The 68,264-nt window shown below is 45.8% G+C and overlaps 9 protein-coding genes and 2 pseudogenes across 9 annotated transcripts; 10 read left to right on the top strand and 1 right to left on the bottom strand.

Annotated features, from left to right (window-relative positions):
- The first annotated feature begins 925 nt into the window (after positions 1 to 925).
- On the top strand, positions 926 to 3,271 carry LOC136190810 (leucine-rich repeat protein lrrA-like). Its single transcript, XM_065979080.1, has 2 exons — positions 926 to 1,032; positions 1,096 to 3,271. Exons 1-2 carry the CDS (start codon positions 1,016 to 1,018, stop codon positions 3,137 to 3,139), a joined length of 2,061 nt encoding a protein of 686 aa, XP_065835152.1. The 5' UTR covers positions 926 to 1,015; the 3' UTR covers positions 3,140 to 3,271.
- Positions 3,272 to 4,303: 1,032 nt separating this feature from the next.
- LOC136190811 (uncharacterized) lies at positions 4,304 to 5,412 on the top strand. The gene is made up of 4 exons (XM_065979081.1): positions 4,304 to 4,461; positions 4,510 to 4,875; positions 4,928 to 5,230; positions 5,285 to 5,412. Exons 1-4 carry the CDS (start codon positions 4,356 to 4,358, stop codon positions 5,293 to 5,295), a joined length of 786 nt encoding a protein of 261 aa, XP_065835153.1. The 5' UTR covers positions 4,304 to 4,355; the 3' UTR covers positions 5,296 to 5,412.
- Positions 5,413 to 14,536: 9,124 nt separating this feature from the next.
- LOC136191230 (malignant fibrous histiocytoma-amplified sequence 1 homolog) lies at positions 14,537 to 19,907 on the top strand. Its single transcript, XM_065979538.1, has 5 exons — positions 14,537 to 14,593; positions 14,660 to 18,762; positions 18,811 to 19,182; positions 19,233 to 19,535; positions 19,589 to 19,907. Exons 1-5 carry the CDS (start codon positions 14,577 to 14,579, stop codon positions 19,597 to 19,599), a joined length of 4,806 nt encoding a protein of 1,601 aa, XP_065835610.1. The 5' UTR covers positions 14,537 to 14,576; the 3' UTR covers positions 19,600 to 19,907.
- Positions 19,908 to 23,804: 3,897 nt separating this feature from the next.
- Positions 23,805 to 25,031, top strand: LOC136191235 (uncharacterized). Its single transcript, XM_065979540.1, has 2 exons — positions 23,805 to 23,915; positions 23,980 to 25,031. Exons 1-2 carry the CDS (start codon positions 23,806 to 23,808, stop codon positions 24,926 to 24,928), a joined length of 1,059 nt encoding a protein of 352 aa, XP_065835612.1. The 5' UTR covers position 23,805; the 3' UTR covers positions 24,929 to 25,031.
- Positions 25,032 to 25,256: 225 nt separating this feature from the next.
- Positions 25,257 to 28,846, top strand: LOC136191234 (malignant fibrous histiocytoma-amplified sequence 1 homolog; annotated as a pseudogene).
- An 8,247-nt stretch (positions 28,847 to 37,093) lies between these two features.
- LOC136191406 (malignant fibrous histiocytoma-amplified sequence 1 homolog) lies at positions 37,094 to 39,687 on the top strand. Its single transcript, XM_065979731.1, has 4 exons — positions 37,094 to 38,723; positions 38,772 to 39,140; positions 39,188 to 39,490; positions 39,548 to 39,687. The coding sequence occupies exons 1-4, from the start codon at positions 37,094 to 37,096 to the stop codon at positions 39,556 to 39,558; spliced, it is 2,313 nt and encodes a 770-aa protein (XP_065835803.1). The 3' UTR covers positions 39,559 to 39,687.
- Positions 39,688 to 46,581: 6,894 nt separating this feature from the next.
- Positions 46,582 to 49,640, top strand: LOC136191218 (uncharacterized). Its single transcript, XM_065979525.1, has 2 exons — positions 46,582 to 46,777; positions 46,880 to 49,640. Exon 2 carries the CDS (start codon positions 47,132 to 47,134, stop codon positions 49,568 to 49,570), a length of 2,439 nt encoding a protein of 812 aa, XP_065835597.1. The 5' UTR covers positions 46,582 to 46,777; positions 46,880 to 47,131; the 3' UTR covers positions 49,571 to 49,640.
- A 293-nt stretch (positions 49,641 to 49,933) lies between these two features.
- Positions 49,934 to 51,178, bottom strand: LOC136191405 (F-box only protein 22-like). The gene has a single exon (XM_065979730.1). It carries the CDS (start codon positions 51,176 to 51,178, stop codon positions 49,934 to 49,936), a length of 1,245 nt encoding a protein of 414 aa, XP_065835802.1.
- Positions 51,179 to 52,459: 1,281 nt separating this feature from the next.
- Positions 52,460 to 54,184, top strand: LOC136191404 (uncharacterized; the record flags this gene model as incomplete). Its single annotated transcript, XM_065979729.1, has 2 exons — positions 52,460 to 54,078; positions 54,127 to 54,184. Coding segments are annotated over 2 exons (1,677 nt in total), but the record flags the coding sequence as incomplete, so codon positions are not given.
- Positions 54,185 to 58,057: 3,873 nt separating this feature from the next.
- LOC136191402 (uncharacterized) lies at positions 58,058 to 58,825 on the top strand. Its single transcript, XM_065979728.1, has one exon. The coding sequence runs from the start codon at positions 58,058 to 58,060 to the stop codon at positions 58,823 to 58,825; it is 768 nt and encodes a 255-aa protein (XP_065835800.1).
- Positions 58,826 to 59,530: 705 nt separating this feature from the next.
- Positions 59,531 to 61,105, top strand: LOC136191401 (zinc finger MYM-type protein 1-like; annotated as a pseudogene).
- Positions 61,106 to 68,264: the final 7,159 nt, after the last annotated feature.

Raw genomic sequence — 68,264 nt, 5'->3', positions numbered from 1 at the left:
ACGGTACTTAACACATCACTCTCTCGCCACCCGGCACAAGGTAGCATCCTCGGCGTGGGGCGGGAGGTCGTGCCATACATCATTCAAGCACAACACCGCAGGCGCGGGATAAAAAGCAATCAAATACTACAGGCGGCCTTCAAAAAGAAAGTTGGAACTAGGAGCACGGCCTAGCTTAGATCACAATTAAGGCTGAGAGGCTCATCTGGCTGACATCAAAATAGTGATGACATTACATGACGCGTTTTACACGGCTTCGGATATGCACGGGTCCCTAGCAAAGAACAACGCTGATAGATTCGCTTAGTCTTTTATCTGAGGATCGAGGAGCCCCTCTCATGCACGAAAGCGCGATCGTCATTTCGAGGAGACGTCGACAATATGTTTCTTTCTACTACATAGCCTCTCTAGCTCGCCGCTCGATCGGAAAGTAAAAGCATTTCTCGTGGTCTCGGTACCGTTATATCGCTCGTCGGGCGTTTCAGTTGGTTGCGTAGCTGTCCTCTCCGTATTTTTTGCATATCTTGTATAAAGTAAGTGTGCTACAGCTCTTTCGCTTCGCATTCCCATTGTAGAACACAGTTGCAAAACAATTGGATATTACCAGCGGCTCTGGTGTCAAGTTTGTGCATGTTGTTCTTGAAATGCCTTTATTGTGACATACTTTGCTTTTTCCGGCGCTCCTAGCGAGCAGCCGTAAAACAAAACCGCGCCGCTGTTATGGCAACTCAATTATCTTATTCAGCAGTGCAACGGCCGTGATCCTCGACGGTCATCGTTCTAGCAGAGTCTATAGGAAACTAATTTGTAGCAAAGAAGCGGGGTATCGCATATCCAAACGCTAGCTCAAACATGATGGTCACGATACATTTCCAACCACGAGATATACGGGTCTGCTTCTCTCATGCAAATTACAACAGCGATGAGTACCTCGGATCAGCTTCTTAGCGCTCTTAGGCGTGGAGAGGACGCAACATATAAAAATTTCGTTTACCGAATACAAACTGTCGGCCACATGAAAGACGATGATCGGTAAGTAAGTACTACTGTACGTACGCAGTTCGAAGGCATAGCGTGGCCCTGATTGTTTCCTAGCTGGTATTGTTCAGACCGGTCTAACGATGAAGATGCAGTCCTCTGTATAGAAGGTGATAATGAGGCTATTTTGGAAAGTGATAGCCTTCCGTTTGACGTTTCAAGCCTGACTGAAGTATCGGCCCTAAGCATTGATTGTGCCGCTGCACGAAATCTTTCACTAGCGAGTATGCGCGGCATTACAAGAGTTCAAATAGGCCGAATGGAGAAGGACAGTCGGTATTACTACTCTCTACCACTTCTGCCTTCACGTCTCAAGGAACTATGTGTAATCCTTGTTCACGAAGATGACATTATAGGTGCAGTAGAGTCGCAAACAGAACTACGCTCTCTAACCATCAGAAGAAATATACTCAACAACTATGCAGCACTGTTCGCTCCAATACGAAACAGCGGATTCGAGAGTAAGCCTCAAGAGAAGTGGTCGAACTTAGAATCACTCACTTTGCATTCGTGCGGTATGAAACACTTTCCCTCACAAATCAGTGAACTAAAAGACCTAAAGAGACTAGAGTTGAATTCGAACAGTGAAATGAAAAGTCTTCCTGAAGATATGGGGACAAAACTACAGAACCTGGAAGAACTCATCTTGTGGGAGTGTGGTCTAAAACAACTTCCAAATAGTATAAGTAACATAACTGCCCTGAAAAAGCTTGATTTGAGTCGAAACAGTGAATTGAAAAGTCTTCCTGAAGATATGGGGACGAAACTACAGAAACTCGAAGAACTCGACTTGCGGCGGTGTGGTCTACAACAACTTCCAAGTAGTTTGAGTAACCTAACTGGTCTAAAAAAGCTTGATTTGAGTCACAACAGTGAATTGAAAAGGCTTCCTGAAGATATAGGGACGAAACTACAGAACCTGGAAGAACTGAATTTAGGGTGGTGTGGTCTACAACAACTTCCAATTAGTTTGAGTAACCTAATTGCCCTGAAGAAGCTTGATTTGAGTAGAAACCGTAAATTAAAAAGTCTTCCCGAAGATATAGGGATAAACCTACAGAACCTCGAACAACTCTACTTGCGGGATTGTGATCTAAAACAACTTCCAATTAGTTTGAGTAGCCTAACTGGTCTAAAAAAGCTTGATTTGAGTCACAACAGTGAATTGAAAAGTCTTCCTGAAGATATAGGGACGAAACTACAGAACCTCGAAGAACTCATCTTGTCGGAGTGCGGTCTAAAGCAAATTCCAAGTAGTTTGAGTAACCTAACTGCCCTGAAGAAGCTTGATTTGAGTGACAACAGTGAATTGAAAAGTCTTCCTGAAGATATAGGGACGAAACTACAGAAGCTCGAAGAACTCGTCTTGTGGCGGTGTGGCCTACAACAACTTTCAATTAGTTTGAGTAACCTAACTGCCCTGAAGAAGCTTGATTTGGGTAATAACAAGGAATTGAAAAGTCTTCCTGACGATATGTTGCAAAAGCTAGAGAATCTAAAAGAACTACATCTGCAGTACTGCGGTCTAGAAAAATTACCATCGAGTTTGGGATTGCTGGAAAGTCTGGATGTGACTGGTTGCTTACTGACACGTTTGCCTTCGTCAATTGGAAAATTAATGTACTTGAAATGCTTAGGGAATCCTATAACGTTTCCACCGAAGGGAGTTTGGGAGTACGGATTAGCTTCAATACGAGCTTATTTTTCCTCCAAAATACTCACCTCATCAAGACGAGTAAAGATAGTTGTTTTAGGTGAGAGTTGCTCAGGAAAAACAAGCTTATTCCAAACTATGCTGCGCAACGCATCATTTTGCACGTGTCTCGAAGACAGAACTATAGGTGTGGAGGAATATGAGTTGACGTTGGCTGACAAGCGTGCCAAAATTATTGATTGCGGCGGGCAAAGGTGTTATCTTTTAACTAATCAATTGTTTGTCAGCGAAAATGGCTTGGTCGTCATTGTAGTCGATGTTCAGCGTTATGAACTGACGGAGGCAAGCTTTCATGAGCATATAGGAAAGTATCTACAGGTTGTGTACGAGCGGAATGAGAATTGCTATATCGTTTGCGTTTTTACGAAAATGGGATCGTTTGTGTAACGCTTGGAATCCTAGACCGTATCAAGAAGACTTCACTCGCCAAATAAAGAATTTCACAGAAAATCGAGAAGCAATTATTAAAGAGAACATTTTGTGGTATGGAGAGAAAGCTGCGTTCATCAAGAAACAGAATGTACGCGTTGACAATAGTGTTGTTTTTACTTCAGCGAAAGACGTGGAAACTACTGCAAAGTTGAGAGATTTCATTGATAAACTGACTGACAACGAGAAGCTATTTCCAAGTGCTGGAGACATTGTTCCCGAAACTTGGTACAATTTTGAGGAAAGAATTGAAAGAGAATGCAGACTCTCTCATAATGGCCTATCTGCGTTGAAAGTGGATTTTTTAAACAGATTAGGTGGTCAGTTTGATTTGTCCAAAGAGGAATTTCTGATCGTTCTAAGGTACTACCATCAAGTTGGCACTATATTGTATTTTGATCAATCTCGCTTGAGTGATGTTGTTTTCGGGTCGAGCAAAAGAATTGTCGATGCGCTGAAGCTAATTTTTCGTCACGATTACGACGTATTGGTGCATGAAAGTGGAACAACGGAAATTAGTCCTGAACGATTCATCGAAGATAAAGAGGAGCTGTCTAGTAATGCAACTCTGTCAATTCCATTGCTAAAAGCTCTGTTACGTGGTCAAAAGCTTGACACTGAAAGCGTCAATATTTTTGTTAAAATGTTGTTATCGTTCGATTTTGCCTACGTAAAGGGTAAACATGGATTGCCTAATGAACACGGTGATAATGAAGCGTATGACATTGTTAATCATTTGGAGAAAGCCGACGCATCTCTTTTAGTGCCTTGGTTACTTAGTCAAGGTTACCCTCGGGAGGTAGAAGAAAACTTTCCGGCAGATTGTCCAAAAGGTAGCATTGAAGTGTCACTTTCGTACTCTTTTGTTTTCACTCTTCCTCTGGGAATTTTTCAACTATTTTCTGCGCGATGTCACCAGATCAGCCAACTAATTCGCCATTGGAATAATGGATTTACGCTATCGTATTGTCCGATCAAAGCTAAATTTACGTGCGAAGAACTTGCGACTAACGCAGCTATCCTTTGCAAATGCCGCACACTGAAATCACGCAATGCATTAGATCGACTGTTTCACGTGTTCTGGAGATGCATTGTTCAGCTGCAAATGCTGTTGAAAATATTTCCGGGAAGTTTATATAGCATTTTCTTTGACTACTCTGACGGCGACACCGCAATGAAGAAGCAAAGGGTCCAAATATCATCACAAGATTGGCTCCTCAGAACCCTTTTATCCGCCAAGCCAAGAAAACTTCAGGAATGCAGCAACAGCATTAGACGAGGTATAAACAGATCATTGGGTTAAAATATTATTTTAGTCTTCTCTTTAGTTCTGGAATCATTTGAGCGACGAATAGATGAAATATTTCCGGATGCGTGTGGAAACACGGTCACGCCACAAGATGCAATATCGGTTGCAAGGGAAGTGAGTCGGTGCTGCTCAACAAAAATTACGGAACTTTTCGTTATCCTTGACGTCAGGTGTTCTAGCCTGGTAGGAGACAAAGTTAACGCCGAGCAAGTGCTTCAAATACTAAATAAGTGGCTGGAGCAGTCTGGAAAAAACGCTGTTGTTGCTGTTCTTACTGATGCCTTGCAAGACTGTGATTTAGGCAAAGTAATTAGCAGTTGTTTTCGTGACTTGGGGGAGGACACTCTACTCCAAACCCCTGAAACATCAGAGTCTTCTCGCGTTTGTAAGTTTAATTAGGTAATCGACGAAGGATCATGCTTATCGGCATTCTTTAGATGTCACTTCTTCATTTAGTGACCAGTTTCTTGATACGGAGATGACGTCAATCGAAAGATTTAGAGCGGCTAAACGCATTCAAGCAGATTGGCGTAGTATTGCGAGGCTTTTGAAACCGGAGCCTTTTAGACGTCATGAAATTCATGCGTTTGGAGAGCAACACAACGATAGCGAGCGTGCTTTAGAGATGCTAGAGGCGTGGACAGACAAGTTCGGCAATAGAGCAACCCGCAGGCATTTTATCAATGCCGTGAACGATCCTGACGTAGGCTACTCAAACATAGTACCCGACATTTTTTCTGGTAAGTTTCTTGTTGTGTTGCGCGTTTGCTAAGCATCTTAGCCACTCCTTTTAGGCTCACACTGACTCTTTGCGTGGTATTCGAGTCATCAATTGCGCACACAGCATTCTATAGTATGGCAACCACAGTAAAACTGTCTGATTCGTCGTCCCTAAATATGATATTCTTAATTAGAGTTGCACGTATACTCTTTTTTTTCTATTAGTATCGTCGTTTCACGATGTCCTTATTTTTTGTTTAACTTTTTAGTTAGGTTTTTTCATTTAGAACCAGAGGGAGGATTGGTTTCCTGACTACTTGGCATTTTATCCTTTTGCTGTACTCTCTTTTATCGTTACTCTATATTGTTATGCAAGCTGTAACTCTAGTTGATGGAAACTCGCGGTTTGCTTCAAAAAAAAACGAGGACGCCGTAATATAATTCGCCTGTCCCTCCCTCCAACTCAGCTTGACTTTATGCAATAATATGGAGGTACACGTCTCGCACGTTTTGAGCGAATGGCGTGCGACTGTACACCTTGGGGTCGTTTCTTGGGAATAATTGTTGGTACGGAATCCATAGATCCCCAGCCGACCTACTGCATAGGGGGCTACGAATTTTGTCAAGAATTAGGACAAGGTGCCGTGAAATGTCTGCTGAAGTAAAGAAATACAGCCGGAGGAGTATCTCAAGAAATTTTTTTGAGGAGTTGGAAAGATTGTACAGGCATATGATTTGAAGCAGTACGGGCTGACCGGGGATCTTTTAGAAAGCTTGGTAGAGAAATACGAAAGGTCCACTTTGCTCTCGTACTGAATAATACGCGTCAGCTAAGAGCGAGACTTCAGAATAGTCTGATAATGAATGGAGGGGCACCGTTTCAAGCAAAAAAGATGACGTACCGCGTCACAGGCTGAATTTGGCTTCGTAAATGGGTCCCTAGCAAAGAACGACGCTGATTAACTGTGCTATCAGGCGACTCGCGAATATCAAGGGGCCGGACTCCGATGAAGGCGACAGAAGGCGCGACCGGCATTTCGATCGACGAGACGTCGCCACTAAAGAATTTGTTCTAGAAAGCTCCGTGACGTTCTCGCGAGTAAAGGAGCTGCGCGTTGTACCGATGCATAGAACGTTGGGCGTTTCCCAGTTGTTTGCGTAGCGACAAGGGCGAAGCAAGTGACGAGAAAGACCATTTTGGCCGCGAAAACGGGTAGGATCAACGCCTATACCTACCTGCCATGTAGAAAAAAAGATTGCGCTCGTCTAGGACGAAGGATGGCTTCGCTAAACGGAGATGGCGAGGTGCCGTGAAGCAAAAAGGGTCCCGGATGACAACAAACGAATAACTGTACCTTCTAATTAACATAGTTAGCCTGATAGCTTCTCCGCTGCTTGCGAGGTATTTCTTCCTCAGCAAAATTACCCATTCGATTTTCAGACCGATGTCGTAAGATTCGATAAATTCAAATTTGTCACTCCTAATTTCAAAGCAGCTTTTGATGTAAAAAAGCAGCCGAGAAAACGCTCACCGTCATTCCCCTTTCTGCACAGAAAGCAAAAAATCCGTCGCGTGGTGTAGGCGCTTGGCACCTGATCAAGTTGGCTCTCACAAACCCGGATTAAACTCGACCATGGACGTTCATCTCGACACGCTGTCCGATTGGGCCGTCCAAAGTCTGTGCGAAACGTTCTTAGTTCCGCATTTGTCTTCACTGGGTGACATACCAGCGTCTCCTTTGCCCTCTGTCGCCGAGATTCTTCTCGGGGACCGGTCCACGTGTTCAGTCAGCTTGCCTCCGCCTATCGCCAACCGCATTATCGACGGACTAGCTCGACGTGGAAAGCTGACAGCAGGCGTCCTCGATATTCTACTTGATCAAAATCGCATTCGTTTGACTGCGTTGCCTCTCTACTGTATTGATATCGATCCAAACGCATTCGTCGACAAAATAGCAGAATTAGTCAACGTGACGAGCATTGACATATCGTTCAGTTCGTGTTGGGCGGATCTGTCGACTCCTTTCTTGAAAATCGTCGAGGACAAGTGCATGACGTCATTGACGAGCTTCTGTGCTCGTCATGTCATTGGCGAAATTGGATTAGTCGAACTTCCGTATTTTTCAAATCTAAGGCATTTAGACATTGGATTCACGTCCGTTTCTCTTGAAGAGCTGCGTATTTTTGTGTCCAGCCTACCTCTACTGGAGCACCTATGCATTTCTGGAATTCCTGTTAGCCTTTTGGAAGTGTTCTCCACCGCTGACTGTCTCGCATGTGTTCGTCTCAAACAACTCGGCCTCAATTCGTTGTACTTCATCCCTGTCACAGAATCGACCGTCACTGCAGCGCTAAGCTCTAACATTTCAGCGTTTTTGTCCAAGCTTCGCCTTTTGAGCAGTGTTGATCTCTCTTACGTTTCTTGGCGCCGTGACGGCGAATCCTATGCAAGGGTAAAACACGCCCTTTACGAAATTCTAACCAGTTCTTCTTCACTTACTCACCTTGAATGCTCAGACACTCTCTCCATGGATTGCGTATGCGACGTTCTAAGAGCTACTAATCGATTCAGCCAACTCAAATTTCTTGAGAAAATGGATGAATATAATAATGAATATGATCTTGGCGCTGATACCTGTCAAATTTCGACTGGGGCGAACGTTCATGATTATTGCAGCAAGCACGCTTTGAGAAATTACCCTGCTTTTTCTGATGTCGTTACTCTGTATGACCATAGAATATTGCGGCGCAGTTACGAGGTGATTCCTTCTCCAGTCTCGTCAATGCTTTACGCGGGACTGCTTCGCATGCAGACTGAAAAGGATTCTAAGACAGCAAAGGTGATCGCTAAGTTTTTCAACAGCTTGTTCAGCAGAATGGAATTGGATAGCCAAATGGAATGGTATACTATTAAAGACAAGAAGCCACTTGTTTTAGGCCGCCATGCTTGTGGTCTGCTAGAATATTTTTTTCGGAAATTTCTTGATCCAAAGATTTTTCCTCTACTTCGGGAATTTTCAGACAGAGCTGCTTTTCATGGTACGAGAGATATGATCTGTTTTGTTCAAGCCCTAGTCTCAAGTGTTTATCGTTTCTCGCCGTTTATTTGCTCACAACCTCTTCTTTTGCATTTGGCTGTGGCATTCATTAGCAATCTTCCAGACGACTCGTATTCGAAGTACAGCACGCTAAGAAGATTGTTCGAAAAAGTGCCGGCAATCGTTCGTCAGCACTTGGCTAGAAATAAAGGCAATCTTTCTAAATTGTGCGTTCGCCTAAGCTATTTCATCAATTGCTATCCTGACGTTGAAATAATGCTAAGGGATCAGTCCCTCAGCGACTTTCTTATTGGAGCTTCTACAATTGTTCGGGCTCTTTGTTCACTGTGCTATGGGCTGCCGAGTCTGTTCCGAGATTTCGTCGAAGTTCCTGAAGCTGTGGACAATTTGGCAGAAGTGGCCCTAAGAGGCTCGTATTTTTATTTTCATGCTGGTAGGGGTAAGTCGAGTTACTGCGTGGCTGTCGAATTCCTGTCGTACATTGCTGAAATTCGCGACTTGGCGCATACAGTGTGCTTGCGAAAAGTCATCAAGGCTATTGTTGATGCGGCGTCGTGTTCGCCGCCAACTGAGAGAATGCGTGTCGCCTCTTCGTATTTGGCTGCACTCCTTATTGTCAACGACGATCTGGACTCAATCTGGCCTAACGACGTCGAAAGCAAAGATGCTCTGGTTGCTAAGGTGTTTGGAAACAGCGACTATAAAAGAGGATTTTTTGAACGCACAACTAAAGCCGAACTAAATTATCCTGACTGCTATTATTACACGACACTTGTGCCTTTGGTGAATGTTTGCAACTGCTCTGAATTCCCCGCTGTCTCTGCTTTTGGCTTGAACCATCTGGCATACTTTTGTTGCAGCTACTTTCATGCTCAGAACTATTTCGCCGAAACCGGGTTGTGTCCTTCGTGCCTTCTGAGAAAAGAAGTCGGTGCCGATGCGGTTTCTGGGCTCTCAATTCCAGCGGAGTTGGAAGACCAGTTCGACGCAGTAATGAAGGCATGTCCGGTGCACAAAGAAGACTGAGCCGGACGAGAGCGACCAATTTTTTGTGTTTGATAAGTTTATCCTTGTGGGTTGGTCTTCACAATCTCTTTTCGTGTGCTAATATGATGTTTTTCGTTGATTGAATTATGTTGTTTAATGCGCGGACGGGTTTTGATCTACAAACTTACCATCCTCGTCGCACGTAAAGCTGCACGTCTTCTTGGTAGGCGAAACAAAAGAGAAATTGAACTATATGCGCTCACACGACTCGGTGTCGACTACAGATATTCTCTCGCGAGGAATTCACTGCACGCTGCCTCTAAGCCACCCACCTAGCGTCCTAGAAGTACACCAGCTGATATTACGCGAAACTGCCATAGGAAAGGCAATAAACTTAGCTGGGTAAAGTCAGAAATCCAAAAGCAAACGTGAAAGCATGTTGAAACGCTTCAACACGCTTGCGCTTCTTGGAGCGCTCTTGATCTTCTTGATCGTCGCCGTCGCTGTCGCCGCCACCCGCGCCAGCCTCATCCTCATAACCGCAGGCACCCAATTCGCCAAACTCATCATTGCCCAAAAAACCGACGACGGGAACGCCGGGAAAGAGCGCTCGCATCGAGTGCAAAGGATCCGACGACGATCCGGGTACGACGTCGTCTCGTCGCCCGACGGAAATACACGCAAAACACGCGGCGGATCGAAGCGTCGACGCGCCACCACCCAAATCTCGACGAACTCTCGCCATCAAGTCTCGAACGTCTCGAACGTCGCGTGACACCACGGTAGCGGACCGAAAACCGACTCCTCCGAGTGCCAATCCGAGACGAGACGAATTAGGATAAGGAATCTCCGTCGCACCGACGTAGCAGCGACTACTCCCTATGACCGTACCGCCGACGAGAGCGCTAGATAGTGCGTTACCATGACGACGACGAAAACGAAGAATTCCGCGATAGAAGGGCTGACTGATACCGGGTGAGTGTTGACTTTCGCAGGACGTCAAGCAGAGAACGAGACGTGAAGACTCGTAATCGATGACGCCACCGGGGAATAAATTCACGACTTCCTGCTCGGGTCTTTGGCGGCTCCGGTCGTTGCTACTAGCAAAGAGACTGCGAATCGCGTTCTCGGTGAATTTTTCCGGACTCTCGAATACGTTCAAGCCGAGCAGTTGAACGGACATATTATTTAATCGAGGAATGACGAGCGTCGTCACGACGACCGGTTGTTTATCGTCCGACTCGAAAACGCGTCCGTCTTTGCCGATGACGCCTACGCGTTCGTTGTCGCAGAACATTGCTATGCAATTTGATGGTATTCTACGACAAAATGACGTCACTACGTCGACGTCATAGTCATCGTCGTTCTGCGAAATGAATAGTAGGAGAGCTGCTGGTGCGCGTTGGAGCGTGTCGATGTGAGAAGCGACGTCGAGTAGGCATTCGGCGTACGTCGAACGCGCTGTAAAGTGGGTCGAGAACGCTCTGACGGCGTTTGACGTCACGCGTCGAGCCGTTTCGCGCCATAGGCGATTGACGCAACTCGCTCTGGCGAGCGTGCGAGCGTTGCAATGACGGAAAATTTCGTAAAGGACGACGGGAAGGTCGAGAGGCGATGCAGAAGCGGAGGAAGTCATCGTGATAGCGCGCGCGTCGTCGTCGTGGGAAGGACGAGTCTCTCGTCTCGCTCCTTTGGGCGACCATAGGAGTCGAGGCTGCGGTGACAACGACTGAGGGGCTACTTTCACAGCACACGACAGCGTCAGTTTTCGTGAGAATGCTTCCGAATTGAAATTGGCGATAGAAGCGATGACTAGATGAATAAGTCGCAACGCTATGTGCGCCGAAGGGTATGAGGGAACGCTGTGCAGTCAATGCAGGACAATTATTACACGTGGTTCCAGCGATGCAAAAAGTGTCCTGAAAAATGGCGAACGGCTCTACAACTCTTCTTTCTAGTCGTTCTACTCGGCGTCCTAGCCGCCGTTCTCTACGTCATCGATCGACTGAGAAATAGTCGCGACGATCTGATGGATCAAATCAGCTCCGCTTTGAAAATTATCGTCGGTTTTGTTCAGGTTATGTCCGCCGTGTTCGACGTTCTCTCCTACGTGCCCTGGCCACGCGCTCTCCTATCGATTGGACATTTTATGAAGCTACTCGAACTGAATATAATCGCCGTCGCGACGCCGACGTGTCTGAACAAGAACCTTCGATTCAACGCTCTGATGATTCCAATATTTAAATTCGCGTGTCAACTCGCTTTGCTCCTGTCGATCTGGGCCTACTACAAGGCGCGACGCCGCTACGTTATTTTGTGTAGTCGAGATCGAGACGCTGTCGAGACGAAGATCTCCAAGTCGAGAACGTCGCGTATGAGAAACAGTTGGTGGATATTATTTATTAGTTATCCGTCGACGGCTGCTTCTATAATGGCGACGTTTCCCTATAAAGACTGGACATGTATGAAAGTGTGTCTGAGAGAATCGATTTCGACTTCCAATGGAACGGAAAATAGCGAAGACTGCAGGTGGCTACTAAAGGAGGACTATAGTGTCGTGTGCAATTATTCGATGTCCACTGCCTTGTGGATCCTTTGCTGGGCACTGTTAGCGTATGTTATTATACTGTCTGCCCTACTTTTTGTTGGGTTAGAGGTTCGACGGCGTAAGACGCTTCCTGACGCGATTTTGAAGAAGTACGCGTTCGTTAGCGATTTCGTGAAGAGCCTTCGATTTCTCGACAGTAATTACAAAAGCGAATATTGGTATTGGGAAGTGGTGGAAATTGGACGAAAATTCTTTCTCACCGTTGGCATGGGTTTCTTTGGACGTCAAAGTCATTCGGGAATTGCACTGGCCATGTTACTCGCTACTCTATTCCTCGTTCTGCACGCCCAGTTGAAACCCATCAAGCGTAGTTTTGGACATTGGCTGCAGCTAATCGCTCTCGGCGTTATTTCCATTAATCTAATGATGGAGACCCTGGTTCTGCTCTCGTTTACTGATGAAGAAGATCCTGGTTACAATAGTCTCGTTGATCAGAAGGCCTTTAGTGCTATCGTTATTGCTGCCAATAGCGTCTTTCTTCTCTTCGTTGCAGGTAAATTGTGTTAATTATAATTATTTAGGATTCTTGACTATGTTTTCAGGGCGGGTTTTGACTGTTATTGTTACACTGGGGAAAACGTTCGTCAAGTCTGAACGTTGGAAAAATCAGCGCCTTTGTTCGTTCAAGAAGGCGAGGGCCTATAATAGTGACGGGGAACGTTCGGGACTTCTCAATTCATCGTAGTTTAGGATCTGTGCTATTTTTTCAATCCTCATAGTTTTGTTCTACTGGAACAATGCTTTGCTGGAATTGTTTATTTTACAGGAGAGCATCATCTTCATGCGGTTGACTCTAGGCGACGGAACACACCACTCTCCTGGACCCACTCGCGGCACAAGGCAGCTGAAATTTCATCATCCTCGCGTGCGGTGGGAGATCGTGCCACACATCAGCGCAGCCTCTCCCCCCTCCCGCGCGCAACTCATTTCGGCTACGAGCACCGAAAGAAGCATAAATTATTCTCTCTAACAGTCTGACTGGATTGGTTAGGTGACGTAAAAGTGCTCTCATTCATGCGCGCGGAGTGAATTGAACCGAAATTAATGATAAAGATAATGCGACGCTCGTGAGCGTCGACACTTCCTATATTCTCTAAAAAAGTATGAAATGAAAAAGTAGAAACTGGCGGGTGAGCATGGTGGGCGAGAAATCAATGACTGTCCTTTTTGAGCAACGATACGGGTTCACTTAGCCACACTTGCAGTGTTCTCGCCAGGAATAGTGAAGTGGGTGGCGCGCGCGCGCGCGCGCGCGAAATTTTTTTAACCACGCCCACTTTTTTACTCGACCACACCCACTTATGGCATATTAATTAATTCTATTCGATGGTTAATTACACTTTCTAGTCGCCTTTTACCTAAAACAGTTTCTACGTGAGTGGCGCAGAACACTAAATTTTGTTAACCAGGTGGTGCAAATAACAACCGGGTGGCGCAGTACCACTCGGTAAACGTCTAGCGAGAACACTGCACACTTGGACGTCCAAAAGAAATAAACGTCGAGAAATCCCGGCGTGTTTGGGACTGTTTATACGCATGCATTCAAGCGCAACATAAGAAGCAATCAAATACTACAGGCGGCCTTAATTGAAGAGGAAAGTTGCATGGAACTAGGAGCACGGCCTAGCTTATTAGATCACAAGGCTGATTGGCTGCTTCATGCATCGGCTCGTCTGGCTGACGCCAAAGAACAACGCTGATAGATAAGATTCGCTTACGCTTTTATCTGAGGATCGATCGAGGGGCGTGGCCCCTCTCATGCACGAATTAAGGCGCGATCGTCATTTCGAGTAAAGGAACTGCGGTACCGTTATATCGCGTTGGTTGCGTAGCTAGCTATATGCCTACACGACGAAGCGCCTTTATCGACGTATGCCATGCCAACGCCTACCTGCCTTGTAGAAAGAGAAGTTGGGCTTGTCTACGATGGCGTAAGGCAAAGGATGGCTTAGGTAGACGGAGATGCCCACGGAGAATCGAAGAATCAGCCGTTACGCTATACGCCAAGCAAAAAAGATCCCCGATGCTCCGAAAGTGCACTAAAAAGTCATAAAAATTTTCCTCTCCGCATTTGTTGCATATCTTGTAAAGTAAAGTGTGCTGCAGCTCTTTCGCTTCGCGTTCTAATTGTAGAACACAGTTGCAAAACAATTGGACATTACCAGCGGCTCTGGTGTCAGTTCGTGCACGTTGCGTTTGAAAATAGTCTGAACTGCCTTTATTATGACATACTTTGTTTTTCCGGCGCTCCTAGCTAGATGCCGAAAAACCGCGCCGCTGCAAGTTAATGTACACGTCTATGCCTGTGCGGCGGACGACGATCGCAGCCAGCGTTCTATTCATCTTTGGCAGTCAGCAACTCAACTGCCTCATTCAAAACTGCAGCACTTACAGCAGTGATCATCGACGGTGACCGTTCTTTATACTTTAGGAAAAGAATTGTGGCAAATAGCGTGGTATTGCCTATCCAAACGCTAGTTTAAACTTGATGGTCAATTACGAGAGGTTGCACCTATTTCAAGTTTTTCCTGAACAAAATGCAAGTTTGCAAACTTCAAACAATACATTTCCAATCACGAGATATACGGGTCTGCTTCTCTCATGCAAATTACTACGGCGATGAGTACCTCAGATCAGATTCTTAGCGCTCTTAGGCGTGAAGAGAACGTAACATACAAAAATTTCGTTTACCGAATACGAACTGTCGGCCACATGAAAGACAATGATCGGTAAGTAAGTACTACTTACGTACGTACGCAGGTCGAAGGCTTAGCGTGGCCCTGATTGTTTCCTAGCTGGTATTGTGCAGACCGGTCTAACGATAAAGATGCTGTCCTCTGTATAGAAGGTGATAAAGAGGCTATTTTGGAAAGTGATAGCCTTCCGTTTGACGTTTCAAGCCTGACTGAAGTATCGGCCTTAAGTATTGATTGTGCCGCTGCACGAAATATTTCACTAGCAAGTATGGACGGCATTACACGAGTTCAAATAGGCCGAATGAAGAAGGCCAGTCGGTATTGCTACTCTCTACCACTTCTGCCTTCACGTCTAGAGGAACTATGTTTAATCCTTTTTCACGAACATGACATTATAGGTGCAGTGGAGTCGCAAACAGAACTACGCTCTCTAACCATTAGAAGAAATATACTCAACAACTATGCAGCACTGTTCGCTCCAATACGAAACAGCGGATTCGAGAGTAAGCCTCAAGAAAAGTGGTTGAACTTAGAATCACTAACTTTGCATTCGTGCGGTCTGAAACACTTTCCCTTGCAAATCAGTGAACTAAAAGACCAAAAGAGACTAGATTTGAATTCAAACAGTGAATTAAAATGTCTTCCTGAAGACATAGGGACGAAAATACAGAACCTGGAAGAACTCATGTTGTGGGGGTGTGGTCTACAACAACTTCCAAGTAGTTTGAGTAACCTAACTGCACTGAAGAAGCTTCATTTGAGTGGAAACAGTGAATTGAAAAGTCTTCCTGAAGATTTAGGGACGAAACTACACAACCTTGAAGAACTCGACTTGCGGGAGTGTGGTCTACTACAAATTCCAAGTAGTTTGAGTAATCTAACTGCCATAAAAAGGCTTGATTTAAGTAGAAACAGTAATTTAAAAATTCTTCCCAAAGATATAGGGACGAAACTACAGAAACTGGAAGAACTCGACTTGCGGGGGTGTGATCTACAACAACTTCCAATTAGTTTGAGTAACCTGACTGCCCTGAAGAAGCTTGATTTGAGTGGAAACAGTGAATTGAAAAGTCTTCCTGAAAACATGGGGTCAAAACTACAGAACCTGGAAGTACTCATCTTGTGGGGGTGTGGTCTACAACAACTTCCAATTAGTTTGAGCAACCTGACTGTCCTGAAGAAGCTTGATTTAAGTGGAAACAGTAAATTGAAATGTCTTCCTGGAGATATAGGGGAAAAACTACAGAACCTGGAAGTACTCATCCTGTGGGGGTGTGGTCTTCAACAACTTCCAATTAGTATGAGTAGCCTAACTGCCCTGAAGATGCTTGATTTGAGCAGCAACAGTGCATTGAAAAATCTTCCTGGAGATATAGGGGCAAAACTACAGAACCTGGAGAAACTCGACTTGCGGTGGTGTGATCTACAACAACTTCCAAGTAGTTTGAGTAACCTAACTGCACTGAAGAAGCTTCATTTGAGTAGAAACTGTGAATTGAAAAGTCTTCCTGAAGATATAGGGACGAAACTACAGAACCTGGAAGAACTCGACTTGCGTGAGTGTGATCTACAGCAACTTCCAAGTAGTTTGAGTAACCTAACTGCCCTGAAGAAGCTTGATTTGAGACGAAACAGTAAATTGAAAAGTCTTCCTGAAAATATAGGGACGAAACTACAGAACCTGGAGGAACTCGACTTGCAGTGGTGTGGTCTACAACAACTTCCAAGTAGTTTGAGTAACCTAACTGCACTGAAGAAGCTTCATTTGAGTGGAAACAGTGAACTAAAAAGTCTTCCTGAAGATATAGGGACGAAACTACAGAACCTGGAAGAACTCGACTTGCCTGGTTGTGGTCTACAACAACTTCCAAGTAGTTTGAGTAACGTAACTGCCCTGAAGAAGCTTGATTTGAGACGAAACAGTAAATTGAAAAGTCTTCCTGAAAATATAGGGACGAAACTACAGAACCTGGAGGAACTCGATTTGCAGTGGTGTGGTCTACAACAACTTCAAAGTAGTTTGAGTAACCTAACTGCACTGAAGAAGCTTCATTTGAGTGGAAACAGTGAACTAAAAAGTCTTCCTGAAGATATAGGGACGAAACTACAGAACCTGGAAGAACTCGACTTGCGGAGGTGTGGTCTACTTCAACTTCCAATTAGTTTGAGTGACCTAACTGCCCTGAAGAGCCTTGATTTGAGTGGAAACAGTGAATTGAAATATCTTCCTGAAGCTATGTTGCAAAAGCTAAAGAATCTAAAAGAACTCGATCTGCAGGATTGCGGTCTAGATAAATTACCATCGAGTTTGGGAGTGCTGGAAAGTCTGAATGTGACGGGTTGCTTACTGACACGTTTGCCTTTGTCAATTGGAAAATTAATGTACTTGAAATGCGTAGGGAATCCTATAACGTTTCCACCGATTGGAGTTTGGAAGCAAGGATTAGCTTCAATACGAGCATACTTTTCCTCTGAAATACTGACCTCGTCAAGACGATTAAAGATTGTTGTTTTAGGTGAGAGTTGTTCAGGAAAAACGAGCTTATTTCAAACTATGCTGCGCAACGCATCATTTTGCACGTGTCTCGAAGAGAGAACTATAGGTGTGGAAGAGTATGAGTTGACGTTGACTGACAAGCGTGCCAAAATTATTGATTGCGGCGGGCAAAGGTGTTATCTTTTAACTAATCAATTGTTCGTCAGCGAAAATGGCTTGGTCGTCATTGTAGTCGATGTTCAGCGTTATAAGCTGACGGAGGCAAGCTTTCACGAGCATATAGGAAAGTATCTACAGGTTGTGTACGAGCGGAATGAGAATTGCTATGTCGTTTGCGTTTTCACAAAAGTGGATCTTTTTACAAAATGGGATCGTTTGTCTAACGCTTGGAATCCTAGACGGTATCAAGAAGAGTTCACTCGCCAAATAAAGAAATTCAGAGACAATCGAAAAGCAATTATTAAAGAGATGATTTTGTGGGATGGAGAGAAAGCTGCGTTTATCAAGAAACAGAATGTACGCGTTGAGAATAGTGTCGTTTTTACTTCAGCTAAAGACGTGGAAACTACTGCAAAGTTTAGAGATTTCATTGATAAACTCACTGACAACGAGAAGCTATTTCCAAGTGCTGGAGACATTGTTCCCGAAACATGGTACAATTTTGAGGAAAGAGTTGAAAGAGAATGCAGACTCTCTAATAATGGCCTATCTGCGTTGAAAGTGGATTTTTTAAACAGATTAGGTGGTCAGTTTGATTTGTCCAAAGAAGAAGTTTTGATCGTTCTAAGGTACTACCATCAAGTTGGCACTATATTGTATTTTGATCAATCTCGCTTGAGTGATGTTGTTTTCGGGTCGAGCAAAAGAATTGTCGATGCGCTGAAGCTAATTTTTCGCCACGATTACGCCGTATTGGAGCACGAAAGTGGAACAACGGAAATTAGTCCCGAACGATTCATCGTAGATAAAGAGGAGCTGTCTAGTAATGCAACTCTGTCAATTCCATTGCTAAAAGCTCTTTTACGTGGTCAAAATCTTGACGCGGAAAGCGTCAATATTTTTGTCAAAATGTTGTTATCGTTCGATTTTGCCTACGTGAAGGGCAAATATGGATTGCCTAATGAACACGGTGATAATGAAGCGTATGACATCGTTGATCATTTGGAGAAAGCCGACGCATCCCTCTTAGTGCCTTGGTTACTTAATCAAGGTTACCCTCGCGAGGTAGAAGAAAACTTTCCCGCAGATTGCCCAAAAGGTTGCATTGAAGTGACACTTTCGTACTCTTTTGCTTTCACTCTTCCTCTGGGAATTTTTCAACTATTTTCTGCGCGATGTCACCAGATCAGCCAACTAATTCGCCATTGGAATAATGGATTTACGCTATCGTATGGTCCGATCAAAGCTAAATTTACGTGCGAAGAACTTGCGACTAACGCAGCAATCCTTTGCAAATGCCGCACACCGAAATCACGCAATGCATTAGATCGACTGTTTCACGTGTTCTGGAGATGCATTGTTCAGCTGCAAACGCTATTGAAAATATTTCCGGGAAGTTTGTATAGCATTTTCCTTAACTACTTTGACGGCGACACTGGAATGAAGAAGCAACGGGTCCAAATATTATCAAAAGATTGGCACCTAAGAACCCTTGTTGCCGCCAAACCTAGAAAACTTCAGGAATGCAGCAACAGTGTTAGACGAGGTATAAACAGATCATTGGGTTAAAATATTGTTCTACTCTTCTCTACAGTTCTGAAATCATATGAGCGACGACTAGACAAAATATTTCCTGATGCGTGCGGAAGTCGTGTCACGTTACAAGATGCGAAATCGGTTGCAAGGGAAGTGAGTCGGTGTTGCTCTACAAAAAAGCAAATTAGGGACCTTGCTGTCATCCTGGACGTCAGATGTCCTAGCCTGGTAGCAGACGAAGTTGACGCAAGTCAAGTGCTTCAATTGCTAAAGGAATGGCTGAAGAACTCTGAAGAAAACGCTGTTGTTGCTGTTTTTACTGACGCCTTACAAGACTGTGATTTAGGCAAAGCAATTAGAAACTGTTTTGGTGAATTAGGGAAGGACACTCTACTCCAATCGCTTGAAACGTTAGAGTCTTCTCGAATTTGTAAGTTTAAACAACGAGGAAGGATCATGTTTTATCTGCTTTGTTTATAGATGTCACTTCTTCATTTAGTGACGAGTTCCTTGATACTCCGATGACCTCGCTAGAAAGATTCAGAGCGGCCCAACGCATTCGAGCAAAATGGCGTAATGTCGGGAGAATTCTGGAACCGAAACCTTTTACACATAATGAAATTCATGCGTTTGGAGAGCAACGCAACGATAGCGAGCGTGCTGTGGAGATGCTGGAGGCGTGGGCAAGCAAGTTCGGCAATAAAGCAACCCGCAGGCATTTTATCAATGCTATGAACGACCCTGACGTAGGCTACTCAAATGAAGTACCCGAAATTTTTCCAAGTAAGTTTCTTGTTGTGTTGCGCGCTTGCTAAGCATCTTAGCACTCCTTTTAGGCTCACACTGACTCTTTGCGTATTAAGAGTCATCAATTGCGCACATAGTATTATAGTATGGCAGCCACACTGCATGGCACTCTCTGATTCATCGTCTCAAATATGATATTCGTTAATTAGAGTTCGTCTACTAAACCTTTTTTTATTAGTATCGTTTAGTCGCTTCACGATGCCTTCATTTTTTGTTCAACTTATTTGTTAGAATTTTTCTTTTAGAACAGTCAGAGGGAGGATAGGGTTTCCTGACTACTTGGCATTTATATCCTTTTACTGTACTCTCTTTTATCGCTATTCTATCGTTATACAAGCGGTAACACTAGTTGATGGAAAGTTGCGGTTTGCTTGAGAACGAGAACGCCGTAATGATTCGTCTCTCCCTCGATCCCTCCAACTCAGCTTGACTTCACGCAATACTGTGAAGCTACAGTACACGTCTCGCACGTTTTGAGCGAATGAGTGGTACTGTACACGAATGGGTCACAAATCTGACATCTTGGGGTTGTTCCTTGAGAATAATTTTTGCTACGGAATCCATAGATCCCAAGCTGACTTACTGTATGGGGGGCTACGATAATTAGTCAAGAAATAGGACCAGGTGCGTGCAATGTCTGCTGAAGAAGTACGGCAAAGAAATACAGCCCGAGGAGTATCTCAAGAAACTTTTTTGAGGAGTTGGAAAGACCGTACAACAGGCATATGATTCGAAGAAATCCAAGGCACGGGGCCGACCAGGAATCTTTTAGAAAGCTTGGTTACTGAATACGCGTCAGCTAAGAGCGAGAATTCAGAATCTTCTAATAATCATTGGAGAGGCACTGCTTCAAGCAAAGAAGATGGCGGCAGTTCTACTAGACGAGAAAGACATACATGTAGAAAACATAAGATCTTCTGAAGTGGTGGTGAGCATTGAGTGATGGCGTCTGTCTTATTGACGGAAAAATTTAACTGTGCTATAAAGATCGAGGGGCCGGCTTCAGATGAAAGCGACAGAAGGCCCGACCGGCAAATTGATCGAGGAGACGCCACTAAAAGCATTTGTTCTAGAAAGCTCCGTGACATTCTCGTGAGTAAAGGAACTGCGCGGTACCGTTACATAGAACGTCGGGCGTTTCTCACTTGTTTGCGTAGCGACATGCAGGACGAGAAAGACCGCGAAAACGGGTCTGATCAACGCCTATACCTACCTGTAATGTCGAAAAAGAAGATTGCGCTCGTCTAGGACGTAGGATGGCTTCGCTAAACGGAGATGCCTACGGAGAATCCGTTATTCGTGAAGCAAAAGGGATCCCGGATGCACACAAACCAGGCCATTACCTTCTAGTTAGCCTAATAGCTTTTCCGTTGCTTGAGAGGTACCTCTTCCGCAGCAAAACTACCCATTCGATTTTCAGACATGTGCCTGAAGGACGCTGCCCATTCAGAATAAAAAAAGACAAGGAGTTTGTTTCTTTGTACCAGTATTCTTTTTCTCATGCAGAGGGAGGAAGAAGAAAAAACCCACCCAACGACATGCATCTTCTCCTAATCGCTGTCAGATCTACAGAATTACACATCTCCGCGAATCCAACTTCGCCTCCCATTCGTCCAGAACTAGAAAGAAGGATAAGAACTCAGCCTGAATACAAGATAGATGTCTAGGTACATTTGTTCAGTTTTCCGAGAAACTCGTCTGCTGTAGCCATTTCTAAAAATAGACAAGCTACAACAAAATAATTTTCATTCACATCATCATACTTTGTTCCATTTCCCACAAAGACGTGTACAAATTTTTGAACGGTACCAAAAAGAATACAAGACGGCCTTTTTGCCAAAGATCAACAAAAAAAAAGTCTCCCTCTGGAAGATTGCTCAGACAGCTAACGAATTCCCTGCACGCCTTTTCGAATCCGGCCTCTGTCCCGTTCAGAAAAACCGCGGCAAAGACGCTCTCGACGTTTGTTGGAAATAGAGAGTGATTCGATGAAAAAGCGTGATCGATTGCCGTGGCATTCTTCTCCCACAGCAATTCGGTCGTGTGGACTCGAATATCTCGGCGAAAAAGTAGTTGTGCGCTGGAATAGAAATCATTTCAATTCGTTCTGGATTTACGCTTTTGCACGACCAAAACTTCGTATCGCGCGACTTGAAAAGACCAATGCGAGTCCTTCGGTCAGTTAGGAGGCAAATAGCCGGCTCAATTTCGCCTATTTTATTAATTGCGAATAATACAATTATTCTCTCAATGAAGGTTAATTAACATGTGCGCGATAAGGTACTGTACCTTGTTCAGACGAAATTGGATCCCATTGATTTATAACTCCGAGATGACGCCCTAGAGTTTGCAAGGCGTGTTTCCGGTGCAAACCGATTTCGTAAGATTTGACGTTTAGCGGCTCGAATCCATCATCGCTTTCGAAGAGGCTTCGGATATAGAGCCTGTAGTCCGCTCCGCTCTTTTCAGACAGTTCGCCGTACACTATACAAGAATCCTGAAAAAGAGAGAAATTGAAAATTCGCGATTTGATGCCGAACGTCGCTAGCTTCAACATCGTCGTGCGTACACGACTCTATCATATCATACTGCACTTGCAGACGGATGGGGCCCCCCAAATAGGACCCGCCAAAACGACTTTCGCAACGAGCCAACTTGCTTACAAGCCCATCTAGTGAACAAATGCGTGCCGAGAAATGCTTACCTCCATGATTGCTCTTGCTGCAGAGACTCAGAGAGCTGAAATCAGTCGCGTGGTGAGCAGGACGTTGGGAAAGGAACAGTACACGCATGCGTATGAAAATGAGTCACTCCCGCCGAAACCTGCCGAAATTTTACTTTCGCCGACTCAGAGAATTCGTTTTACCTCTTTGTATTTGGCCGGACTTCTAATTGTCAACGATCAACTGGACTCAATCTCGCCTCACAATGTCGAAACAAAAGAGGCTCCTTGCCGGTCTCTTTCCACGTAAAGCTGCAAGTGGCGCCTTTCTAAAAGGTCTTCTAGTGGTAGGCGAAAAAAGAAAAATGAAACTCTACTATCTCAAACACCAGATCGCTCGACGTTTATATTTAATTAATTACGTAATTAAATTCACTACACGTTGCTTCTCAGTCACCCAACGTCGCAAAAGTACACCAGCCGGTAGTGTACAAAAAATCAGAGAAGAAGGCAATAAATTTAGCTGGATAACGTCAGAAATCCAAAAGCAAACGTAAGAGCATGTTGAAACGTTTCAGCACGCTTGCGCTTCTCGGAGCGCTCTTGATCTCTTCGATCGTCTTCGTCGTTGTCACCACCCGCGCCAGCCTCATCCTCACAACCGCAAGCACCCAATTCACCAAACTCACCATTGCCCAAAAAACCGACGACGGGAACGCCGGGAAAGAGCACTCGCATCGAGTGCAAAGGATCCTCGGGTACGACGTGGTCTCGTCGCCCGACGCAAATACACGCAAAACACGCGGCGGATCGAAGCGTCGACTCGCCACCACCCAAATCTTTATTATAACATCCTTTGCTTTTTCCGGCGCTCCTAGATAGCAGCCGTAAAACAGACCGCGTCGCTGTTAGTGTACACGTCTCTAGCTGCCGCCTTGAGGTGGCCCGCATGTGCAACGGATCACTATCGCAGCAAGCATTCTGACAACTCAACTGTCGCATTGACACTGCAACAGTCGTGATAATCGATGGTGACAATGCGGCAAAAAAGAGGGTTATCGCATATCCAAGCCCAGGGGCGGATCCAGAGGGGGGGGCAAGAATTGCAGATAAAGCAGTAGCATTTTTGAAGAGAGGAAGATTTTCTGCGTACCGTAGTGCACTGCGCGCGTCGAATAGAATTAGTAAATACGCTTTGAGTGGGAGTGGTCAGGTAGAAAAAGTGGGCGTGGCGTGGAGCGGCCGCAAAATTTTTACGACCATGCCCACTTCTAGCTTCGTTTTAATTCATTTTCGCGACATTTAATTGCTTTCGGATGGCCAATCGACGTCCTAAAACGATCTCTATTTATGCCTTAAACAGAACAAAATTTTTGAATTTTGTTTCAATTGGATAGGGGGGGGGGGGGGGGGGGGGGGGGGCACGCCACTGATCCAAGTGGTCGCTCAAATTGATGGCCAATTACGACAGGTTGCACCTGTTTCAAGTTTACCGCGAACCAAAGACAAGCATGAAACTTCAAACGATACATGTCCCTTCACGAGATATACGGGTCTGCATCTCTTATGCAAATTACAACAGCGATGAGTACCTCGGATCAGCTCCTTAGCACTCTTAGGCGAGGAGAGAACGTAACATGCAAAAATTTCGTTTACCGAATACAAACTGTCGGCCACATGAAAGACCATGATCGGTAAGTAAGTACTACTGCACCTATACGCAGTTCGAAGGCTTAGCGTGGCTCTGATTGTTCCTAGCTGGTATTGTTCAGACCGATCTAACGATGAAGATGCAGTCCTATGTATAGAAGGTGATAATGAGGCTATTTTGGAAAGTGATTGCCTTCCGTTTGACGTTTCAAGCCTGACTGAAGTATCGGCCTTAAGTATTGATTGTGCCGCTGCACGAAATATTTCACTAGCGAGTATGCGCGGCATTACACAAGTTCAAATAGGCCGAATGGAGGAGGCCAGTCGGTATTACTACTCTCTACCACTTCTGCCTTCACGTCTCAAGGAACTATGTTTAATCCTTGTTGACGAAGATGACATTATAGGTGCAGTAGAGTCGCAAACAGAACTACGCTCTCTAACCATTAGAAAAAATATTCTCAACAAGTATGCAGCACTGTTCGCTCAAATACAAAACAGCAGATTCGAGAATAAACCTCAAGAAAAGTGGTCGAAATTAGAAGCACTCACTTTGCAGTCTTGCGGTCTAAAACACTTTCCATCGCAAATCAGTGAACAAAAAGACCTAAAGAGACTGGATTTGAATTCGAACAGAGACTTGAAAAGTCTCCCAGAAGATATAGGGAAGAAACTACAGAACCTGGAAGAACTCGACTTGCGGGGGTGTGGTCTGCAACAACTTCCAAATAGTTTGAGTAACCTAACTGCACTGAAGAAGATTGATTTAAGTGGAAACAGTGATTTGAAAAGTCTTCCTGAAGATATAGGGACGAAACTACAGAATCTGGAAAAACTCTACTTGGCGGGGTGTGGTCTACAACAACTTCCAATTAGTTTGAATGACCTATCCGCCCTGAAGATGCTTGATTTGAGTCGAAACAGAAAATTGAAAAGTTATCCTGAAGGTATAGGGACAAAACTAAAGAAACTGAAAGAACTCGACTTGCATTGGTGTGGTCTACAACAATTTCCAAGTTGTTTGAGCAACCTAACGGCCCTGAAGCAGCTAGCTTGATTTGAGTAAAAACAGTGAATTGAAAAGTATTCCTGAAGATATAGGGAAGAAACTACAGAACCTAGAAGAACTTGACTTGCGGGGGTGTGGTCTAGAGCAGCTTCCAATTAGTTTGAGTAACCTAACTGCTTTGGAGAGGCTATATTTGAGTGGAAACAGTGAATTGAAAAGTCTACCTGAAAATATAGGGAAGAAACTACGGAAACTAGAAGAACTTCACTTGCGTGCGTGTGATCTACAACAGCTTCCAATTAGTTTGAGTAATCTAACCGCCCTGAAGAAGCTCTATTTGAGTGGAAACAGTGAACTGAAAAGTCTTCCTGAAGATATAGGGACAAAACTACAGAACCTGGAAGAACTCGAAATGCGGTGGTGTGATGTACAACAACTTCCAATTAGTTTGAGTGACCTAACTGCCCTGAAGAAGCTTGATTTGAGCGGAAACAGTAAAATAAAAAGTCTTCCTGGAGATATAGGAGCAAGACTGCAGAACCTGAAAAAACTCATATTGAGGGGGTGTGGTCTACAACAACTTCCAAGTAGTTTGAGTAACCTAACTGCCTTGAAGAAGCTTGATTTGAGTGGAAACAGTGAATTGAAAAGTCTTCCTGAAGATATAGGGACGAAACTAAAGAACCTGGAAGAACTCAACCTGCGGCGGTGTGGTCTGCAACAACTTCCAATTAGTTTTAGTAACCTAACTGCCTTGAAGAAGATTGATTTGAGTGAAAACAGTGAAATTAAAAGTCTTCCGGAAGATATAGGGAGAAAACTACAGAACTTGGAAAAACTCGACTTGTGGGAGTGTGGTCTAGAACAACTTCCAATTAGTTTGAATAATCTAACTGGCCTTAAGAAGCTTGATTTGCGTCGAAACAGTGAATTGAAAAGTCTTCCCGACGATATACTGCAAAAGCTAGACAATCTAAAAGAACTAGATCTGCAGTATTGCGGTCTAGCAGAATTACCATCGAGTTTGGGAGTGCTGGAAAGTCTGAATGTGGAAAATTGCCGACTAACACGTTTGCCTTCTTCAATTGGAAAATTAATGTACTTGAAATGCTTAGGAAATCCTATAACGTTTCCACCGAATGGAGTTTGGAAGCAAGGATTAGCTTCAATACGAGCATATTTTTCCTCCGATGTACTGACCTCGTCAAGACGATTAAAGATTGTTGTTTTAGGTGAGAGTTGTTCAGGAAAAACAAGCTTATTTCAAACTATGCTGCGCAACTCATCATTTTGCACGTGCCTCGAAGACAGAACTATAGGTGTGGAAGAATATGAGTTGACGTTGGCTGACAAGCGTGCCAAAATTATTGATTGCGGCGGGCAAAGATGTTATCTTTTAACTAATCAATTGTTCGTCAGCGAAAATGGCTTGGTCGTCATTGTAGTCGATGTTCAGCGTTATGAACTGACGGAGGCAAGCTTTCACGAGCATATAGGAAAGTATCTACAGGTTGTGTACGAGCGGAATGAGATTTGCTATGTCGTTTGCGTTTTTACAAAAGTTGATCTTTTGTCTAACGCTTGGAATCCTAGACCGTATCAAGAAGAGTTCACTCGCCAAATAAAGAATTTCAGAGACAATCGAGAAGCAATTATTAAAGAGAACATTTTGTGGGATGGAGAGAAAGCTGCGTTCATCAAGAAACAGAATGTACGCGTCGAGAATAGTGTCGTTTTTACTTCAGCTAAAGACGTGGAAACTACTGCAAAGTTTAGAGATTTCATTGATAAACTGACTGACAACGAGAAGCTATTTCCAAGTGCTGGTGACATTGTTCCCGAAACTTGGTACAATTTTGAGGAAAGAGTTGAAAGAGAATGCAGACTCTCTCATAATGGCCTATCTGCGTTGAAAGTGGATTTTTTAAACAGATTAGGTGGTCAGTTTGATTTGTCCAAAGAGGATGTTCTGATCGTTCTAAGATACTACCATCAAGTTGGCACTATATTGTATTTTGATCAATCTCGCTTGAGTGATGTCGTTTTCGGGTCGAGCAAAAGAATTGTCGATGCGCTGAAGCAAATTTTTCGTCACGATTACGACGTATTGGAGCACGAAAGTGGAACAACGGAAATTAGCCCCGAACGATTCATCGAAGATAAAGAGGAGCTGTCTAGTAATGCAACTCTGTCAATTCCGTTGCTAAAAGCTCTTTTACGTGGTGAAAAACTTGACACGGAAAGCGTCAATATTTTTGTTAAAATGTTGTTATCGTTTGATTTTGCCTACGAAAAGGGCAAACATGGATTGCCTAATGAACACGGTGATAACGAAGAGTATGACATCGTTGATCATTTGGAGAAAGCCGACGCATTCCTCTTAATTTCCTTGGTTACTTAATCAAGGTTGCCCTCGCGAGGTAGAAGAAAATTTTCCCGCAGGTTGTCCACAAGGTAGCATTGAAGTGACACTTTCGTACTCTTTCGTTTTCACTCTTCCTCTGGGAATTTTTCAACTATTTTCTGCGCGATGTCACCAGATCAGCCAACTAATTCGTCATTGGAATAATGGATTTACGCTCTCCTATGGTCCGATCAAAGCTAAATTTACGTGCGAAGAACGTGCAACTAACGCAGCAATCCTTTGCAAATGCCGCACACCGAAATCACGCAATGCATTAGATCGATTGTTTCACGTGTTCTGGAGATGCATTGTTCAGCTGCAAACGCTATTGAAAATATTTCCGGGAAGTTCGTACAGCATTTTCCTTGACTACTTTGACGGCGACACTGCCATGAAGAAGCAACGGGTCCAAATATTATCCAAAGATTGGCACTTAAGTACCCTTGTTGCCGCCAAACCTAGAAAACTTCAGGAATGCAGCAACAGTGTTAGACGAGGTATATAAACAGATCATTGGGTTAAAATATCGTTCTACTCTTCTCTACAGTTCTGAAATCATATGAGCGACAACTAGACGAAATATTTCCTGATGCGTGCGGAAGTCCCGTCACGTTACAAGATGCGAAATCGGTTGCAAGGGAAGCGAGTCGGTGTTGCTCTACAAAAAAGCAAATCAGAGACCTTGCTGTCATCCTGGACGTCAGCTGTCCTAGCCCGGTAGCAGACGAAGTTGACGCAAGTCAAGTGCTTCAATTGATAAAGGAATGGCTGAAGAACTCTGAAGAAAACGCTGTTGTTGCTGTTCTTACTGACGCCTTACAAGACTGTGATTTAGGGAAAGTAATTAGAAACTGTTTTGGTGACTTAGGGAAGGACACTCTACTCCAAGCGCTTGAAACGTCAGAGTCTTCTCGAGTTTGTAAGTTTAAACAACGAGGAAGAATCATGTTTATCTCCTTTTTTTAGATGTCACTTCTTCATTTAGTGACGAGTTCCTTGATACTCCGATGACCTCGCTAGAAAGATTCAGAGCGGCCCAACGCATTCGAGCAAAATGGCGTACTGTTGGGAGAATTCTGAAACCGAAACCTTTTACACATAATGAAATTCATGCGTTTGGAGAGCAACGCAACGATAGCGAGCGTGCTATAGAGATGCTGGAGGCGTGGGCAAGCAAGTTCGGCGATAGAGCAACCCGCAGGCATTTTATCAATGCCGTGAACGATCCTGACGTAGGCTACTCAAATGAAGTACCCGAAATTTTTCCTGGTAAGTTTCTTGTTGTGTTGCGCGCTTGCTATAAGCATCTCAGCACTCCTTTTAGGCTCACACTGACTCTTTGGGTATTAGAGTCATCAATTGCGCACATAATAATATAGTAGCCACAGTGACGCTGTCTGATTCGTCGTCCCAAAAAATGATATTCGTTAATTAGAGTTCGTCCATTCCAACAATTTTTTCTGTTAGTTTAGCTTACTCGCTTCGCGGTGCCTTCATTGTTTGTTCAACTTATTAGTTAGGCTTTTTCTTTTAGAACAGAGGGAGGATAGGTTTGAACTTTCCTGACTACTTGGCATTTTTATCCTTTTACTGTACTTTTTTTATCGTTACTGTATTCTATACAAGCTGTAACACTAGTTGATGGAAAGCTGCGGTTTGCTTGAGAACGAGGACGCCGTAATGATTTGCCTCTCCCTCGATCCCTTTAACTCAGCTTGACTTCACGCAATGATTTGGAGCTACAGTACGTTTCACACGTTTTGAGCGAATGGTACTGTACACGAATGGGTAACAAATCTGACACTTTGAGGTTGTTTCTTGAGGATACTTTTTGGTACGGAATCCATAGATCCCAAGCCGACTTACTGTATGGGGGGCTACGATTATTAGTCAAGAAATAGGACCAGGTGCGTGCAATGTCTGCTGAAGAAGTACGGTAAAGAAATACAGCCGGAGGACTATCTCAAGAAACTTTTTTGAGGAGTTGGAAAGACCGTAGAGGCATATGATTCGAAGCAATCCAAGGCACGGGCTGACAAGGAATCTTTTAGAAAGCTTCGTCACAGGCTGATTTTGGCTTCGCATACATGGGTCCCTAGCAAAGAACAACGCTGATTAGCAGTGCTATCAGGCGACTCGCGAACGAGGGGCCGGCCTCTGATGGCGATCGAGGAGACGCCGCCACTACGCCGCCACTAAAAGCATTTGTTCTAGAAAGCTCCGTGACATTCTCGTGAGTAAAGGAACTGTGCGGTACCGTTACATAGAGCGTCGGGCGTTTCTCGATCAGTTGTTTGCGTAGCGACATGCAGGACGAGAAAGACCATTTTAGGCCGCGAAAACGGATCGGATCAACGCCTATACCTACCTGTCATGTAGAAAAAGAAGATTGCGCTCGTCTAGGACGAAGGATGGCTTCGCTAAACGGAGATACCCACGGAGAATCCTTTACGTGAAGCAAAAGGGATCCCGGATGCACACAAGCCAGGCCTCTAGTTGGAATGTCTGTTAGATAGATTTTCCGTGGCTTGAAAGGTATTTCTTCCGCAGCAAAACTACCCGTTCGATTTTCAGACATGTGCCTGAAAGACGCTGCCCGTTCAGAATAAAAAAAGACTAGGAGTTTGTTCTACCATGTACCATGGTTCTACCATCTATGGTTCTACTGCAGGGTAGCGCGTATCTTTGTACCAGTATTCTTTTTCTCATGCAGGGGGAGGAGGTGGGTTTACCGTTATACGGCATGCATCTTCTACAGATCTACAGAATTACACATCTCCGCGAATCCAACTTCGCCTCCCATTCGTCCAGAACAAAAAAGAAGAATAAGAACTCAGCCTGAATACAAGATAGATGTCTAGGTACATTTGTTCAGTTTTCCGAGAAGCTCGTCTGCTGTGGCCATTTCTAAAAATAGACAAGCTAGAACAAAATAATTTTCACTCACATTATCATACTTTGTTCTATTTCCCACAAAGACGTGTACAAGTTTCTGAACGGTACCAAAAAGAATACAAGACGGCCTTTTCGCCAAAGATCAACAAAGAAAAAGTCTCCCTCTGGAAGATTGCTCAGACCGCGAACGAATTTCGTGCACGCCTTTTCGAATCCGGCCTCTGTCCCGTTCAGAAAAACCGCGGCAAAGACGCTCTCGACGCTCGTTGGAAATAGAGAGTGAGTCGATGAAAAAGCGTGATCGATTGCCGTGGCATTCTTCTCTATTGCAAATATCTTCTCCCACAGCAATTCCGGTCGTGTGGACTTGGATATCTCGGCGAAAAAGTAGTTGTGCGCTGGAATCGAGATCATTTCGATTCGTTCTGGATTTACGCTTTTGCACGACCAAAACTTCGTATCGCGCGGCTTGAAAAGACCAATGCGAGTCCTTCGGTCAGTTAGGAGGCAAATAGCCGGCTCAATTTCGCCTATTTTATTAATTGCGAATAATACAATTATTCTCTCAATGAAGGTTAATTAACATGTGCGCGATAAGGTGCTGTACCTTGTTCAGACGAAATTGGATCCCATTGATTTATAACTCCGAGATGACGCCCTAGAGTTTGCAAGGCGTGTTTCCGGTGCAAACCGATTTTGTAAGATTTGACGTTTAGCGGCTCGAATCCATCATCGCTTTTGAAGAGGCTTTGGATATAGAGCCTGTAGTCCGCTCCGCTCTTTTCAGACAGTCCGCCGTACACTATACAAGAATCCTGAAAAAGAGAGAAATTGAAAATTCGCGAATCGATGCCCAACGTCGCTAGCTTCAACATCGTCGTGCGTACACGACTCTATCATATCATACTGCACTTGCAGACGGATGGGGCCTCCCAAAAGGACCCGCCAAGACGACTTTCGCAACGAGCCAACATGCTTACAAGCCTATCTAGTGAACAAGTGCGTGGAAATGCTTACCTCCATGATTGCTCTTGCTGCAGAGACTCAGAGAGCGAAAATCAGTCGCGTGGTGAGTAGGACGTTGGAAAAGAAAGGTACACGCATGCGCATGAAAATAAGTCACTCCTGCCGCAATTTTAGTTTCGCTGACTCAGAGAATTCGTTTTACCTCTTTGTATCTGGCCGGACTTCTAATTGTCAACGATCAACTGGACTCAATCTCGCCTCACAATGTCGAAACAAAAGAGGCTCCTTGCCGGTCTCTTTCCACATAAAACTGCCAGTGGAGCCTTTCTAAACAAGTGGTCTTCTAGTGGTAGGCGAAAAAAGAAAAATTAAACTCTACTACTGTATCTCAAACACTAGATCGCTCGTCGTTTATAATTAGTTAATTACTTAATTAAACTCACTACACGTTGCTTCTCAGTCACCTAACGACACAAAAGTACACCAGCCAGTATCAGTGGCGTAACCAGAAACTTTTTTAGGTATGTGGGCGTGGTTAATAAAAATTTATATTGCTCAAATATATCAGTACAAAGAAGTATTTGCATGCTGGGCTGATATTGGTTAGAGCTACAAACGTTAACTTAGACGATATAATAGCAGAAATTGCCATTCAGGTTAAAACAGGTGAATAACTTTATTTTCCATTTATACTTTGAAACATTTTGGGTGGGCCTGGCCCACCCGGGCCCACCCACTGGTTACGCCACTGGCCCAGTATTGTGCAAAAAATCAGAGAAGAAGGCAACAAATTTAGCTGGTTATCGCCGTCGTCGTTGTCACCACCCGCTCCAGAATCATCCTAACAACCGCACGTACCCAATTCGCAAAACTCGCCATTGCCCAAAAACCGACGACGGGAATGCCGGGAAAGAGCGCTCGCATCGAGTGCAAAGGATCCGACGACGATCCGGGTACGACGTTGTTGGAAGGGTGCGTCGGCGCACACAAAAGTTTTACCACCAAGCCCACTTCCTGTTTAATTTTAATTCATATTCGTGACATTTAATTGCTTTTTATTACTAATTCTTTCGAATGGCCAATCGACGGCCTAAAACGATCTGTCTTTACGCCTTAAACAGAGCAAGATTTTTGAGGTAGTGTTTCCATTGGATGGTTGGTTGATGGCCAATTACGACCGGTTGCCCCTGAACCAAAGACGAATATGAAACTTCACACGATACATTTCCCTTCACGAGATATACGGGTCTGCTTCTCTTATGCAAATTACAAACGATGAGTACCTCGGATCAGCTTATTAGCGCTCTTAGGCGTGGAGAGAACGTAACATACAAAAAATTCGTTTACCGAATACAAACTGTCCGCCACGTGATAGAAGATGATAGGTCAGTAAGTACTACTGTACGTACACAGTTCGAATTAAGGCTTAGCGCGTGGCCCTGATTGTTTCCTAGCTGGTATTGTTCAGACCGGTCTAACGATGAAGATGCAGTCCTCTGTATAGAAGGATCAAATGAGGCTATTTTGGAAAGTGATTGCCTTCCGTTTAACGTTTCAAGCCTGACTGAAGTATCGGCCTTAAGTATTGATTGTGCCGCAGCACAAAATCTTTCACTAGCAAGTGTGGACGGCATTACACGAGTTCAAATAGGTCGAATGCAGGGGTACAGTCGGTATTACTACTCTTTACCACTTCTGCCTCCACGTCTCAAGGAACTATGTCTTAGCAAAGATTACATTATACGTGCCGTAGAGTCGCAGAAAGAACTACGCAATCTTTCCATTAGAAAAAAATTCTCAACCAGTTTGCAGCCCTGTTCGCTCCAATATGGAACAGGAAATTTGAGAGTAAACTTCAAGAAAAGAGGTCGAACTTAGAAGCACTCACTTTGCATTCTTTTCGAAGCCCCCAGCCGCTTTAGGTATGTGGGAGTGGTTAATACAAAGTTATATTGCTCAAATGTATCACTACAAAGAAGAATTTGCATGCTTGTTAGAGCTACAACGCTAACTTAGACTATATAATAGCAGAAATTTCCATTCAGATTATAACATGTGAATAACTTCGTTTTCCATTTATACTTCGAAAAATTTTTGGGTGGGCATGGCCCACCCAGGCCCACCCACTGGTTACGCCACTGCTCCAAGCCCCTAAAACATATGAGTCTTTTCGCGTTTGTAAGTTTAAACAATCAAAGACAGATCATATTTATCTGCTTTCTCAATTTAGATGACACTTCTTCATTTGGTGACGAGTTCCTTGATACACCGATGACAGCGCGAGAAAAAGTTAGAGCGGCCCAACGCATTCAAGCAAAGTGGCGTATTGTTGCAAAAATTTTGGAACCGGAACCTTTTAAACATTATGAAATTCATGCGTTTGGAGAGAAAGGCAACGATAGCGAGCGTGCTATAGAGATGCTGGAGGCGTGGGAAAGCAAGTTCGGCAATAGAGCAATCCGCAGGCATTTTATCAATGCCGTGAATGACCCTGACGTAGGCTACTCAAATGAAGTACCCGAAATTTTTTCTGGTAAGTTTCTTGTTGTGTTGCGCGCTTGCTAAGCATCTTAGAATTCCTTTTAGGCTCACACTGACTCTTTGCGTAGTAGAGTCATCAATTGCGCACATAGTATTATAGTATGGCTGCCACAATGGCACTCTCCGATTCATTGTCTCAATTATGATATTCGTTAATTAGAGTTCGTCTACTCAACCTTTTTTCTATTAGTATCGTTCAGTCGTTTCACGATGCCTTCATTAATTGTTGAACTTATTAGTTAGACTTTTTAATTTAGAACAGAGGGAGGATAGGTTTCCTGACTACTTGGCATTTTTTATCCTTTTACTGTACTCTCTTTTGTCGTTATTCTATCGTTATACAAGCGGTAACACTAGTTGATGGAAAGCTGCGGTTTGCTTGAGAACAAGGACGCCGTAATGATTCGCCTCTAGCTCCCTCGATCCCTCCAACTCAGCTTGACTTCACGCAATAATTTGGAGCTACAGTACACGTCTCGCACGTTTTAAGCGAATGAGTGGTACTGTACACGAATAGGTCACAAATCTGACACCTTGGGGTTGTTTCTTAAGGAAAATTTTTGGTACGGAATCCATAGACCCCAATCCGACTTACTGTATAGGGGGTACGATTATTAGTCAAGAAATAGGACTAGGTGCGTGCAATGTCTGCTGAAGAAGTACGGTAAAGAAATACAGCCGGAGAAACTTTTTTGAGGAGTTGGAAAGACCGTACAGGCATATGATTCGAAGCAATCCAAGGCACGGGATGACCAGGAATCTTTTAGAAAGCTTGGTAGAGACTGTTTCAAGCAGTGAAGATGGCGGCTGTTCTACTAGACGAGAAAGACATAGATAATAGAAAAAAATAAAGACATTGAGTGATGGCGTCTGTCTTATTGAAGGCAAAATAAATATATATATAATAGGACCATGTGGCGCAACCGACGCCGCAGGCGCGGGGGATAAGAACTACAGGCGGTTGAGAAAGCTGGAAAGCACGGCCTACCTTAATCCACAACTGACCGCGTCACAGGCTGATTAGCTGTGCTATCAGGCGACTCGCGATCGAGGGGCTTTATTATAACATCCTTTGCTTTTTCCGGCGCTCCTAGATAGCAGCCGTAAAACAGACCGCGTCGCTGTTAGTGTACACGTCTCTAGCTGTTGCCTCGAGGCGGACTGCATGTGCAACGGATCACTATCGAGGCTCGCATTCTGTCCATCTTTGGGAGTCGACAACTCAACTGTCGCATTAACACTGCAACAGTCATGATAATCGAGGGTGACAATGCGGCAAAAAAAAAGAGGGTTATCGCATATCCAAGCCAGTGGCGTGGAGCAGTTAGGGGAGGGAGGCGTCGGCGCGCGAAAAATTTTTACGACCATGCCCACTTCCAGCTTCCTTTTAATTAATTCATTTTTTGCCACATTTAACTATTTCCTTTTTATTGCTAATTCTTTTGGATGGCCAATCGACGTCCTAAAACTCCGTGCGCACGCCACTGATCAGGGCGCTAGTTGACGGCCGATTACGACAGGTTGCACCTATTTCAAGTTTACCGTGAACCAAAGACGAGCATGAAACTTCAAACGATACATGTCCCTTCACGAAATATACGGGTCTGCTTCTCTTATGCAAATTACAACAGCGATGAGTACCTCGGATCAGCTTATTCGCGCTCTTAGGCGAGGAGAGAACGTAACATACAAAAATTTCGTTTACCAAATACAAACTGTCGGCCGCATGAAAGACCATAATCGGTAAGTAAGTACTACTGTACCTATATTCGCAGCTGGAAGGTTTAGCGTAGTCTTTATTGTTTCTTAGATGGTATTGTTTAGACTGGTCTAACGATGAAGATGCAGTACTGTGTATAGAAGGTAATAATGAGGCTATTTTGGAAAGTGATTGCCTTCCGTTTGACGTTTCAAGCCTGACTGAAGTATCGGCCTTAAGTATTGATTGTGCCGCAGCACAAAATCTTTCACTAGCAAGTATGGACGGCATTACACGAGTTCAAATAGGTCGAACGCAGAGGAACAGTCTGTATTACTACTCTCGATCACTACCACTTCTGCCTTCACGTCTCAAAGAACTATGTCTAATCCTTGTTAACGAAGATGACATTATACGTGCCGTAGAGTCGCAAAAAGAACTACGCTCTCTTTCTATTCGAAAAAATTTGCTCAACAAGTATGCAGCACTGTTCGCTCCAATACAAAAAAGGAGATTCGAGAGTAAACCTCAAGAAACGTTGTCGAACTTAGAAGCACTCACTTTGCAGTCTTGCGGTCTAAAACACTTTCCCTCACAAATCAGTGAACTAAAAGACCTAAAGAGACTGGATTTAAATTCGAACAGGGAATTGCAAAGTCTTCCTGAAGACATAGGGAAGAAACTACAGAACCTGGAAGAACTCATCTTGTGGGGGTGTAGTCTACACCAACTTCCAAATAGTTTGAGTGACATAACTGCCCTGAAGAAGATTGATTTGAGTGGAAACAGTGAATTGAGAAGTCTTCCGGAAGATATAGGGACGAAACTACAGAACCTGGAAGAACTCGATTTGGGGTGGTGCGATCTAAAACAACTTCCAATTAGTTTGAGTAACCTAACTTCCCTGAAGAAGCTTGACTTGAGTGGAAACAGTGAATTGAGAAGTCTTCCGGAAGATATAGGGACGAAACTACAGAACCTGGAAGAACTCGAGTTGGGGTGGTGCGATCTAAAACAACTTCCAATTAGTTTGAGCAACCTAACTGCCCTGAGGAAGCTTCATCTGTGGGGAAACAGTAAATTGAAAAGTCTTCCTGAAGATATAGGAACGAAACTACAGAAACTGGAAGAACTAAACGTGCGAAGTTGTGGTCTACAAACACTTCCAATTAGTTTGAGCAACCTAACTGCCCTGAAGAGGCTTGATTTGAGTCGAAACAGTGAATTGAAAAGTCTCCCTGAAGATATAGCGAAGAAACTACAGAACCTGGAAAAACTCGACTTGCATGGGTGTGGTCTACAACAATTTCCAATGAGCTTGAGTAGCTTAACTGCCCTGAAGAAGCTTGATTTGGGTAAAAACAGGAATTTGAAAAGTCTTCCTGATGATATGTTGCAAAAGCTAGAGAATCTAAAAGAACTAGATCTGCAGTATTGCGGTCTAGAAGAATTACCATCGAGTTTGGGATTGCTGGAAGTTCTGAATGTGACTGGTTGCTTACTGACACGTTTGCCTTCGTCAATTGGAAAATTAATATACTTGGAATGCTTAGGGAATCCTATAACATTTCCACCGAAAGGAGTTTGGAAGCAAGGTTTAGCTTCAATACGATCTTATTTTTCCTCCGATATACTGACCTCGTCAAGACGATTAAAGATTGTTGTTTTAGGTGAGGGTTGTTCAGGAAAAACAAGCTTATTTCAAACCATGCTGCGCAACGCATCATTTTGCACGTGTCTCGAAGACAGAACTATAGGTGTGGAAGAATATGGGTTGGCGTTGGCTGACAAGCGTGCCAAAATTATTGATTGCGGCGGGCAAAGGTGTTATCTTTTAACTAATCAATTGTTCGTCAGCGAGAATGGCTTGGTCGTCATTGTAGTCGATGTTCAGCGTTATGAGCTGACGGAGGCAAGCTTTCATGAGCATATAGGAAAGTATCTACAAGTCGTGTACGAGCGGAATGAGAAATGCAATGTCGTTTGCGTTTTTACAAAAGTTGATCTCTTGTCTAACGATTGGAATCCTAGACCGTATCAAGAAGAGTTCACTCGCCAAATGAACAATTTCAGAGAAAATCGAGAAGCAATTATTAAAGAGAACATTTTGTGGGATGAAGAGAAAGCTGCGTTCATCAAGAAACAGAATGTACGCGTTGAGAATAGTGTCGTTTTTACTTCAGCAAAAGACGTGCAAACTACTGCAAAGTTTAGAGATTTCATTGATAAACTGACTGACAACGAGAAGCTATTTCCAAATGCTGGAGACATTGTTCCGGAAACTTGGTACAATTTTGAGGAAAGAGTTGAAAGAGAATGCAGACTCTCTCATAATGGCCTATCTGCGTTGAAAGTGGATTTTTTAAACAGATTAGGTGGTCAGTTTGATTTGTCCAAAGAGGAAGTTATGATCGTTCTAAGGTACTACCATCAAGTTGGCACTATATTGTATTTTGATCAATCTCGCTTGAGTGATGTTGTTTTCGGGTCGAGCAAAAGAATTGTCGATGCGCTGAAGCAAATTTTTCGTCACGATTACGACGTATTGGTGCACGAAAGTGGAACAACAGAAATTAGCTCCGAACGATTCATCGAAGATAAAGAGGAGCTGTCTAGTAATGCAACTCTGTCAATTCCGTTGCTAAGAGCTCTTTTACGGAGTCAAAAGCTTGACGCGGAAAGCGTCAATATTTTTATGAAAATGTTGTTATCGTTCGATTTCGCCTACGCAAAAAGCAAACATGGATTGCCTAATGAACATAGTGATAGTGAAGCGTATGACATCGTTGATCATTTGGAGAAAGCCGACGTATGCCTCTTAGTGCCTTGGTTACTTAGTCAAGGTTGCCCTCGCGATGCAGAAGAAAACTTTCCTGCAGCTTGTCTAAAAGGTAGTATTGAAGTGCAACTTTCGTACTCTTTTGTTTTCACTCTTCCTCTGGGAATTTTTCAACGATTTTCAGCTCGATGTCACCAGATCAGCCAACTAATTCGTCATTGGAATAATGGATTTACGCTCTCCTATGGTCCGATCAAAGCTAAATTTACGTGCGAAGAACTTGCGACTAATGCAGCAATCCTTTGCAAATGCCGCACACCGAAATCCCGCAATGCATTAGATCGACTGTTTCACGTGTTCTGGAGATGCATTGTTCAGCTGCAAATGCTATTGAAAATATTTCCTGGAAGTTTATATAGCATTTTCTTTGACTATTCTGACGGCGACACTGAAATGAAGAAGCAACGGGTCCAAATATCATCACAAGATTGGCAACTAAGAACCCTTGTTGCCGCCAAACCTAGAGAACTTGAGGAATGCAGCAACAGTATCAGACGAGGTATAAACAGATCATTGGGTTAAAATATTATTTTAGTCTTCTCTTCAGTTCTTAGATCATACCAGCGACGAATAGATGAAATATTTCCGGATGCGTGTGGAAATCCGGTCAAGTCACAAGATGCAAGATCGGTTGCAAGGGAAGTGAGTCGGTGCTCTACAAAAAAGCAAATCAGGGAGCTTGCTTTTATCCTGGACGTCAGCTGTCTTAGCCCGGTGGCAAACGATATTGACGCAAGTCAAGTGCTTCAATTGCTAACGATATGGATAAAGAAGTCTGAAAAAAACGCCGTTGTTGCTGTTCTTACTGACGCCTTACAAGACTGTGAATTAGGCAAAGTTATTAGCAGCTGTTTTGGCGACTTGGGGAAGGACACTCTACTAGAAGCAACTAAAACGTCCGAGTTTTCCCGCGTTTGTAAGTTCAGTAATCGAGAAAGGACGATGTTTATCTGCTTTTTTTAGGTGGCACTTCCTCATTTGGTGACGAGTTTCTCGATACAGCGATGACTCCGCAAGAAAGATTTAGAGCGGCTAAACGCATTCAAGCAGAATGGCGTAGTATTGCGAGAATTTTGAAACCGGAACCTTTTAGACTTCATGACATTCATGCGTTTGGAGAGAAAGGCAACGATAGCGAGCGTGCTGTAGAGATGCTGGAGGCTTGGGCAAGCAAGTTCGGCAATAAAGCAACCCGCAGGCATTTTATCAATGCCGTGAACGATCCTGACGTAGGCTACTCAAATGTAGTAGCCGACATTTTTTCTGGTAAGTTTCTTTTTGTGCTGCGCGTTTGCCTAAGCATCTTAGCAATCCTTTTTTTAGGCTCACACTGACTCTTTGCGTATTCGAGTCATCAATTGCGCACACAGTATTATACGTATACTATGGCAGCCACAGAAAATCTGTCTGATTCGTCGTCCCTAAATATGATATTCTTAATTAGAGTTGCACATATACTCGTCCATCGCGACATTCTTTTCTATTAGTATCGTTTAGTCGTTTCACGACACCCTTATTTTTTGTTCAACTTTTTAGTTAGGTTTTCTCATTTAGAACAGAGGGAGGATTGGTTTCCTGACTACTTGGCATTTTGTACTTTTGCTGTAATCTCTTTTATCGTTATTCTATATTGTTATGCAAGCGGTAACTCTAGTTGATGGAAACCCGCGGTTTGCTTGAAAACGAGGACGCCGTAATATAATTCGCCTCTCCCTCCCTCCAACTCAGCTTGACTTTTTGCAATAATTTGGTGCTACACGTCTCGCACGTTTGGAGCGAATGACGTGGGACTGTACACCTTGGGGTCGCTTCTTGCGAATAATTTTTGGTACGAAATCCATAGATCCCCAGCCGACCTACTGCATAGGGGGCTACAACTTTTGTCAAGAATTAGGACAAGGTGCCGTGCAATGTCTGGTGAAGACGTACGGTAAAGAAATATAGCCGGAGGAGTATCTCAAGAAATTTTTTTGAGGAGTTGGAAAGACCGTACAGGCATATGATTCAAAGCAGTACGGGCTGACCGGGGATCTTTTAGAAAGCTTGGTAGAGAAATACGAAAGGTCCACTTTGCTCTGTTACTGAATAACACGCATCAGCTAAGAGCGAGAATTCATATAAAGATCTTCTGAAGTGGTGGTGAGCATTGAGTGATGGCGTCTATCATACAGTATAAAGGACCATTTGGCGCAACCGATGCCACAGGCGCGGGATAAGAAGCGATCAAATACTATTGAGAAAGTTGCATGGAAAGCACGGCATATGTTAGACCACAACTGACATACCGCGTCACAGGCTGAATTTGGCTTCGCGTATGGGTCCCTAGCAAAGAACAACGCTGACTATCTGTGCTATCAGGCGACTCGCGAACGAGGGGCCGAGGGGCCGGCCTCGATCCGATGAAGGCGACAGAAGGCGCGACCCGGCATTTCGATCGAGGAGACGCCGCCACTAAAATCATTTGTTCTAGAGCGCTACGTGACGTTTTCGCGAGTAAAGGACCAGCGCGGTACCGCTGCATAGAACGTTGGGCGTTTTCCCAGTTGTTTGCGTAAGGACAGGGCGAAGAAAATGACGAGAAAGACCGCGAAAACGGGTCGGATCAACGCCTATACCTACCTGCCATGTAGAAAAAAGATTGCGCTCGTCTAGGACGAAGGATGGCTTCGCTAAACGGAGATGCCCACGGGGAATCCGTTTTACGTGAAGCAAAAGGAATCCCGGATGACCACACACCAGGAAACTGTTACCTTCTAATTAATGCAGTTATTCAACGTCCTAAAAGTACACCAGCTGGTACTGTGCGAAAAATCTATGAAACTGGGCAACAAATTTAGCTGGGTAAGGTCAGAAATCCAAAAGCAAACGTGAAAGTATGTTGAAACGCTTCAACGCGCTTCTTGAAGCGCTCTTGATCTCCTTGATCGTCGCCGTCACCGTCGTCGTCACCCGCGCCAGCCTCATCCTCACAACCGCAAGCCCCCGATTTGCCGAACTCGCCAATGTCGAAAAACCCGACGACGGGAACGCCGGGAAAGAGCGCTCGCATTGAGTGCAAAGGATCGGACGACGATCCAGGTACGACGTCGTCTTGTCGTTCCAAGGAAATAAACGCGAAACACGCAGCAGATCGAAGCGTCGACGCACCACCACACAAATCTCGACGAACTCTCGCCATCAAGTCTCGAACGTCTTGAACGTCACGTGACACCACGGTAGCGGACCGAAGACCGACTCCTCCGAGTGCCAATCCGAAACGGTACGAATTAAAATAAGGAATCCGCGTCACACCGACGTAGCAGCTAATGCACCCTGCGACTGTACCGCCGACGAGAGAGCTAGTTAGTGCGTTACCATGACGACGACGACGATGAAGAAGTCCGCGATAGAAGGTCAAGGACCGACAGAAACTTGAATAGCGACCGAAGGTGCATTCAAACTCGCCGGACGTCAAGCAGAGAACGAGACGTGAAGACTCGTAATCGATGACGCCACCGGGGAATAAATTCACGACTTCCTGCTTGGGTCTTCCGCGGCTCCGGTCGACGTTGCTACGAGCAAAGAGACTGCGAATCGCGTTCTCGGTGAATTTTTCCGGACTCTCGAACCCGTTCAAGCCGAGCAGTTGAACGGACATATTATTAAATCGAGGAATGACGAGCGTCGTCACGACGATCGGTTGTTTATCGTCCGCCTCGAAAACGCGTCCGTCTTTGCCGATGACGCCAACTTCTTGGTTGTGGCAGAATATTGCTATGCAATTTGACGGTATTCTAGGGCATAATGACGTCACTTCGTCGACGACACTGTAATCATGTAATCGTGGTCGTCATGCGAAATGAATAGTAGGAGAGCTACTGGTGCGCGTTGGAGCGTGTCGATGTGAGAAGCGACGTCGAGAAGGCATTCGGCGTACGTCGCACGCGCACTAACGTGGGTCGAGAACGCTCTGATTGCGTTTGACGTCACGCGTCGAGCCGTTTCGCGCCATAGGCGATTGACGCAACTCGCTCTGGCGAGCGTGCGAGCGTTACAATGACGGAAAATTTCGTAAAGGACGACGGGAAGGTCGAGAGGCGATGTAGAAGCGGAGGTAGTCATCGTGTTAGCGCGCGCGCGTCGTCCGAGCTTTTGATGTAAAAATGCAGCTTAGAAAACGCTCACCGTCATTCCTCTTGCTGCACAGAGAGCAAAAATCCGTCGCGAGGTGTAGGCGCTTGGCACGTGATCGAGTCGGCACTCACAAACCCGGATTGTACTCGACATGGACGTTCATCTCGACACGCTGTCCGATTGGGCCGTCCAAAGTCTGTGCGAAACGTTCTTCGTTCCGCATTTGTCTTCACTGGGTGACATACCAGCGTCTCCTTTGCCCTCTGTCGCCGAGATTCTTCTCGGGGACCCCACGTGTTCGGTGTGCTTGTCTTCGCCTATCGCCAACCGCATTATCGACGGACTGGCTCGACGTGGAAAGCTGACAGCAGGCGTCCTCGATATTCTACTCGATCGAAATCGCATTCGTTTGACTGCGTTGCCTCTCTACTGTATTGATGTCAATCCAATCGAATTCGTCGACAAAATAGCAGAATTGGTCAACGTGACGAGCATTGACATATCGTTCAGTCCGTGTTGGGCGGATCTGTCGACTCCTTTTTTGAAAATCGTCGAGGACAAGTGCATGACGTCATTGACGAGCTTCTGTGCTCGTCATATCATTGGCGAAATTGGATTAGTCGAACTTCCGCATTTTTCAAATCTAAGGCATTTGGACATTGGATTCACGTCCGTTTCTCTTGAAGAGCTGCGTACTTTTGTATCGAGTCTACCTCTACTGGAGCACCTGTGCATTTCTGGAATTCCTGTTAGCCTTTTCGAAGCGTTCTCCACGGCTGACTGTCTCGCATGTGTTCGTCTCAAACATCTCGGCCTCAATTCGTTGTACGTCGTCCCTGTCACAGAATCGACCGTCACTGCAACGCTAAGTTCGAACATTTCAGCGTTTTTTTCCAAGCTTGGCCTTTTGAGCAGTGTTGATCTCTCTTACGTTTCTTGGCGCCGTGACGGCGAATCAGCTGCAGGCGTAAAACAGGCCCTTTACGACATTCTAACCAGTTCTTCTTCGCTTACTCACCTTGAATGCTCAGACACTCTCGGCCTGGATTGCGTATGCGACGTTCTACGAGCTACTAATCGATTCAGTCAACTCAAATTTCTTGAGAATTTTCATAGACGTAATAATGGATATGATCTTGGAGCTGAGAACTGTCAAATTTCGACTGGGGAGAACGTCCATGATTATTGCAGCAAGCACGCTTTGAGAAATTACGCTGCTTTTTCTGATGTTGTCACTCTTTATGACGAAAGACTATTGCGGCGCAGCGGCGAGGTGATTCCTTCTCCAGTCTCGTCAATGCTTTACGCGGGACTGCTTCGCATGGAGACTGAAAAGGATTTTAAGATAGCAAAGGTCATCGCTGACTTTTTCAATAGCTTGTCCAGCGAAATGGAATGGGATATTGAGAAACAAGAGAAGCCACTGGTTTTAGGCCACCATGCTTGTTGTCTGCTAGAATATTTTCTTCGGAAATTTCTTAATCCAAGGATTTTCCCTCTGCTTCGGGAATATTCAGACGAATTTGCCGTGAGTGATGATATGAGAGATGTGAACTGTTTTATTGAAGCTCTAGTGTCAAGTGTTTTTCATTTCTCGCCGTTTATTTGTTCACAACCTCTTCTTTTGCATTTGGCTGTGGCAGTCATTAGCAATCTTCCGGACCACTCGTATTCGAAGTACCACACGCTAAAAAGATTGTTCGAAAAAGTGCCGGCAATCGTTCGTCAACACTTGGCTAAAAATAAAAGCAATCTGTCTAAATTGTGCGTTCGCCTAAGCTGTGTCGTCTATTCTGAAATTGAAGTTGAAAGAATGCTATATAAGGGGGGGTATTACCTCAACGACTTTCTTTTTGGAGCTTCTTCTTCTGTTCGCGCTCTTTGTTCACTGTGCTATGGGCTGCCGAGTATGTTCCAAGATTTCGTCGAAGTTCCTGAAGCTGTGGACAATTTGGCAGAAGTGGCCCTAAGAGGCTCGTATTTTTATTTTCATGCTGGTAGGGGTCAGACGAGTTACTGCGTGGCTGTTGAATTCCTGTCTTACATTGCTGAAATTCGCTCCTTGGCGCATACAGTGTGCTCGCGAAAAGTCATCAAGGCTATTGTTGATGCGGCGTCGTGTTCGCCGCAAACTGGGAGAATGCGTATCGCCTCTTCGTATTTGGCTGCACTCCTTATTGTCAACGACGATCTGGACTCAATCTGGCCTAACGACGTCGAAAGCAAAGATGCTCTGGTTGCTAAGGTGTTTGGAAACAGCGACTATAAAAGAGGATTTTTTGAACGCACAACTAAAGCCGAACTAAATTATCCTGACTGCTATTATTACACGACACTTGTGCCTTTGGTGAATGTTTGCAACTGCTCTAAATTCCCCGCTGTCTCTGCTTTTGGCTTGAACCATCTGACATACTTTTGCAGCGACTTTGATGCTCAGAAGTATTTCGACCAAACTGGGTTGTGTCCTTTGTGCCTTCTGAGAAAAGAAGTCGGTGCCGATGCGGTTTCTGGGCTCTCAATTCCAGCGGAGTTGGAAGACCAGTTCGACGCAGTAATGAAGGCATGTCCGGTGCACAAAGAAGACTGAGCCGGACGAGAGCGACCAAAAGAATCGCATTTTTGTGTTTGATTAGTTTATCGTTGTGGGTTGGTCTTCACAATCTCGTTTCGTGTGTTAATATGATGTTTTTGTTGATTAAATTATGTTATTTAATGCGCGGACGGGTTTTCGTCTAGAACAAACTTACCATCCTCGTCACACGTAAAGCTGCACGTCTGCTTCTAGTGGTAGGATTATATGCTCTCACATGACTCGGTGTCGACTCCAGATATTCCCTCGCGAGGAATTCACTGCACGCTGCCTCTAAGCCACCTAACGTCCTAAAAGTACACCAGCTGGTATTACGCAAAAATCTACGAAACTGCCATCAGAAGGGCAATAAACATAGCTGGGTAACGTCAGAAATCCAAAAGCAAACGTGAAAGCATGCTGTAACGTTTCAAGACGCTTGCGCTTCTCAGAGTGCTTGTGATCTCCTTGATCGTCGTCGTCGTCGTCGTCGTCGTCGTCGTCGTCGTCGTCGCCACCCGCGCCAGCCTCATCCTCACAACCGCAGGCACCCAATTCGCCAAACTCACCGTTGCCCAAAAAACCGACGACAGGAACGCCGGGAAAGAGCGCTCGCATCGAGTGCAAAGGATCCGACGACGATCCGGGTACGACGTCGTCTCGTCGCCCGACGCAAATACACGCAAAACACGCGGCGGATCGAAGCGTCGACGCGCCACCACCCAAATCTCGACGAACTCTCGCCATCAAGTCTCGAACGTCACGTGACACCACGGTAGCGGGCCGAAAACCGACTCCTTCGAGTGCCAATCCGAGAAGGGACGAATTAGGATAAGGAATCTGTGTCGCACGGACGTAGCAGCGAATACCCCCTATGACCGTACCGCCGACGAGAGCGCTAGTTAGTGCGTTACCATGACGACGACGACGACGACGACGACAACGAAGAAGTCCGCGATAGAACGGCTGACTGCAACCGGGGGAGTATTGACTTTCGCTGGACGTCAAGCAGAGAACGAGACGCGACGACTCGTAATCGATGACGCCGCCGGGGAATAAATTCACGACTTCCTGCTTGGGTATTCGGCAGATCTCGAACTCGACGTTGCTGCTAGCAAAGAGACGGCGAATCGCGTTCTCGGTGAATTTTTCCGGACTCTCCAATCCGTTTAAGCCGAGCAGTTGAACGGACATATCATTTAATCGAGGAATGACGAGCGTCGTCACGACGACCGGTTGTTTATCGTCCGACTCGAAAACGCGTCCGTCTTTGCCAATGACGCCAACTTCTTCGTTGCGGCAGAATATTGCTATGCAATTTGACGGTATTCTAGGGCAAAATGACGTCACTTCGTCGACGACACTGTAATCGTGGTCGTAATGCGAAATGAATAGTAGGAGAGCTGCTGGTGCGCGTTGGAGCGTGTCGATGTGAGAGGCGACGTCGAGAAGGCATTCGGCGTACGTCGCACGCGTACTGACGTGGGTCGAGAACGCTCTGACTGCGTTCGTCACGCGTCGAGCCGTTTCGCGCCATAGGCGATTGACGCAACTCGCTCTGGCCAGTGTGCGAGCGTTACAATGACGGAAAATTTCGTAAAGGACGACGGGAGGCGATGCAGAAGCGGAGGTAGTGGAGGTAGTCGTCGTGTTAGCGCGCGCGCGTCGTCGGAAGACGAGTCTCTCGTCTCGCTCCTTTGGGCGACGATAGAGTTGAGGCTACGGTGACAACGACTGAGGGGCAATTTTCACAGCACACGACAGCGTCAGTTTTCGTGAGAATGCTTCCAAATGGAAATTGGCGATCGCAGCGATTCGGCGCGCATTGATACGGGCAAAGGCAAACGTGAGGAATGTACACGCAGAAAAAGGTAACAGCATATGGGCACTTGGCATGCAGAGAGCCTCCTGGCCGGGGCTGTTAGGCTTGGCTGAAATTACAATTCTTCTAAGTAACATAGTTAGCTTGATAGATTCTCCGTTGCATCAGAGGTATTTCTTTCTCAGCAAAATTACCCATTCGATTTTCAGACCGATGTCGTAAGATTCGATAAATTCAAATTTGTCACTCCTAATTTCCAAGCAGCTTTTGATGTAAAAATGCAGCCGAGAAAACGCTCACCGTCATTCCTCTTGCTGCACAGAGAGCAAAAATCCGTCGCGTGGTGTAGGGGCTTGGCACGTGATCGAGTCGGCTCTCACAAACCCGGATTATACAGTTCGACATGGACGTTCATCTCGACACGCTCTCCGATTGGGCCGTCCAAAGTCTGTGCGAAACGTTTTTTGTTCCGCATTTGTCTTCACTGGGTGACATACCAGCGTCTCCTTTGCCCTCTCTCGCCGAGATTCTTCTCGGGGACCCCACGTTTTCAATCCGCTTGCCTTCGCCTATCGCCAACCGCATTATCGACGGACTGGCTCGACGTGGAAAGCTAACAGCAGGCGTCCTCGATATTCTACTCGATCGAAATCGCATTCGTTTGACTGCGTTGCCTCTCTACTGTATTGATGTCGATCCAAACGCATTCGTCGACAAAATAGCAGAATTGGTCAACGTGACGAGCATAGACATATCGTTCAGTCCGTGTTGGGCGGATCTGTCGACTCCTTTTTTGAAAATCGTCGAGGACAAGTGCATGACGTCATTGACAAGCTTCTCTGCTCGTCATGTCATTGGCGAAATTGGATTAGTCGAACTTCCGCATTTTTCAAATCTAAGGCATTTGGACATTGGATTCACGTCCGTTTCTCTTGAAGAGCTGCGTATTTTTGTATCGAGTCTACCTCTACTGGAGCACCTATGCATTTCTGGAATTCCTGTTAGCCTTTTGGAAGTGTTCTCCACGGCTGACTGTCTCGCATGTGTTCGTCTCAAACATCTCGGCCTCAATTCGTTGTACGTCGTCCCTGTCACAGAATCGAAATTAACTGCAACGCTAAGTTCTAACATTTCAGCGTTTTTTTCCAAGCTTGGCCTTTTGAGCAGTCTTGATCTCTCTTACGTTTCTTGGCGCTGTGACGGCAAATCAGCTGCAAGCGTAAAACAGGCCCTTTACGACATTCTAACCAGTTCTTCTTCGCTTACTCACCTTGAATGCTCAGACACTCTCTCCATGGATTGCGTATGCGACGTTCTAAGAGCTACTAATCGATTCAGTCAACTCAAATTTCTTGAGAAAATGGATGAATATAATAATAAATATGATCTTGGCGCTGAGACCTGTCAAATTTCGACTGGGGAGAACGTTCATGATTATTGCAGCAAGCACGCTTTGAGAAATTACGCTGCTTTTTCTGATGTCGTTACTCTTTATGACCATAGAATATTGCGGCGCAGTTACGAGGTGATTCCTTCTCCAGTCTCGTCAATGCTTTACGCGGGACTGCTTCGCATGCAGACTGAAAAGGATTCTAAGACAGCAAAGGTGATCGCTAAGTTTTTCAACAGCTTGTTCAGCAGAATGGAATTGGATAGCCAAATGGAATGGTATAGTATTAAAGACAAGAAGCCACTTGTTTTAGGCCACCATGCTTGTGGTCTGCTAGAATATTTTTTTCGGAAATTTCTTAATCCAAAGATTTTTCCTCTACTTCGGGAATTTTCAGACAGAGCTGCTTTTCATGGTACGAGAGATATGATCTGTTTTGTCCAAGCCCTAGTCTCAAGTGTTTATCGTTTCTCGCCGTTTATTTGTTCACAACCTCTTCTTTTACATTTGGCTGTGGCATTCATTAGCGATCTTCCAGACGACTCGTATTCGAAGTACAGCACGCTAAGAAGATTGTTCGAAAAAGTGCCGGCAATCGTTCGTCAACACTTGGCTGGAAATAAAGGCAATCTTTCTAAATTGTGCGTTCGCCTAAGCTATTTCATCAATTGCTATCCTGACGTTGAAATAATGCTAAGGGATCAGTACCTCAGCGACTTTCTTATCGGAGCTTCTACAATTGTTCGGGCTCTTTGTTCACTGTGCTATGGGCTGCCGAGTCTGTTCCGTGATTTCGTCGAAGTTCCTGAAGCTGTGGACAATTTGGCAGAAGTGGCCCAAAGAGGCTCGTATTTTTATTTTCATGCTGGTAGGGGTAAGTCGAGTTACTGCGTGGCTGTCGAATTCCTGTCGTACATTGCTGAAATTCGCGACTTGGCGCATACAGTGTGCTTGCGAAAAGTCATCAAGGCTATTGTTGATGCGGCGTCGTGTTCGCCGCCAACCGAGAGAATGCGTATCGCCTCTTCGTATTTGGCTGCACTCCTTATTGTCAACGACGATCTGGACTCAATCTGGCCTAACGATGTCGAGAGCAAAGATGCTCTGGTTGCTAAGGTGTTCGGAAACAGCGACTATGAAAGAGGCTTTTTTGAACGCACAACTAAAGCCGAACTAAACTGCTATTATTACACGACACTTGTGCCTTTGGTGAATGTTTGCAACTGCTCTGAATTCCCCGCTGTCTCTGCTTTTGGCTTGAACCATCTGGCATACTTTTGTTGCAGCTACTTTCATGCTCATAACTATTTCGCCGAAACCGGGTTGTGTCCTTTGTGCCTTCTGAGAAAAGAAGTCGGTGCCGATGTGGTTTCTGGGCTCTCAATTCCAGCGGAGTTGGAAGACCAGTTCGACGCAGTAATGAAGGCATGTCCGGTGCACAAAGAAGACTGAGCCGGACGAGAGCGACCAATTTTTTGTGTTTGATAAGTTTATTGTTGTGGGTTGGTCTTCGCAATCTCGTTTCGTGTGTTAATATGATGTTTTTGTTAATTAAATTATGTTATTTAATGCGCGGACGGGTTTTCGTCTAGAACAAACTTACCATCCTCGTCGCACGTAAAGCTGCACGTCTTCTTGGTAGGCGAAACAAAAGGGAAATTGAACTATATTCTCTCACATGACTCGGTGTCGACTACAGATATTCTCTCGCGAGGAATTCACTGCACGCTGCCTCTAAGCCACCTAACGTCCTAAAAGTACACCAGCTGGTATTACGCAAAAATCTACAAAACTGCCATCAGAATGGCAATAAACTTAGCTGGGTAACGTCAGAAATCCAAAAGCAAACGTGAAAGCATGCTGAAACGTTTCAAGACGCTTGCGCTTCTCAGAGTGCTTGTGATCTCCTTGATCGTCGTCGTCGTCGTCGCCACCCGCGCCAGCCTCATCCTCGCAACCGCAGGCACCCAATTCGCCAAACTCGCCATTGCCCAAAAAACCGACGACAGGAACGCCGGGAAAGAGCGCTCGCATCGAGTGCAAAGGATCCAACGACGATCCGGGTACGACGTCATCTCGTCGCCCGACGCAAATACACGCGAAACACGCGGCGGATAGAAGCGTCGACGCGCCACCACTCAAATCTCGACGAACTCTCGCCATCAAGTCTCGAACGTCTCGAACGTCACGTGACACCACGGTAGCGGGCCGAAAACCGACTCCTCCGAGTGCCAATCCGAGAAGGGACGAATTAGGATAAGGAATCGGTGTCGCACCGACGTAGCAGCGAATACCCCCTATGACCGTACCGCCGACGAGAGCGCCAGTTAGTGCGTTACCATGACGACGACGACGACAACGAAGAAGTCCGCGATAGAACGGCTGACTGCAACCGGGGGAGTATTGACTTTCGCTGGACGTCAAGCAGAGAACGAGACGCGACGACTCGTAATCGATGACGCCGCCGGGGAATAAATTCACGAGTTCCTGCTTGGGTCTTCGGCGGCTCCGGTCGACGTTGCTACTAGCAAAGAGACTGCGAATCGCGTTCTCGGTGAATTTTTTCGGACTCTCGTATCCGTTCAAGCCGAGCAGTTGAACGGACATATTATTTAATCGAGGAACGACGAGCGTTGTCACGACGATCGGTTGTTTATCGTCCGACTCGAAAACGCGTCCGTCTTTGCCGATGACGCCAACTTCTTCGTTGTGGCAGAATATTGCTATGCAATTTGATGGTATTCTACTGCAAAATGACGTCACTACGTCGACGTCATCGTCATCGTCGTCCTGCGAAATGAATAGTAGGAGAGCTGCTGGTGCGCGTTGGAGCGTGTCGATGTGAGAAGCGACGTCGAGTAGGCATTCGGCGTACGTCGAACGCGCAGTAAAGTGGGTCGAGAACGCTCTGACTGCGTTTGACGTCACGCGTTGAGCCGTTTCGCGCCATAGGCGATTGACGCAACTCGCTCTGGCGAGCGTGCGAGCGTTACAATGACGGAAAATTTCGTAAAGGACGACGGGAAGGTCGAGAGGCGATGCAGAAGCGGAGGAAGTCATCGTGTTAGCGCGCGCGCGCGTCGTCGGAAGACGAGTCTCTCGTCTCGCTCCTTTGATATGAGTTGAGGCTGCGGTGACAACGACTGAGGGGCCATTTTCACAGCGTCAGTTTTCGTGAGAATGCTTCCGAATGGAAATTGGCGATTGCAGCGATTCAGCGCGCATTGATACGTTACGGGCAAAGGCAAACGTGAAGAATGTACACGCAGAAAGGTAACAGCACATGGGCACTTGGCATGCAGAGAGCCTCCTGGCTGGGGCTGTTAAGCTTTGGCTGAAATTACTGTACTAGCTTGGCGGGAACTTGAATTCATACCCACCCACCTAGAATCTTTAGGTGAAAAAAACCGGCGAATCAAATACAGGAAAATAAGCGCGGTTTTCTTACGCGGCTTGCACTTCGGCAAGTGTAACCAAAAAGCAGTGTACAGGAACTCTTAGAAGTGACTACTAATTAGATCTTGTCCAACGTGCCTGTCTGGAAACGCGTGCGCCGCAGCTAATTGAGCTACACGCGTGGAATGGAGTACGGAACAGCAGCGCCCTCGCCATCTCCGGGTCGTCGCACTCTCCGCGATCGAATTGGCTCGTTTCGTCCACTTTTCCAAGTCGTCGCCTTCCTGTCCCTATTCCTCCTCTGCATCCTCAATTCTTTTATTGTTCCCATTGTCCCGACTACCTCGGCGTCAACGATACGGAAATCCAAATCGGCGCCCTACTCGCCGCAAATTCCTTCGTAACCATCTTCGCAAATCCCATCGCGGCGTTCGTCACCGATCGCTACGGCTACCAAATCCCCGTCGTAGGAGGTCTTCTCATTTACACAGCCGCTTCCTTCGTATCGGCATTCGCAAAACAAATAGCCGCAAACGACCTAACAAAGACCTACATCGTACTCTTTGTCACGCGCGCAATCCAAGGCGTCGGCGACGCTTTCTCCGTCGTCGCCAGTCTATCGATGGTCGCCGTTTGGTACACGAGCGACGACGAGCGCGCTAACGCGATGGGAAACGCCTTCGCCGCCGCCGGAATCGGTCTCGTGGTCGGGTACCCCTTTGGGGGGGGGCCTTCTCGGCGGTACCGGGCGGAATCGACGCCGGATGGAAATGGCCCTTTATAATAACAGGTCTCATATCTCTGGCGTCGGCGCTCATTGCATTGCTAATGGGATCGTCGCCCCCTGGGGTGGAGAGAGCGCGAGGCGAGTCTAGCCTCGTCCCCAGGCCCTTCACCAGCTAGCGCGCTTGGGGCGCACTCACTGGTGGAAGGGCCTGGTAACATAGGGCGCACGTCATCTTGTCATCAGAGGAAGGGGTTCATCAGGGCGACCCATTGGGCCCTTTTCTGTTCGCAGTTGGCATTCACGACTTGGTGTCTCGTGTCCAAGCTGAACACCCCGAGGCTGTCGTCTTAGCCTACCTCAACGACGTCTTCATCATCGGCCCCGAATCGGTTTCGGCGGACGCGTTCGACCAACTCAAGTCTCTGTTCGGCGCCATTCACCTCGTCGTGGCCGACTACAAATGTGAAATTTTCGCTCGTCGCTCTGCATCCTCCGATCTTCAGCTCCCTCGTCGGTCCGACGGCACGGTCATCCTCGGTTCTCCCATCGGCAACGAAGCCTTCGTTTCGGAAAAATGTCTTCTTTATGCTTCGCAAGGAAAAGAGCTTTGCGACAAAATTACCACACTGGAGGACCCACAATGTGCTCTGCTCCTGTTGCGACACTGCCACGCCACGCGGCTCAACCATCTCGGAAGGACAATCTCATCAACGGCGCTTCACAGTGCCGCTTCACTTCATGACGACCTCTCAAAATCCACCTTCATGTCGTCACTGCTCCTCAGCCATCTTTCGGACGATCAATGGCTTCAGGCATCTCTTCCAATTCGCCTGGGCGGTTTTGGTGTGCCCTTGCTTTCGCCGATCCTGGATGCAGCTTTCTTGGCGGGCTGGAGCCACACATCTCAAGCCCTCCCCGACCGTTTTCCATCTCTGTGGTCGGTGGACGACTTCCCCTTTGTCGGGTCGTCGGTGAGGTGTTCCCTCGAGTTCGCCTTACGCCGGTTTCAGGAAAGTTTGTGCTCGTCCACCTCTGAGTCATCGATCGCTTCGGTTTCCGATCTGCCTTCGGCTGGCGACAAACTCCAACATCAACTCAAGTCGGTCATCGATCAAGTACGTGTCAACTCGGTTTTCTCGGCAGCTCCGGACAACCGTGGCCTCTCTCGTCTCCGCTCGTGCCTGGGCAAGTATGCTGGCCGTTGGTTGGAGGCTTTGCCCTCTTCAAGGATGCTCGCGCTCAAACCTTGCGATTTTCGCTTAGCGGCATCCTTGAGGCTGGGTGATCCTCTTCCCTTCGCGGCTTGCGTCACCTCGTGCAACTGCGGCTCTGCCATCGACCGCAATGGATACCATCTGCTCACCTGCAAAACAGGCGCCGGTCCGGTCTGGGCGCACAACTGTGTTGTCTCTGGCTGGGCGGACTGTGTCAGAGATGCCGGCCTTGCTTGCAAAGTAGAGCCCAGACACGAGTACCTGAACAACGACAATCGTCCCGACATCGTTGCCTTCGGCACGGGCACAGGGGAGTGCTTCGAACTCGACATATCTCTCGCCCACCCGTGGAGTTCCGAGGCCTCGCGCCGCTCAGCGAGTGAGGACGGTGCGGCGGCTTCGATCAGGGAGGAGAAAAAGATCTCAAAATACGAATCGTACCAGCGTTCTTCAGGCTTGACCTCCACTTTCATACCCATTGTAGCCGAACATTTTGGTCGTTGGGGCAAGCTCGCCCATAATTTTCTTCAATCTTTGGGCAGATTTGTTGAGCGCTCGGAGGGCCGCTCAAAGAAAAACGTGTTCCTGTGTTATTGGCGTCGTCGTCTGTCCGTCTTACTCCAGTACTGTAACTCTAATGTGATTACCCATAAGTTGTCTCGTATCTGCAGTTCTTCTTCCCGTCCCGACCTCGTCTCGGATCGTGAGGCTCAGGCCCACGTCCGCTAACTCACCCGCGTTAGTCTAGCTATTTTTACTACTGTTGACATTTGTCCTAGCCTATGGCCTGTCTTGTGCATTGTCTATTGAAATAAATCTCTCTCTCTCTCTCTCTCTCTCTCGACAATCGACAATCTGTGATGCTGCTTTTCTTTCTGGATGGAGCAGTTCATTGAATGCAATCCCGGACCGTTACCCAGACGAGTGGACAACGGATGACATCCTTTCGTTGCCATCTATTAATTCTCAACTGGGTGCTGCTCTATCGACATTCCACGCTCATCTGGGATCAACGTCGGCAGAATCAGCTTTGAAGACTCTTTCCGATTTGGCCTCAACAAAGCCAAAATTCCAAAAGTTACTCTCATCCGAAATTCAACTTGCTTCACTCTCATCGATTTTATCATCTGCTGCCGACAACCGTGATTTATCTCGGTTGCGGTCGCGCCGAGGCAAGCACGCCGGTCGATGGCTTGAGGCAGTTCCAACCTCGAGGATGCTCGCACTAAAACCTTACGAATTTCGTTTAGCGGCATCAGCGAGGCTTGGCTGTCCTCTCGCTTTCACCGCGTGCGTGTCTCTCTGCGAATGCGGATCAACAATGGATCCTCATGGCTACCACATGCTGACATGCAAGTTCGGAGGTGGTCCTGTTTGGGCTCACAACCGATTTGTCACTGGTTGGTCCGACTGCATTCGAGACATGGGCCTCTCTTGCAAAATTGAGCCGAGGTTCAGCTATCTGAATAACGAAAACCGTCCTGACATCATAGCCTTCGGTTCCGGCTCTGGCGAGTCCTTTGAACTCGACATATCACTTGCTCACCCGTGGGCATCGGAAGCTTCTCGTCGATCTGCCGTCGAAGATGGTGCCGCCGCCTCCATCCGCGAAAAAAAAAGATTACGAAATACGATTCTAACATCCGACCATCACGATCAGCTGCCAAATTTTTCCCTATCGTCGCTGAACATTTCGGCCATTGGGGCAAACACGCTTGCGATTTCTTTTCCCTCCTCGTGAGTCACGTCGAGCGGTCCGAGGGAAAGGTACGAAGAAATGAATTCGCGTGCTTTTGGCGAAGACGATTGTCCGTTCTCCTTCAAAACTGTAACTCTAGTGTTCTGTCCCACAAATTATCTCGTCTCTCTGGTGTTTCTTCCCGCCCTGACCTGTCGACCGAGTGTGAAGTTCAACTTCACATTCGCTAGTGTTTTCTTCAGACTTTTTCTTTTACTAGTAGTCTCTGCTGGTTATATTTCCCTAGTGCACGTCACCTTTGTTAAAGTTTCCTTGTCACTCAATAAATCTCTCTCTCTTCTCTCTCTCTCTCTCTCTCTCTCCCGGATATAACGGTTGGTTCAAATTTCTCTCCGTGAAAAGAGCCGTTTCTCAAGGAAAAATCGTTCTCGGCGTGTCCGGCTTCGTTGCTGGAAGTGTCATACTCTCGTCTGCTCGCCGCCTGCGCCGTTTTCGCGGCGCACTTCGGTGGAGGATAGGTTTTCTCATGTCGGGTCAGTCGGGAAACGATATTTTGTGCTTCGCTGCTGGCTGCGGCTTTAAAGGCAACTCGGGGAGATTATTCGATCACTTTCGGAAGGTTCACCGGGCAGAGGATTGGCCTCGCTCTTGGATTGAGCGATTTCGTCTTTCTCAGTGTCCCAAATGCTTACCTTGGTACAGCCGTCTGATTTCCCACACTCCGAAATGTTATGCTACGCGTCCGTCGTGTGCGAGTGCGGCCGTGGGGGCTGTCGCTGCCGTGGATTTCGTCATACCATCGCCTGGTGTTACCCACGCCTCGCAAGATATTGCCACGCCCACTTCGCAGCAAATTACCGATGACAACTCCCACCATAATCCCCAGCTCACCCCGCCAGTCCCATCCATCATCTCGCCGCTTTCACCGCAAGATCAGGCTTGGCATTTTGTGTCTACGCTTTCTCTTGACGATATTTTGGGACTCCCCGTAGCTGCAACAGTCCAAGATATACCGTCAAGGTTTCAAGCTGTTTATCGCGATTGCGCCGAGATTCCGCTAAAAAAGATCTCTGTCGACCCGTCTGACGAGAACGCATGGAAACTTTTGCTTCTGCTGCCGCGGATGATTCTTTCTCGACGCTCTTGCCGTTCATCCGTCCGTCAGGCGTACAACGATTTCGTGTCGTATCGCTGGGGAGAGTTGATTTATTACACCAGCCCGAAAAGACCTCGCCGCTGTCCCGACGATCAGCTCAGGAGAAAGGCTGCCCTTCGTCTCTGCCGTTGTGGCGAACTGTCTCGCGCTGCCCGCGCTTTGACAAGTTGTGGTATCGCATATGCAAATGAAGATACAATTCAGCGCCTAAGATCAAAGCACCCCCTGAGCTATTCCTCTGATGGCGAATTTGAGAATTTTGACTCGGCTTCTTTCGATTCCGTCGAGCTGCCTCGTGATATCATCGTGAATGCGCTCCAACGGTCTCCTCGTGGTTCAAGTGCGGGTTGTCCCGGGTGGCGTTTCGAGCATCTGAAAATGTTACTTTCGGGTGTGGTCACGGGAAATCTCCTTATCGAGGTTCTCTCGCTCATTGCTGCTGGTCGATTTCCGGAATTTGCCTCCCGGGCTTTGTCGGCGTCGCGCCTCATTGCTCTCCCTAAGAGCAATGGTGACGTGCGTCCAATAGCTGTTTGAGAGGCATTCCGCCGTGTCGCTGCAAAAGCAATCTGCCTCAGAATGAGAGATCACTTCTCCGATTACTTTTCGCCTATTCAACACGGGGTTTCAACGGCCTGCGGATCGGAGCTTTTAATTCCTCACATTCAGCTTCTTCTTGACCAGAACGCCGATTGGGTCGTCTTGAAAACTGACGTCAAGAATGCTTTTAACTCGATCAGTCGCCGTGCTGTTGCGGATCGCCTGGCGTCACACTTTCCATCTATATTTCCGCATTTCCAGCAAATGTATGGTCACCGCGGATCTCTGGTTTTCGCTTCGGATTCTGGTCCGATTGTTCTTTCATCTGAGGAAGGCGTTCATCAGGGTGACCCGTTGGGGCCTGTCTTGTTTGCCGTCGGAATACACGACTCAATCTCACGTCTCCAGGAGAGCCATCCCGACGTCGTTGTCCTGGCATATCTCGACGATGTTTTCATCATCGGTCCTGAATCGTCATCTTTGAAAGCGTTTGATCAGCTAAAGTCCTTATTTGCCGACCTTCACCTTATCGTAGCCGATCACAAGTGCGAAATCTTCTAGCGCAAGACGACGTTTACATCGGAATCGCAACAGCTGCCTTGTCGCTCCGACGGCACGATAATTTTGGGATCGCCAATTGGTTCGGACGACTTCGTCTCTAACAGTTGTTTGAAATTGGCTTCAAAAGGGAAAGAGCTTTGCGACAAGATTTCGGCTTTGGAAGACCCTCAATGCGCGTTGTTCCTTCTGCGGCATTGTCATGCAACGAATTTGAACCATCTCGGTAGAACCATTCCATCGGAGTTGCTCTCTCGAGCTGCATCACTGCATGATGATATGACGAAATCGACCTTCATGTCGTCCCTCATCCTCAACCATCTTTCGCTCGCTCAATGGCAACAGGCGACCCTTCCCATCCGTTTGGGGGTTTGGTGTCCCATTACTATCGTCTGTCGTAGATGCCTCCTTTCTGGCTGGCTGGAGCCATACCTTGCAATCACTTCCGAATCGGTTCTCCATGTTACAAACGGACGCTATCTTGCTGCCAGGGTCGTATGTCTCGATCGCCCTACAATGCGCGTTGTCCAGCTACCGGAAGCTTTTGGGTTCTTCAGCTTCGGATTCGCCGATTCAATGTATCAGCGATCTACCATCACCGGAGGACAAGCTTCAACACCGCCTCAAGTCCGAAGTAGATGAAGTTCGCATGAAAGCGGTTTTTTCGTTAGCGCTGGACAACCACGACCTCTCTCGTCTTCGCTCCTGCCAAGGGAAACTCGCTGGCCGTTGGTTGGAGGCTTTGCCCACCTCATGGATGCTCGCACTGAAACCTTGCGATTTTCGCTTAGCGGCATCTTTGAGGTTGGGTGATCCTCTTCCCTTTGCTGCGGGCGTCTCCACTTGCGAATGCAATGCAAACATCGACCGGAGGGGCTATCACTTGCTCACTTGCAAGTTCGGGGGAGGTCCAGTTTGGGCTCACAACTGCGTTGTTTCAGGGTGGGCCGACTGCGTCGGTGATGCGGGCCTTGTCTGCAAAGTGGAGCCGAGATATGAATATGTCAACAATGACAACCGTCCGGACATCGTCGCTTTTGGCTCCGGTACCGGGGAGTGCTTCGATCTTGACATTTCCCTCGCTCACCCGTGGAGCTCGGAAGCATCGCGCCGCTCGGCTGTCGAAGATGGAGCAGCCGCCTTTTTTCGCGAGAAGATCTCCAAATATCGCACATGCCAAAGATCCGCCGGTTCGACTGCCAAGTTCATCCCAATCGTGGCCGAGCACTTTGGTCGTTGGGGCCAGTCGGCCCTGGATTTCCTTCAGTCTCTGGGTCGTGTCGTCGAACGGGCTGAGGGGCGAGCGCAGAAGAATATTTTTCTCCGCTATTGGCGTCGCCGTCTGTCAGTCCTTATTCAATATTGTAACTCTAATGTCATTACCCACAAATTGTCCCGACCTTGTTTCGGATCGTGAGCGCCAGGCTCACGTCCGCTAATTTGATCGCGTATGTTTAGCTACTTTTACTGTTGTTGACTTTATAGTCCTCGCGCATACCATGCTCTGAGTCCTTCTAATAAATCTCTCTCTCTCTGATTTCCCGGATAAAGGGAATCCTTTCTCATCTGTTCTATCTCCGTTATCCTGTCGCTTCGCCTCGGGAGTATGGGAAGAAGACCGTCTTAAGAAGGTCGTTCCGCTCGCAGTGGTTTGCGCGATGGAAGTGGATTCATTACGACGAAGAGAGCGATCGGGCTTTCTGCTTTACGTGTGTCTAAGCCTACAAGGAAAAAAAGCTGCACACGGCCTCTAGCCTCGAGGATACCTATATTTCCACAGGCTTTTGCAATTGGAAAGAAGCTTCAGTCTGGTTTGGTGCACATGAAGAGAGCTCCTGTGCTTAAAACCATGCCTGCTACGACTCGCGATATTGGGGAAAGCCTATCCACACAGCATGCGAAAGAGAAACTCGTTCGACGCCAATGTTTCCTTAAGCTTTTGTCAAACTTGAGATTTTTGGCTAGGCAAGGTTTGCCTCTCCGCGGTGACGGAGATGAAAGTGACTCAAATTTTACGCAGTTGCTAAAGCTCCGTGGAGAAGACGACCCTAGAGTATTTGACTGGATAAAAGAAACTGATAAGTACACGTCCGGTGAAATGCAAAATGACATTATTCAAGTAATGGCTCTCGAAATCCTTCGTAAGGTTGCAGCATCTATTTGCGACGCTCCTTTCTACACAATTATGGCTGATGAGACTACAGACAAGTCAAACCGCGAGCAAGTTGTCTTGTGTATTCGCTGGGTTACAGAAAATTTTGAAGTGCGCGAAGACTTTATAGGCCTTTACGTCGTGGAAGCCACAGCCATAGACGCGAAGACACTAATTTTAGTCATGAAGGATGTCCTTCAAAGGCTAAACCTTTCATTGAGAAAGGACAGTGCTATGACGGCGCAGCAACTATGGCTGGCCTAAAATCTGGAGTAGCGAAGCAGCTGTTAGACGAAGAACCCAGAGCGATACATACGCATTGTTACGGGCATGCCCTAAACTTAGCACGTGGAGATGCTGTCAAGAATTTCAAATTGATGAAGGATGCTCTTGAAACCACTCGCGAAATAACAAAGCTTATAAAGAAATCTCCGCGACGTGATGCGTGTTTTGAACGATTAAAGACAGAGACAGCACCGAGCCACACCAGGAATAAGAATGCTGTGCCCTACTCGATCGACCGTTCGAGCTCACGCTTTGCATAGCATTTTGCAAATCTATCACGTTCTTTACGAACTTTGGATTGAATCAATGGACACTGTTAAAGATACAGAAATGAGGGCACGCATTATAGGTGACGCAGCCCAAATGAAGGAGTTCGACTACTATTTTGGAGTTTCTTTGGGAGAGCTAATCCTGCGACACAGCGATCATTTAATTAAGCCGTACTCTGCAAAAAGCGGATATATCTGCAGCAGAAGGTCAAGAGGTCGCTACTATGACAAATAGAACCCTTCAGTCGTTGAGAACTGATGAGAACTTTAGCTGTTTTTGGAAAAAAGTGATCACTTCGGCTGAAACATTAGAAGTCGGTGAACCTTGTTTGCGACGTCGCCGAAAAGTCCCAAAACGGTTTGAAATTGGCAATGTGCAGAGTCAGTGTTACTTTCGAACAACTGTAGAAGAACACTACAAACGACTCTACTTTGAGGCTATGGACCTCATTACTACTTCCATAACCGAAAGGTTTAATCAACTAGGGTACCGAATTTACCGAAATGCTGAAGATCTTCTGCCCAAAGCAGCAAATAGCGAAAATTTTGAAGCTCAGTTTGAATTTCTAACCTAATTCTACAAGTCCGATTTGCATCCTCAACGACTGCACCAGAAGCTTCAAATCCTATAAACTAATTTTCCATCTTCTGCTGCGAAAGCTCGGTTGTGCGATGTTATGAATATTTAGGAAGTTCAACCAAAGCTCAGCGAGAATTGCTGTCGGAAAGTCTGCACAATGTTCAAGCTACTTCTTGTTATGCCTTCAACGAATGCAGCAAGCGAGAGATCTTTCAGCACGTTGCGCAGAATAACAACTTACCTTCGCTCAATGATGACTCAGAAAGGCTCAATCACCTCATGATTTTGCAAATTTATAACCAGCTCACGGACGAAATAGACTTGATTAAAATTGCCAACGAATTCGTTTTGAAGAATGAGTATAGACAAAGCACATTTGGAAAGTTTATGCCTAGTGACCTGCAGAAGTAATTTGGTTATTTTGTTTTTAATTAAAAGATCTTGCAAAACGATTTTTACATACTGTTGCAAAAATGAAATTTTAGAACGTGGCTAGCGAAAAATTTCGGCGCGCGCCTTTACTACCGGATTCAATCTCACGGCTCTGGAAAGAGGATGGCCGGATTCTTCGCACCTTATCAATACGGCGACGCAACTCCTGGCGGCACCGAACAGCTGGTCCTCCTCCTTCAGCTCGCGGCGTCACAGCATCCTGACTGGATCATCTTAAAGACCGAAGCCAAAAATGCCTTACACTCGGGTCCCACCAGACGTTTCTGAACCTTGTCGCAAAAACACTTTCCGTCGCTTCGCGTCTTTGTGAAATTATGTTACGTCAAATCTGTGTCCCTCCTGTGGTTATGCTTAGAGGTGTTCGTCGAATCTCGTCGGCAGAGGGCGTCCAGCAGGGCCACCCTTTTGGACCGTTTTTGTTTTTGCTCACCTTGGATTCCAGCCTTCAAAAAGCAGCCGAAATTATTGGCGAATGTTGCGTGGGGTACCGTTAGGTGCTCTATATGTACCTCCCTACTTCGACGTACAGTGCATATCCGTAACGCTGTATAGTCGACCCCATTTATATTAGTTAATATTTTTATCGCACGAACGCAAATAGTTACTTCGCTATTTCCGAATCTAACCTCGATAAATCGTCTTAATCCTCGCTAAACCGTTTCTAAGAGATTTTCAGATAGATCATTTATTTCGTTTTTGCGGAAAAATTGAAGCGCAACCGACTATTTCAATGTCTCCGGCCAATATTGGTAATCAAACACGTGACACGCAATCACACTTGAACTACCACTCAGGCATGCATGACCTAATGTTCACGCCAGGTCTCGCAAATCGCATAAAAACGACCCTCTCCGACTCTGCTCTTCCGCCCCAAACGTCTTTCGACGATTCTTCACTGAAACAAACTCATATTCGCACGTAAACCACGCCGTCTAAGACCTTTTCTCATAACGACTCCCTACCGCGCTTCAACCCCTTCCATTCCTCCTTTGTTTACACTTCTCAATCGATATCTGTACGGCCTTTTTCTTCTGTGTTTTTTGCCTATGGTAATTATTATTCGCTCTCCAATCACCACGTACAAATACAAATCAATCTAAGACTGGATCCTACGCTTCCACTTTTGTTTATCCTCCATCCTTTATCGCTCTCCTTACCTCTTTCGCTCTATTTCTACTCGATTCTTTCTCTGAAGATAAGCCAATTTCAGCGACGCACAATTTACCGAACGTCGGACTTCAAGAGAAGGAGTCGGTGACCTTCGACCATATTGCGCACGTAAATTACTCTACGATCAGTACGCCGACTCGATCGCACCTTTTAATAGCCAGTAACTTTTTCTAGAGTACCGCGGCTACTTCAACGCGAAATCGATATTTTGTTCGAAGGTCAAGAAAAAGCGCATTTGCCGCTGGTTTGACGGAGAGTTCGCGGACGCATCGGAGCGTATCAGATTTGTCTTCTTTTCGGCGAACAAGCACACCCTTTTCCAAAACTACGCGCGCTGATGCCCTCCTCTTCTTTCGAAACGTCCTGATTCAAAGACGTCATAAAGCAATTCTGTGGAGGTCGTCTTCACCATCGAAAAAACGCCAATGAATTCCCAAAAAATTCTTGACGCCAGCTATCTCGAAGCAATCCCGCCGAACCGCGACGCATTAAACTTTACAAAGTTGCACATCAGATTCTAGGCCAAATGGTCGAAATCTATGCCAAAGTCGTCGATCTCGCTTCACCCCAGGTTTCCTTCGACCCCAGCTCTTCTCGAGTTTGTATTGCCGGCGTCAGCGACCAAACCAAAGCCAATGCCATTGAACGGAAGGCCAGTCATCCCCGTCGACAACGTTGAAGACGTCACCGTTTTGGATCTGGTCTTATCCCCACAACCCACATTCCTCACAAACGTCTCCGTTCTCTGAATCGCCAAATTCGAATCTCATCACACCGGCTGCCGCTGCACGCGAGGCAAAGCAACTCCCGTCGAATCTCCTTGCCCCTACGGTCGCTGCGCCAATTGCGGCACCATAGCGCGCATTGCAGATTGCCCTGGTGAGGCAACGGTGCTTCTAACTCTCTATAACGACGGCGATTCCCGCGTTGAACTTCGTGCCAATTCTGCCGCTCTTTACTTCATCGGTAACTCCTCCCGGGAGTCCCGTTTGCTCGATCGAAGAGGACGACATCTTCAACGCTGAGAAAGTTATTTGCAAGCGCCGCCACCCAAGGACCTTCTGCGCTGCCGCCGCGTCCTTAGCGTCCTTAGCGTCCTCAGCAGCAGCCGACCACTATAAGACCGCCTTCGCTTCGTGCTCTCGACTTCTCGGACAACGAAAGGGAAAAAGAAACGTCCTCTGCCGTCGCTTCTGCCGCTACGAAGAACAAGCCTTCGAAGCGGCAGGCTGCTTCGGCAAAAAAGGTTTGACTATGCCTATTCCGTTCTTTCCCATTGTTTTGAGCTCTTTCTTTGCGTTCTATTTGCTCCATCCGTTTCTGTCCGTCGTTAAAAGTACGATTCACTTTTTCCTCCGTTATTTCGAAAGTATGTTTAAAAATGTCAATTATGCATTAAGGAACGTTTGTTAATTAATAAAAAGGATCGCGCATCTGTCCCCTCTTGTCGAATCAAAAATAAAACCACCCCGGCCAAGCCGGGTAAAATTTCTAGATTTAGTAATGCACAGCTATTAAAGATAATGGAGGCCCTGAGAGCGAGCCTAATATTTGATATTGGTATTAGTAAGGGAAGTATAGAACATTCGATCTTTTAAAGTATTTATATTACCCTAATTTAAGGTCAAGTAGTGGCACTCAAGGCGTACGCATGAATCAGAAATGCACTGCTATTGAAGCAAATGGGGAGCCCTCAGAGCGAAGTTATTATTTGACATAAGCATTAGTAACTGAAAGTAGAGAAACATTGGACCTGTTTAGGCAACGGGGCTCCTGAGAGCGTGTCAAATGAGAAAGGTGACATTTATGAAAGTAGAGGCCTACACGATCTAACAAAGTATTTAAATTATATGTAATTTGTGTTTATATATAATGATTTTTTAATTTGATTTTACATTAATAATTATCTATTATCTCTTTTTCAACCATAATCATGTGAGCTTCATTCCCGAGTGTGTTCTTTTTAGTTATCTCAGTTGAAACCATATTTTTTTCGTTGTCTCGACTGTCAACGCGATCGAATGGAGGCGGATCCGAAAGGAGTTAACATCGATCGAGCGAAAATGGAATGACGATGCCGCCGGAGCGGCGCGTTCTCTAGACAATGATACCGGCGCTCATGAAGGTTTTAGAGTCTTACATGAAAAGCTTTTGAATTATTTGACACTTACAAGTGGAATTTTAGACACAGAAGAGGCAATTCACGTCCTGGGGGATATTTTCGAGAGCCGGATGGGTTTCTTCTCGGATCTTGTATCTAACCGCATGACACCGGAGAAAATGATCAGAAAGATTGAAGACCTTTTCTATTCTCGAAAAATGAAGCGAATACGCTCGCACCCCAAGGACAACATACTTCATGTTGCAGAGAGAGAACTGAGCGAGGTAGAAATGTGTAAGTTTATAAACATAAGTTGGAAATATGATACATTGTCTTAGATTTGTGATTCTCTTGATGCCGAATATCCTGAGACCTGGGTCGTTGTTCGGGTGAAGTGGAAGAATTATGTAACTTCATGATTTTGAATCAAACAAACCCCATCTCTATAGAAACTGAGGTGCACGAAGTGGCCGTCTCTATAGAAGCTGAAGAGGACGAAGAGAAGGAAGAGGTGGAAGTGGCGGTACAGGCTCCCCAGCTTGACGAGCTTCTGCAAGAAGTGCGAGCTTTTAAAACATGATAATGACAGGCCCGGCGGAGTAAATTTTGGGTTACTAGGGCCACATGCGATATCGAAAAGGAGGTCCAGCGGCAGAGCCTCCGCAAAATGTTTAAGAAGTGTGGTCTTCTACATGTAGAAACAGCTTTATTAACAGACAAGAAAACACTATGTGCAGGATTGGGATAACTTCGATCGAGAAGTAAAAGATTTTGGTAAAAACCATTTTGGAAGACCCAAAAGATCTTTTCTCATTTTTTTATTCGAAACAGGCGTGCTAGTTACAGCAGGAGACGTCGCGAACGGTGAGACGCAAAAGTATAAATTCTGATTTTAATTAAATGATTTTTTATAAGAAACAATGCAATTACTGCGGTTCCACGGTAAGTTTGACTTGCCTTGGGCTTGGTTTCAATTTTTTTTTATGTTTTTTTGTAGCAATTATGGCAATAGTCGTGAAATTTACTGTGAAAGATCGACGTCGTATGAACTTGGGTTCCCGAAAAAGTAAAATTTTCACATTTTTTAGCAAGTACTAATTCTTGTAAGGATACGCAACCCGAAGCTGACTGTGGAAATTCAAACGCTTCCTGCTTCCCTTTTGGGCCCGGATGCATCTAATTTTTATTGCATGCATTCCTTTTGGCTAGGATGCATCAAACTTACTGTGAGTGCATCCTTTTTGGCCCGGATGCATCCATTTCATATTAGATGCATCCTTTTTGGCTAGGATATATCCAATTCAATGGGATGCAACTTTTTTGGCCCGGATGCATTCAATTAACCGGTATATTCGTGTCTTCTGACTTTGAGTCGTTGCGCGCAAGCGGTGCTCTCGGTTCTGGCCGACGGAACGTATCTAGTGCCTACGCACAACAAGTTAAAAACATGTTGATGTGATGAAAAGTGGACGTTCCCGCCAAAACTGTTTTTCGTTATAGATTGATATTTCAGCTTTTTTGTAGAACTTAAATCATCCTTTATGAAAAAGGGTCTTCGCCTTGTTTAATTTTTTTGACTTTGAAAGAAAAGAAGTAAAGCGTTGACATTTATTTATTTTGGCAGCGAGATGGGAAGCGAATGTACGATGATGACGTCACAGTTTTTCAACAACGTGAAGCGTTCCCACGCCTGATGCAGACATGCACTCCCAAACCATCACTTTTCCACCCCCAAATTTCACGGTAGGCGCTAAGCACTCCGGAAGATATCGCTCGTTTACCCTGCGAAGAACGTAGAGCTGACGACTGCTGCTGAACACTTTAAACGTGGATTCGTCTGAAAAGAGAACTTTCCTTCACTCTTCTGGAGTCCAGTTAATTCGCTCTTTTGCCCAGTTTTGTCTCGCCTTTTTGTGTCTTTTAGTGAGAAGGGGTTTCTTGACGGCCACACATCCTCGTATACCAGCTGCGTGGAGACGACGTTTTACCGTCCACTTGGACACTGCCACGACCGTTGCGGATTCCATGTCATTCGAAGTTCTGCTGCCAACCTTCGTTTATTTCGTCTTGACGATAAAACCATGTATTTGTCTTGAGCCTTGGTTGTTTTTCGAGGGCGTCCACTTCGATTTCGATCACGAATTGAGCCTTGCTCCTTCATTTTCGCAAGATTTTTTTGAACGGCACGTCTTGAAATGCCAAGCTTTCTGCTTATCTCGCACTGATTATAGCCGTCATTGCAAAGAGCAATGATACCCGCTCTCGTTTCGACAGAGAGAAACTTTCTTGGAGCCATTGTCGTGTTTTGATCAAAGTTTCAGTGAATGTTTAGCTGTTTAACTGGTTCCGTGCTCTAAAGAATAGGGGCTCTACTGTTAGGTAATAACTAAAAGGGACCAATCACAACGCCGCGATTGTTTAAGAATACGGGCACTAATTGCGTCATAAAGCTGCTGGCGCTGCTCCAAACCACAATGCAGTAGCAGGGCGGACAAACACTGCGCATGCGCAAGTTGCTAGGGACGATTGTATGGGTTTCTTCGTCGTTTTCCCGCTGATCGTCGAAGTTTCAGCGATTCAGACTGGAAAGTATGATGCGCTGAAGAATGACGCATTTTTTGAAGCAGCTTTGGCTTTGCTACAACAGCTCCCAGGCGTTGCCGGTTTTCCACTCAAAATTTGCCACCAAATAGTGAAACAAGTAAGCTTCTTTGTTTTTTAGTTATTGTCTAACGCATTGTAATCCTACCCGCAGAACTGAGTCCAGCGTTTGAAGGCAGTGATCGACTGTACGCCGAAGGAGAAGACGGAGAGAAGGAAGACTGGACACGTGACTGATTAGATAAGAGCGATATACAATTTTTTTTATGTTAGCTTTTTGTAATGTTTCTAGACTCAATCCCAACGTTCAGTTGTCTAAATAATATGATCACAGGTAGGTAATAATCTGGAGACTAATTTCCTGGTCTGTTTTCCTTCTATTAATAGGCGTGATCATGGGTAAAAGTCTGGCCTCGATGCTTAGCGGAATGGAACCTTGGCTTAGCTCCTGCCATAGATATACCGTCGAGTTCAATCATCAAGTGATCGACGAATTCGTGAGACGAGTAATAATCGTCGTCGTCGAAGCCACTCTCGAAAATATCTTCGTCTTCGTTTTCATTTGTGCCTGAAGGCTCTTCTCTTTCTTCTTCCATTTCTGAAGTAAGAAGTGTCGCGTTGAATTTTTGACTCAGATCTTTGATTGTTTTTAAGAGAAAAGGCTGGCAGTAAATGCAGGAATTGGAGTTTATGCACCTTAGATGGAAAGAATGTCCGCATGTTAGGACGATAGTTTCTCCTCCGACTTTATCACATCCTTGAAAATCGCAGATAAGATCCTCATCAGGCATCTTCTGGACTGAAAAGCCAAGTGGAAGCGCTCTCTGATCGAGAGTGCAGTTGAAAGTCGGCATATCAATTACCCGTCGTTTCGCTTTTCCGACACTCACCTTTGTCTGTCCTCTTGATTTTTCGGAAATACTTTTAAGTTGTTTAGTGAAATATTCGGCCGTCCGCGCTGCTAAGTAGCTTAAATTCTGACGGCTCTTTCCTTTGACGGTAGGTATTACAAAATTAGATGCAAAGGCGGAGTCAAATTTTTTTGCACTGATTACTTCGGCAAATTGTGTTATCTGCTCAGGCCATGACCATGAGGGGCATTGGGCCCTCAACAGGGAGTGAAAAACTTCCACCTTTTTTTCGGTGAACACATTGAGATACGAAGAAAAGGTAGATTTCCATTCAGGTATTACAGTTTCGTAGTGAAGGCAGTCGCTTATGGTAGCAAGAATAGCTTTATTATAG

This window comes from Oscarella lobularis, chromosome 9, assembly GCF_947507565.1.
Source record: "Oscarella lobularis chromosome 9, ooOscLobu1.1, whole genome shotgun sequence".
NCBI classification, from domain to species: Eukaryota; Metazoa; Porifera; class Homoscleromorpha; order Homosclerophorida; family Oscarellidae; genus Oscarella; species Oscarella lobularis.
Note: the sequence above shows the minus strand (reverse complement) of the source record. Positions and strands in the feature narration are given on the sequence as shown.

Excerpts from the sequence above, each read along its gene's own strand:
- LOC136190811 (XM_065979081.1), top strand. The coding sequence starts at position 4,356 with ATGAAGAAGCAAAGGGTCCAAATATCATCACAAGATTGGCTCCTCAGA. Across the intron at positions 4,462-4,509 it reads CAGCAACAGCATTAGACGAG|TTCTGGAATCATTTGAGCGA; the intron begins GTATAAACAGAT and ends TCTTCTCTTTAG. Across the intron at positions 4,876-4,927 it reads ATCAGAGTCTTCTCGCGTTT|ATGTCACTTCTTCATTTAGT; the intron begins GTAAGTTTAATT and ends GGCATTCTTTAG.
- LOC136191230 (XM_065979538.1), top strand. Across the intron at positions 18,763-18,810 it reads CAGCAACAGTGTTAGACGAG|TTCTGAAATCATATGAGCGA; the intron begins GTATAAACAGAT and ends TCTTCTCTACAG. Across the intron at positions 19,183-19,232 it reads GTTAGAGTCTTCTCGAATTT|ATGTCACTTCTTCATTTAGT; the intron begins GTAAGTTTAAAC and ends CTTTGTTTATAG.
- LOC136191235 (XM_065979540.1), top strand. The coding sequence starts at position 23,806 with ATGAGTACCTCGGATCAGCTCCTTAGCACTCTTAGGCGAGGAGAGAAC. Across the intron at positions 23,916-23,979 it reads CACATGAAAGACCATGATCG|CTGGTATTGTTCAGACCGAT; the intron begins GTAAGTAAGTAC and ends GATTGTTCCTAG.
- LOC136191406 (XM_065979731.1), top strand. The coding sequence starts at position 37,094 with ATGCTGCGCAACGCATCATTTTGCACGTGTCTCGAAGACAGAACTATA. Across the intron at positions 38,724-38,771 it reads CAGCAACAGTATCAGACGAG|TTCTTAGATCATACCAGCGA; the intron begins GTATAAACAGAT and ends TCTTCTCTTCAG. Across the intron at positions 39,141-39,187 it reads GTCCGAGTTTTCCCGCGTTT|GTGGCACTTCCTCATTTGGT; the intron begins GTAAGTTCAGTA and ends TGCTTTTTTTAG.
- LOC136191218 (XM_065979525.1), top strand. The coding sequence starts at position 47,132 with ATGGACGTTCATCTCGACACGCTCTCCGATTGGGCCGTCCAAAGTCTG.
- LOC136191405 (XM_065979730.1), bottom strand. The coding sequence starts at position 51,178 with ATGACTTCCTCCGCTTCTGCATCGCCTCTCGACCTTCCCGTCGTCCTT.
- LOC136191402 (XM_065979728.1), top strand. The coding sequence starts at position 58,058 with ATGAAAGCGGTTTTTTCGTTAGCGCTGGACAACCACGACCTCTCTCGT.